Source organism: Larimichthys crocea, chromosome XIII (genome assembly GCF_000972845.2).
Source record: "Larimichthys crocea isolate SSNF chromosome XIII, L_crocea_2.0, whole genome shotgun sequence".
In the NCBI taxonomy this organism is placed as follows: Eukaryota; Metazoa; Chordata; class Actinopteri; family Sciaenidae; genus Larimichthys; species Larimichthys crocea.
Genome location: NC_040023.1, coordinates 2,595,126 through 2,667,214, shown reverse-complemented (window position 1 = coordinate 2,667,214; position 72,089 = coordinate 2,595,126). Strand labels below are relative to the sequence as shown.

The 72,089-nt window shown below is 41.4% G+C and overlaps 1 protein-coding gene and 1 long non-coding RNA gene across 3 annotated transcripts; both read left to right on the top strand.

Annotated features, from left to right (window-relative positions):
• The first annotated feature begins 9,163 nt into the window (after positions 1-9,163).
• LOC113747204 (uncharacterized) lies at positions 9,164-10,733 on the top strand. Its single transcript, XR_003463442.1, has 3 exons — positions 9,164-9,207; positions 9,397-9,472; positions 10,660-10,733. It is a non-coding gene; the product is annotated as an uncharacterized LOC113747204 (long non-coding RNA).
• A 25,503-nt stretch (positions 10,734-36,236) lies between these two features.
• nrsn1l (neurensin 1-like) lies at positions 36,237-71,749 on the top strand. Of its 2 annotated transcripts, XM_027285994.1 has the most exons (6): positions 36,237-37,026; positions 38,288-38,416; positions 38,635-38,729; positions 68,490-68,572; positions 68,925-69,077; positions 70,599-71,749. In XM_027285994.1, the coding sequence occupies exons 4-6, from the start codon at positions 68,513-68,515 to the stop codon at positions 71,001-71,003; spliced, it is 618 nt and encodes a 205-aa protein (XP_027141795.1). In that variant the 5' UTR covers positions 36,237-37,026; positions 38,288-38,416; positions 38,635-38,729; positions 68,490-68,512; the 3' UTR covers positions 71,004-71,749. The 2 variants fall into 2 exon arrangements, with proteins under 2 accessions (XP_027141795.1, XP_027141794.1); XM_027285993.1 differs by lacking the exons at positions 36,237-37,026; positions 38,288-38,416; positions 38,635-38,729 and adding an exon at positions 65,452-65,631.
• Positions 71,750-72,089: the final 340 nt, after the last annotated feature.

The window sequence follows — 72,089 nt, the reverse complement described above, 5'->3', positions numbered from 1 at the left end:
CACAGCTAAACTTATCCAAGCAGTTCTCCTCTCACTATCATTGTTATTAATGTCACCCAGGAATGTTGTGTAGGAGAAACCTGCACTACCTGAACTGAGATTTACCACTTCTTAGTGTGCAAAAGTTTAAGGACTGAGTCAGCAAGGGGAAGACAAATATAAATGATTTTTTTTTCCTAAATGTGTTGTCACACCAGAAAGTGGCAAGACAAAATAAATCTGTGTGTCCTCACAAAATACTTGGTTCTATAGACTAGTCTAGTACTCATAGGGCTGCTGTATTTGGCAAACTAACCAAGCCAGGATATGAAAGCGCTAGTATGTGACCTGAACTTTGGTCAGCAAGCTCATTCGCTCGGTTAATACCAGGATTCACAGCATTCAAGCAAAGAATGTATTTTTTTTACCAGTGACTCCTGTCTTGTGACTGTATGTAACTATATCTTTGTGGTGTAGCAGTTTATACCCTGACAGAGGAGGTCAAATAAAATTAGACGGTGACACACAGCTAATATGCTATAATGGCTTCCTCCATTTTGGATTCTGTGGCTCTCGTTCCCCCAGAGGAGAGCATTGTCAACATGGCTTAAAATTGGTCAATGGTGCAAATTTGTGGGTCAAAGTTCACCACAGTTGAACTCTTGAATTTGCTTTGGCCCGTTACCATGTCCACTAATTGTGGTGATTCCATTAGAAAGCTGGTGTAACCAAGCCTTAAGCCTGCAAGTCAGGCATTATTCTTACATCGCTGCTATCAGCTACTCAGCCAAGAGTTCTCTCTTCAAGGGAAAGAAACTAGAATGGGATAGGGATGGAAAAAAAAGTGAAGTATAAATAAAGACAGAGAGAAAGAGGTGGGAGGGAGGGATGGGAACGGAAAGAAGGATGAGGTAAGCCTTATGGGACAGGCCTGCGCCGACTTGTTAAACCCCTTCAACCTCCTCCACCTCCTCCTCTTCACTTCTTTCCTCCATCACTTCTCTTTCCAGGGAGAGGCGAGGAGAGGAGAGATTAAAAAAGAAGCAGGAACGTGAAGGAGTGACATCAGCGCTGACATCAGGTGGAAGAGAAGGTCAGAGGTTAAACAGATGATAGTTTGTTTTCGCGGAAAAGAACAAGAGTCGATGCCTTTGGGATTTATCGAAGGTAAAGACCTGGGAGACGAGGATGATCTGCTTTGTTTGCTTTGACCCGTGCTCATGGGTCACGTATGGGCTTTGGGAAGGAGAGCTTTGGGCAATCCCTATATCAGGCATAAAAAAAATAACATAATGCAGTTTTTACTGAGATATACAGGTGTATTACACCAGTATTTGTCATGGGAATAGGTTTCACTTTGTTTGTTTATTCATTAATTATCAATATACCTGTGTAATAAAAAAAAAGTGATGCGACTCGCACCACATTGAAGCTATTACTCATGTAAATGTTTGAGTTTTCAGTCAGACTCCCGGAGAGAGTTTGAGTGTGTGAGTTGGCTGTAATTACTGCCGCTGTATAGTGACACTGTATGATAGGATCATACAGTAGAATAAACCTGCTTGCTGTCTGTTGTTAATAAGTGTTAATTAGTGCAAAAATCACGAATGTCATGCAGGGTCTGTATGACGTCGTTATATACAGAGACTTTCTCTCAGCACGCCCACCTCCGATTGACTTCCAGAGTCCCTTCCCAAGGGGTGATGCAATTTTAGATGAACTTTAGCCTTCCTCTGCCCTCCCGTTACCCCCTTTTGCTTGAAGCTGAGCTTATACACCCTCGGGCCAGCTTGTGTCCCATGGCGTGTATGTGTTTTTGGGATGGAGACGGCCCGTCTGTAAACTGTGTCTGACCCCGTGTATCTGGAGGGCCCACGCAAACTCACACACACACACACACACACATATGACACATGGGGTACACACTGCTTACAGCATGATGTGATGTCTCTCAGTAAAAGGCCTCTTTTATTTAGGGGAGGTCATCATCCCATGTGACACTCGCAGAAGGAAATGGTGTGTGAAAAGAAGCGGACGTACAATAGCAGTTCACACCGCATAAGTTTTTGATTCAGCGCACAAGTGGTAATGAATATACTCCACAACACTGCCAAGCTTCGCTGCAAGAAGCATCAATTTTTTTCATTCTGTTTACAAACAAGAAAACTGCGTGATTAAGGTGATTCATGTTGATTTTCTATCTACAACAAGATGAATGATCAAAAACCACAAATGAAAGAATGTATGAATGAGAAACATAAGAGCGCTACAGCGCTTTACTTTTTAATATTTCATGTTTAGAATGAACTGTATTGAGAATAACACACAGTACAGTAGTTTTCTGTTTTCTGACTTGGGCTAATCACTGTGTTTGTTAATAGTCTCCTTAGAGGAAGGCATATTTCCCTCCCAGTCCCTAATGTAATAAAATGCTTTTAGCAACCCCTTCAAATGCATCAGGACTGTGCCTTTCCCTATTTCCTTTGTATCTCATTAATTTCCATATTTAATTAGCTTGCCTCATTAAACGCCATGCGCACAGGAATGTATGCAGGAATAATTGCACGCAATGTTATAGACACAAATTATCCATAATGTTGTTGTGTGAGTTGTGACAGAACATGTAGGCCTTGTTGATTAGTCCACTCTAATAGACATGACTTGATTCATTCAGTGTGTATGTGAGCTTTTGTGTGTGTGTGTGTGTGTGTGTGTGTGTGTGTGTGTGTGTGTGCTATGTACATGGGTGCTCAAGTATGTGTGCGTGCGTATACGTCATGTGCATATGTGTTGTGTATGTGTGTGTGTGTGTCTGTCCATGTATGCCAATCTAGCCGTCAACTCTAAACCATGTTAAAGAGTGAAATTACCCATCAGCTCTAGTAAAAGCATGGCTGACAACCTGTAATCACGGTCAGGAGAGAAAACAAATCATTGTCACACATGGACACACACACACACACACACACAGAGTCATGGTCAGGACAAAGATATTGGGTGACCAGGGACGATAGAAAATATAAAATTTAAATACAAATCTTGTGTGTTTCCTGTCTTTGAGTCTGTTTGCCCGTAGCAAGGATAACACTTTCTACTAAATGAGAAGAATGATTAACTGGGGAGCAACTTTGTCTTCATTGTCTCACTGTTGAATCCTCACCAGTCAGCCGTGCACAGCATTCTGCCATTACTACACCACTTAATGAGGGATTCTTCCAAGAGACACCATGTCCCCTTCAAATATATGTTTACAGCTTTTATATGAGATGTTCGCTATCACACATTTGAAAAGAACTATAGGTGATTTTTAATCATGTACCATGGTGAGACGCGCATGAATAACTCTGACATTTACAATTAGCTGTTGTCAGCAGTCAGAGGCAGTAGTGCAATTTACTAGGTACACATTACTGTCGTAAATGGAAGTGACAACAATTTGATATGTTGTTTGAAAGTGGCGTGATAGCGAATTGTATTTGACCCTGTTTAAGTGGGCTCACTCTTGATAGGCGAACACCCTTTATTCAAAAGAGATAATTGGTTTTGTAAAATGTTGTTCACGCAGGCCCTGAAACGTTTTGGGAGAGAATGCAGCGGGCGTTGATTAACCTTGTCATAGTTCTTGACATCTCACGACCATGCAGCTCTTACATTCGACGCTTGTTCCGGCATTGAATGCCGATCTTTTTTTTTCCACCCTGCGTGCCAAGGATAAGTGTTAAATTAGTGTTTTTCTTTATCATTGTCTTTGCCTTGACAGATGCATTCAGAGTGGAGACACTATTCTTTCAAGCGGAGGTTACAGACTGAGGTTTAGTTTCTGAACCCGAACTTCTGAGGCAGCGATAGTTTATGACTCAGGAGGTCGAGTTAGAAAAGGGGGGAGCAGTTTGAAATGTTAGTGGGGGTCGGCCTTTCTAGTCTCTTTGGTCTCCTTGCTGTGGTTTCTCCACATTTGGATAGCAGACAAGTGTATTGTGCATGGGTCCTCTGTGATGTGGCGGCATGATGATGAGTAAGCACACATATGATGGAGTGGGTATGTGTGTGGTATCCAGAGCTCTGCCTGACACATGGTCATAAGGAAATTGAGAGGCAGGATTCACGAGGGAGTTTGGAATATATATTACGCAGCGTTTTACAGGCCAAACTTTTCCCCCTGTCTAATTAGAGGACAAGCTGTGGGTTCTTTCAGTTACGTAACCTCTAAAGACTTCCTGGTGAAGAAGTGATATGTTCAGCATGACACATCTGGGTAAATTATTCATGGATTTGGTTTCAGTTCAAGGATGCAGAGGAGGATGAAATAATCTGAACTTTTAAAGGTTCTCTTTTCTTTTTATCTGCATTAAATAGGACACACTCTTATGATGTATATCTAGTTGTAGCCTTCTTTCAAACCTACATCACACGTTCTTTATGACTTTGAGCTGTGAGAACCAATGAGTGATGTTCCCGTCTCAGATTGCTGGTTTTAGAATGAAACTCCTGGGATTTAGTATCGCACTTTCAGAAAGTTAGGAGACGTGCAAAACTTTCAATCCCTAGTATGAGTCAGGATGAGTCTTCCCTAATTAGTTAAATGTTTAGTTATCTGTCAAATATATTAAAGCCTTAAGCCTAACTCATGAAAGCACTGATGATATAATGATGATATCATCAGGGTTATTTCGTCATATCTTAGAAAGCTCAGTCTGGGGCCACAGAAAACATTAGTAGTAACAGTGGTACTCTTCAAGCTGAGTAAAACTGACGTTTTACATGTAAAACTGGTGTCACTTTAATAGACTTTCTAATCCCAAAGAGGCCAAACTCCGAAATGTTTTTCTTTTTTGCTATCATGTTAATCATCTCGTGACCCATTAGTTTCAGTTTTACTCTGGCGACTCAACCCCTGCCATACATGTGCATTCTAGTCATTTATTATTCCAAGCACAAATAAAGAACATCATGAGTTAGCAAGGTCTCACTCACTTGAATGCCCTTATACAGGCATATGTTACCTTGTGCTCCTTTAATGAGCGACACCTGGCTCTGCCACCGGTACGCTCAGGGCAATCCAAACATTTCCCGCCCGTTGTTTCCTGTTGGTGGAACGCACTACCAGATCAGGGGCATTTCTCTCCACCTTAAACAACCTCCTGACGACCCAGCTCTTCAGAGAGCACCTCCGTTCTCCTAGCACTACCAACAACTGGACATGCTAAATCTATCTAAAAGTAGCACTTATTGCTGCGCTGACGTGTCCTTGTTGCACTGTACCTTGATTGCTTCCCTTTTTTTGTAAGTCACCTTGGTCAAAAGTGCCTGCTGAACAGTGTTTCGCTCTAAACCACAAATGTCAACCTGCTGGTGGCGCTAGATGGACAGTCAGGGCGTCACCAAAATCTTTGGGATTCATCCTCTGAGCACCACCAAAATTCATCTATCCCATAGTTGTTGAGATTTGGTATTCTAATAATGTTTCAGTGTGCTGTTGTAATCAGTATTTGTTTACCTTCGTCTCAACACTGGGACATTTCACTGACACAACTGGTATTGTAATTTTCTAACTTGGATGTATCGTGCTTTGCCACCATCCCCACCCACCTGGCACACCCAGTAGATGAAAACAAACGCTGAGGGTTAATTGCGCACAGTGTTCGGTCCAGGTCAGATGGTGTGTTTGTTCAGTCAGAGGTTTGGAGAAGCTTTGATTGAGGCAAAGCGTTTGAGTGGGTTCAGGCTGTGTGTCATTGAGGTGGGCCCGTGTTCATCATCATCAACTCATAATGACGCCAGTACCGCCGCTGTTATCGCAACCTCTCTCTGTGGGTGGTTTTCCTCTGTGTGTGTGTGTGTATGTGTGGGATTCAATAGTGCTACTGCCCTTGATCCCTCTCACTCAGCTGTTCCTCTCTCTCTCTCTCTCTTCCTCTGCTTTTTTCCCGTGTCAACGTCTGAAACTCCCACAGAACTCCCAAGCAGCTCCGATTCAGAGGAAGTCCTTCCTGGGATTAACACACACTCACACACAGGCGCAGGCACATGCACAAACTTCCTCGTCAGATTTACCCCCTCTCATTCGTCCTCCCACAGACATCCTGTTTGCCTCCCGCAGCTCCTCTGCTCCTTCAGATGAACATAAGCCAGGGAGGCACGGAGTAAACAGAAGAGCAGTTTCTGAGGAGAAGGCAGCACAGAAGCACTCCTAAAGACAACCGCAGTTCCTGTCAGTCGGATCTCTAGCTCACATTTGTATCTGTCACCTTGTTTTTTTTCTTTCTATATATAGAACTTGTTGATGCTGTGGACCAAATTCAGTGACAATCAGTTTTAACCAGGATCTGGGACCTCGCCAATCATATTACTGCCACGTTTTCGAAGCAGTGCTCCTGGAATGAGAGAAAACCTTGTTGATTTTTTCTGTAATCAGTTTCCATTATCTCTCGCAGCGGCGGTCTGCATCAGCTCTCCACCCTGTCTTCTCATCCGTAGAGCGGTCTATCCAATCCATTTTACCCATCTGCCAATCTCCATCATTTCGATCTTGGTTTGTCCCCTCTTCCCTCACTTCTCTGTCTGCCTTCACTCTACCCGTGGCTAATCCATTACATCTTCTAATGGCTGTTGTTTCGCTCTATAAAGAAAAGTGTGGAGCATATTGGCATTTCTGAAGCCATGTGTGTGTGTGTGTGTGTGTTAGAATACTATCACCTTCTCGTCTTCTCCGTCAAGCCTTATCCTATTCGGTGTATGTTCACAAAGAAATGACAGGCATGAGAAGATTTTTAATGCCACAAGTCAAATGATTTCAGCCAGAAAAAATACTTTCTGATCACTGTGGGTCACTAATTTCTCACTTTGATGTTTTTATCTGAGAAATTGCCAGGTGATTCATCCAGGTTAGTCATAACGTAATATTTTATATATAATAAGACACATTTTTTAGTCTTTTCTCTGGATTTTCTTCACATTTTCTTTGGTGAAATGGATAATATCAAGTAATCTGAAATATCAATACACTCTGCTAGTTGGCAAACCATAGGATTTTCGAGTAATATATAAACGATGCATGACAGCACATGTAGGCTTGTGCCATATTCTGCCTCCGGGTCAGCCAAGCGATTACTATATACTGAGAAAGGTATTCACTTTGAGCTGGGGCAGAAATACGTGTCCTTTTCTTACTTGTTACTAAAAATCACTTTACTGTAATGTACTAAAATGTGTTACAGCCCAAACTGTAGCAAAAAAAGACCTGAGCTTACATATACACCCTTAGGAATAATATGCAAAGAGGTTTATTATAAAACCCTCAGTAGATACACCTCACCAGGATGACCAATGGTTACCTCTTTGCTCAGCCACCAGCTCTGGAACCTGTGAAACATTCAGGGTTTTCTCTCAGTGTCTTGTTTTTGTCATCCTTCGCCCTGCTTTCAATTTGATTCTTCAGGTTAAAGCTCAAGTTTAACTGTCACATATAGGTTATACGATCCTTGTGATCCTTGAGATGCTTCTTGCAACGTCTGATGGATATGTCTTTTAGGCTGGCAAGAGCACCACCTATTGTACATCCAGCCAAATAAACCACTCTTTGCAAGGACTTGAGGTCTTGTTTGGTTCTGTTTCACTACCAGGCAGTGATGGTTTCCATCAGGACGCATGCTTGATGGTGCAGGAGTAGAAATTTGTCAGTCTTTCTCAGGAATTTCCTCAAGTGCTTAAGGTGAAACAGTTTCTGTCTTGCTTTTCTCACCTGAAGCTCATTGATGTTACCTGGGGACGTAGTTCCTGCCCTGCTTCTTCCTGAAGTCCACTATCATCTTCATAGTCTTGCTGATGTTCAGGAGGAGCTTGTCTTGACACCTGTAGGTCAGTTTCTCTACCTCCTTCAGACCTTTTCATTGCTTTCACTGATCAGGCCTACCACAGCTGTGTTGTCAGCAAACTTGACGATAGTGTCAAAAGTATAGTTCAAGCTATACATTGTGTATAGGGAGTACAGCAGGGGGCTTCAAACACAGCCTTGGGGTGCTCCAGTGTTGAGGATGAAGGTGGATGAGGTGTGTCCACATGCAGATTGAGGTGCTTAGGCCCATGTCCTTGAGCTTTGTGACCGATCTGGAATGAACTGTGGTGTTAAATGCTGAACTGTAGTCTGTAAACTCACATAGCTCCCCATCTTCTCCAGGTGAGATAGGGTGGCGTGGAGGATGTGTGCTATGGTGTCTTCTTCTTCATCTTCTTTTGACAGCATTGAGGATGAAGGATGGCCCCCCACAAGGACACATGTGATATAAGTCTTCTTTGTCCTACATGAATCTAAAACACTGGCAATAATATTAACATAGAAAGCTAAGATAGATATTCCTAAATTACATTACCAGAATAGGCAAAGATATGGCTTTCATACTGGCTATCTTACCTTACCACGCATACTGCATGCTGCTACGACACAATCGGAAAAAATAAAAAAAACATCTCTTCATCTAACAGTTATGGTGCCCTTGAAATCGTAAAGGGCCATTCTGAAACAAATTAGCAGTTGTAGTCGCTCCGCTGGAACCCCCACTGTGCCAGTCAGCAGTGCTCCCCTCTGATTTAAGATCATGAGCCTTCAGTGTTCAGCGACATCCACATGACAACTCTCTCCATTCATATGTTTTATGGAATCATCACTGTCGCCACCCAGCAAATGAGCACAGCAATATTTAGGACAAATGCCACTGTCGAATGGCCCCGCGAAACAATGCTTTTGAATATTTCATCACTCTGCAAAGCCTTATTAAAGCCAGGGGGAGGATGACATCCATTTCCTAAAGCTGTGTGGGTGTTGCAATGCTGTACCTTGCAGGGAGGTACCGGGATTAGCAGTCGGCACTGAAGCGCTGCTGTGGCTGATGGGTTGTTTGTGTTGCAGGGTGCAGTTTCCTCAGCGCAGCGAGGTCTGGCTGCCAGAGAGGCTGTGGACCGCGCTGGCTGTGGCCTCTGCTGACTGGCTTTCTACACAGCGTCTGTGGAGGCAGAGATAAGCAGTGACACACACATCGTACACACACACACACACTCTGTTGACATATGACGTCATGGGTGGATTTGGTGTGTCTTTGCAAGTGTGTGATGTTTTTGGTTAATCTATTTTTAAGAGCCAGGGGGCATCTGGGTGAGGTTCCAACAGTATCCTGGGGCCAAAGGTTCAGAGAAAGAGAGAGAGAGAGGCAGCCTGTGTGGATGAAAGCAAAGGTAAGGGGATGAAAGACATGAGGGATGACGGTGAAAATGGTGTGAGCCACGCCGCAGAACGGCCTTAGATGCAGCGCATCGTAGTTGGTTATTTTCCATTTACTCCCATCACATTTTCATAGGCTCCGGTCACAGAAAACATATCACCATATTTATTATTAATCCAAACATCTTCAATCCTCCCACCAGGTCGACTCGCCCTCAAAGCCATGCGACCCTCCCTTGCCTCGCAGGCCGGGCCAGCCTCCCTACGAGGCGGCTCCAGGTAATGACCTGTGAAATGACTGGGCTTTTGTTGGTTGGGAGGCTCACTGGAGGCCCGGGCAGCTTATTTATGGAGCTACTGTGGTCTTTCTCCTGGCCTCGACACCTATAAATACATGGGGAAGGTTAGCCTGCTAAAACAAACAATGATGTGAGCCTGGGACGTCTGAAATAGAATATGCAATTCTGCAGCTCAGCCCTCTATAAAGAGAGCCGGAGTCTATCTTTAGGTGGGAGGGAAGTTAGATTTAGAACTGCGGTGTGAATGCTGGTTCAGATCTAGTGATGACTTCAAGACGTAATAAGACGGTATTAGAGTTTAGACTTTATTGACCTGAACTATACTGGGTATTCGACCTCCTACTCTAAGCGCAAAAGGTTTACAGTGGGTTTTAAGGCAACCACAGTGTTAATTTTCTGTTACAATGACGCAATTCGGTCAGACATCTTTCTTGGAATTTTCTTGAAAATCAATCAGACACAACTGGCAAATGTGCTTCTCATTTGTATGATTTATATTGTGATTTTTTCTTTTCAATTGAAATCCCTACCTACCCTCTATGGCCCAGAACACATCACAGTCAGGTTGTAGTTGGAAGAGACTAGGTGTCAGTGAACTAGGTGTTGGCAGGCAGGTTCCATATGTTAAACCTGGACAGGTTTCAACACATATACAGTACAGCAGCACGTGGACGCAGGCAGTAGGATCTACGGTAGATCTCCATAATGGATATACAAGGGGGCTCTTGTTAGTGTCTGGTTTTAGCTGAGCAGGGCTGAGCACACAGCAGACAGGACTGGAGAGCAGCCCAGTCCTGGAGATGGCAAACGTGGTTAAACTGATAAAACTGTCATTACTGTGTTGGAGGCAGCTGGTGAGGTGCAGGGGTGAGAGAGAAAAGAGTAAGAGGGGAAAAAAAATGAGTGAGAGAGAGTACATCCTGTCAGGGTTGCTGGCTTGAAGACTTTTGCCATGGACCAATATCCTGGGCCGATATTGGCCTGTCAGATATCGACCGATGTTAGAAGTTCCTCTCAGATGTAGCTAGAGGAAGTGTAATGGGCCAAGAAACAAAACAAAAAAAAACCAGACATAAGTCAAACATATTTGGAAGAGAAAATAAAGGGAAATTGTATTAAGCAAACTGTCCTTTTTAATTTGCCCTTACAGCTTTTGCTTTTTTTCAGAATCCTGGTTTAACTTTGACGCACCATATTTCCTGCAGCTGTGCACAGGCAGCTCCTGGACGAGGAGAGTTTGTTATACAGTGAGTAAAACTTTCAGTTTTCCCTCCAATCTCCAATTCCCTCCATCAAAAGTGATAGACGTGTTTCTTCACTGCCAAGCAGTAATTAACGCATATCAGTTAAGACCAGTTAGGTGTCCCATTACTTCTGTATGCACATATAGCATTGAAATGGCTAACATTGTCTTCTTATGAGTTCTCATCTTGTCTCTTTTTATTTTGTATTACTCTGCTTTGACCATCCTATCTTAATTAGCCAGTTTAACAAGTTGTCATACACGTCTCTGTTTTATCTGGAAGTCCATAGATGGAAATTATGAACACACACTTCAAAAGTATGATCAAAGTTGCAATAAACCACAGAAGTGTCACACCATGCCTTGAATAGCGATTATGCTGTTCAGTCAACTACAGGAATGTCATTAGTTTTAATGGAGCATTTTCTTTTCTCATGCTCCGATGCCGTTTCACATTTTTTTTCCACTCTCGACAAGCGATGAAGGAGCCACTGAAAATACTTCACTTTTTGCTATCAGCAGTTTAGGTCCAAAAATATCAGTATCGGCCTTGAAAACCCCGTAAAGGTCAAACCCTAGCAGAGTTAGCTCCTGAAAAATCAAACATGCTGTTCTGCCACGCTGAGAGAGGAAAAGGGGAACAGTGCTAGGAAGGGAGGAGGAGGAGGAGGGTTTGGAAGGTGTTATGTTGCAGCGTAGTGCCAGGGGAGCTGTGAGGCTTGGCAAAGAGGTGTGTGTTCACATCCCCAGTTTCCCTACTGCTGCTGGAGAAAGGGGTGGGAGAGAGTGCGAGGGGAAGGAGGGTGAGATGATTGGAAAGACAGTAGGCGGGGAGGCTACGGAGACATACGCCAGGGACAATTTACCCATCTATCACTCGCAAGCGTTAATCAAAAGCTAAATGTGTGGCTTAGTCGCAGAAAAATCTGCCGCACCTCAGGTTCATCGTGTCATTACGTGTGCGCATCCCTGAAATGACAGCCCCTCCAAACATTTTCATCTCAGGTGTAAATAAATCACACAGATCTGTCCTGTTGGGTTTGTACAATGCAGCTGATCGAATATGGCTGCAGGATAGAAAGTATGTAAGATTTAGTTTATGCTGAAGTTTCAAGCTCACCTTAAACTAAACACAGCCTTATCGATTTTATTGCCTTTTACAGTATTTGACCAATACCACACATCCCTTCCAAACTCTTCCCACGTTAACCGGTCGCTTTGGGACGGCAAGAAACAAGCTGTAAACACAACTCCGACATGTTTGCCTCACATTTCACACTGATGTGGTGAACTTGTTAGCAAATAGTTGCTTATTTACGCATCCAGAAGAAGTAATAGTAGAAGAAAGAAAGAAGATATACTTTATTAATCCCTCAATGGGGAAATTCTTTTTTCACTCTATTTTTTATTTACATGCATTTTAACCCGGACACACACACATGCAGTACAATGGCATAGACATGCAAATGCAAAAGAGAGATGGAGTGATGGGCAGCCAGCCAGACCAGCGCCCAGTGAGCGGGGGGGGGTAGGTGCCTTGCTCAAGGGCACCTCAGCAGTGCTCAGGAGGTGAACTGGCACCTCTCCAGCTACCAGTCCACCTTCCATATTTTTTGGTCTATGTGGGACTTGAACCAGCAACCCTCTGGTTCCTAAGCCAGGTCCCTATGGTCTGAGCTCCTAGTAGTAGGACTACTGAGGAAAATATGTCTTTTTAGCTAAAGAAAATGTTATAAAATATGTCATTGGAGGTTTTGCAGATTTTCAATATGAAATGTTTTCAGACTTGGCACCTATTATGTTGGTAATATAAAAAGCATAATCTGGGCAATACTGTGTTATGTTTACTACTGCAAATGGGTAGAGGCAAGGTGGCGCATACAGCCAAACTCCCAAGCACAATGCAAAACAATATCTATCATAGCTATTAGTTAGCTATGATAGACAAGTTATTAACATCATGTTCAGTTGGGAATTTTTTTTTTTTAAACTTTGATTTTTCTTGTTACCTTTTGAGCTTCAAGGGGTGACAGATTACAGATAAGAGGGGAGAACAGCTGTTCAGGTTTGTGTGGAAGCCTGTTGTTTATCTGAATCAACCATTGCAAAACGTGAAGGATGTGAAGTCTGACAAAGTGTGATACTTCCGGGCTTATGCTGTTGATTTGATGTGTGAAATGGTGTAGAATGTGTCACCTCCAGTGCACCGGCACTGTTTTGAACATTTTTTATTGGTATTGCCAACTAAGACAGGTGCAAGAAAATGTGACAAATACATTGTGTTTTACTTTCCTGCATCATACATGTGAATGTATTAACAGCACACAATAAACTGGGAATGTTTTTTCTAGTGTGCGTGTCATCAAACAAGTAATAATAAAGCACACCAGTGTAGGAGAAACAGAAAAAGTCTGATATTTCAGGGGTGGTGTATAAAGCTTGAAAGGGCCATATTCAAGCTTTATATATTATATTTCAAATGATTTTATGACAAGACGTGTTAAGATGAAAACTTTTTCTTTGTGTATGCATACAAAAGCATGCAGTATGCTGCAAACAAACACACACACATGCTGAAGCAGAAAGTAAAGCCGAACCTAGAGGCTATCATTACTGCAGTGTGAAGTCATTTGAGGTCATTAGGACGTTTTTTTTTTATGAATAAAAACTATTTCAGATGAAGTATTCATGACAAGAGGCTGCGGTCGGACCAGTGATTAGTCCGGGATCATTTTGCTGGAACGTTTAATTAGTCTCCTACATAATGTGTGTCTCTAATACTCTTTTTTAAACACAAAAGAAATAAAAGGCATTGATTGTGAACGATCAATAGAAGTTGCCCCGGGTGTCCTAGTGTTTGAAATTCATGAACATTTGAACATTGTTGCTGCAAAGTGTTGTTCTTCTTGACTGTGCCCCCTGGCCTCCCTGTGTTGTGTGTTGTGGCTGTGTTGGGAGGGTGAGGGGTGAGTTTAGGTGAGGCGAGGCAGGGAAAGCAGGGTGATGACACCAGAGTGAAACTGAAGGTGTCGGTGCAGAGGACTGGCGCTCTGTGGTTTGGGATTGCTGCTGATGTAAAGTGTGATGTGTCTGTCACTTTGACTCACTGTCAACAGTCCTTGCCCCTGTTAGATGCCTCACCTGCTGCTTGGATCTGGCCCGTAGTGTGGTGAGAAGTGGCACAGACAGTTTGGTGTCATGTTGTCCCGAGTTCACATCATTGGCTGCTGGCAACACGGCCACGCCTACTGTGAACATTCATGACCAAAATATTGAGATTACTACGCTGGTTGCCGGTGGGTGTGCATGCACATGTCATTTTTTTCCTCTTGGAGTAACATTACTCTCTGCTGCCCAGCCGCCCTTGTGCACATGAAAGGATGTTGTCCAATTTAAATGCAAATTTCCTCATGGCAGGAGAGTCACTATTTGGGTAACATAGGTTTCACGATGTAGATTAATTTGGTTTAAATTGGTTTGATAATGCATTATTTGATAGAAAAAAATATATATTTTATAGTTTTCATTTGAAAATATATCAGATGATACTGACTGCTATGAGTAAATATCAGGAGGAAATGAAATAATTTGTCCACCAATGAGAATTTCTAATTAAAATTAAACAAATTAACAGAACACGATTTTAAACAATGCGGCTAACGTGATTGTGGAAGTTCAGTCTTAGCCTTGAGAATCATTTCTGTCAGGTACAGGGATAGTTTTGCTTTTTTTTTTTCACCTGTGGTTGCATGAGGTACTTGTGTGTTACCTACAGTAGACGGCCATCAGCGCACTTCAGGTTTGGAGAAGCAGACAGAAGACCCAGCATGGAAGTAGAGCAAAGCACTGCTGTGGACGGGGGCAGCAGAAAAACATGTTTGAGCCACATAATCCGCAAGTATTACGGTTGAGACAGTGTAGTGCCAGGGTAAAGAGATGTCTGATTGCAAGGTAACGCGGTGAAAACATGCTCACTGTAGTGTACTTTCAAACAGATGTTGATGTATTTTTATGTGGCTAAAACAAGTAGTGCAGCAGTGCTTTGCTCTACTTCCTTACCGGGATTTCTTCTGTCTGTTCAAACTTGGAGCGTGCTGACTACTGTAGCTAACACACTGACTATGCATGAGTACCTCATACAACCCCACTTCAAAAAAAAAAAAAAGCAGAGCTATGCCTTTAATCTCAAGGTTCATTTTTCTGGAGCTTTTCCCGGAGGTTTCACACAGTGTTTTTGGAACTTGCTGACTCATCATCTTTGCATGGTCTTGTGATCACACCAGTGGTCGTTCAGTACAAGGGGAAGACCTGAGCAAGTTCAATTGTCTGAAAGGGGCTATAAATCTTGAGTTTAGACTATTTTTTTTACCACAGAATACTGTTTTAACATGTTGAAACGATGCCAGTAATCAAACTGTCCCATAGCCAACTTAACTTATACCCTCCTCTCTCTTCCCTTGTCTGTCCGAAACATGAAAAATGCTAAAAAATAATAATGCTAAAGAAAATACCAATAATTACACAACATTATTTAACGGCAAAACTCAAATTTATATCTTTCTAAAATCATAACAAAACTGTATTAAAGCCAAGCAGCTTATTCACACTGCATGTAGCCTTTAAGAACAAAGGAACTTTTTTAGTCACTGACAGTATAAAGAATGGACCGTGTATCACCCACAGGTTTCTAAAGAACTGTTTTGAAGCTCCTAATCTGTAGCTTTGGCCACTGCCATGTTGGCAGTCCTGCTTTTTCCACTTCTTCCACACTCTTTTGCTACTCTAATGATTGGCAAAGACGTGGATCATTGGCGGACCTGAGGCAGGCTGAATGACATCTGGTTGCTCAAACAAGCCACATATAACGGCACCCACCTGTAAATCAAAGCAACCACGCTTTTAACTTTAAAGCCTGAATATAAAAAAGAAAGTTTGATGTAGTTTGACTTCTCAACAAATCTAAAAAAAAAGCAAGATAAAAAGAGAGAAAGAGATATGAACCGAAAGAACAACGCAGGTTAACTAGAAAAATAACAATTCATTTGCTGTTTTGTTTCAATGCAATTACATGCTGAAGCAGAAATAAATAACCATAAAATGTTCGGCTGCTGATTGTTACTTTTCTTTCTACCTTTGCTTCACTGTGTGAGCAAAATGAATGTTTTAATCTATTAGCACTACCAATCTTTGATCTTAATTTTTTGAAACGCGAGCAATAATAATGTGCAGGGACATTTGCTTCCTAGTTTAGTCTCTCAATTTAGTTCCTGGAACTGTTAGTTCAAAAAGGGACATTGGATTTGATTATCCATGATCATGGACAACTTTCACTGTTTGTTTTTCAGATGCAGATTTAGTCTGCATCTGCTAAAACATAGTTGAAGTAACCATTTTGGGATTAAGGACACCACATTATACTTTCTGAGCTTGGTAACCTTATACAAATGCCACTGCTAAAGTTCAACTGAGCTCTCCTTCCCTTGCTGAATGCATCCTGAGGGCAGTCCCAGGCACGTACACACCTCAGTATTTTAAGGCAACTCAACACCAAAGCACAGCTGATAACCACTCCTTCTTAATTTACAGAAGTAGGCACAACAACCTGTAACTTCAGTACTAGTTTTGGCAGTGACTCCTGTTGGCATAAATGAGTCATTTGTAGCACAGCTTAAAAAAGAAATCACGTTCTCTTCGTGTCTCCTGCCGACAAAAGTTCTGCTTGGTATTCGATGCTGATTTGACTGATTTGGCATACTGGTCTTCTCCTAATGATGATGTTTTACAATTAGCTGTGAAAACTGTTCGAATGTTTTCCCTCGTCTTGGCAACTGTTCTCGTTGGCAAAGTGCACTATGTTTAGAGAGTGAGTGTTCTTGGCCAAATCAACATTTATGATAGACTATCCCAGATGGGATGTTGCAGATGGTCGCATGATCTGGCCTCTATTGGGACAGTTTCAGGCCTACCCAAACAGCGTCCAATAATCATTTGTGAAAAATATGAGACTTTCCATGAAAGCGTGTGTGTGTGTGTTTGTGTGTGTGTGTGTATTTGAACCTTCTCTGCAATCAATAAAGATAATAGAGCTGTGAGTTTTTAAGATAATCAGATGTGTCCTTTCTCTCGTGAGTAAAAATTCAGATTCACACACCCTGTATCACTTCGTCTCTGCAGCATCCTCATGTAACACGCTCATAATTGCACACGTATGCACACACACACACACACAAAAACATGCACAGACAAAATCATTCATATCCGTTCAGACGTTTACTGCAGCTGTTATGTTTGTGGCACAGCCTAACTGCAGCGTTAATCATTTCTGCATGGTGGAGAAATCCGCCCATCCCTCTCACCCATCTCACAATTAATCCACATCCTCCACGCTTGGAAGGGTTAACACCGCGAGACGACAAATTATTCCCAACCGTCCAGGAACCCATGTAAGTGCCTCTCCGGCTACACACAGATTGATCGATTGCTTTGTTTATCAGTCATAAAACTATTAACAATCAATCTTTTAACCCCTCCCTTTTCTTCCATCTCCCTTTTCCAAGAGCAGTTTTTGTATATGGATGATTATACATTCATTAATGCATGGGTAGTTGTGCGTTAGTCAAATGATCCATGCGCAACTGGGATGCAGTGAACACAGATTACTGCGCAGATGCCCATTGAGGAATCTTTTAATTAACAGCATGGTTTACGTCTCAGGAAGGACCCCTTTGTGCACGAGGGGGTGTGTGTGGAAGCTTGGAGTGAAGGATGGAGATGGAGATGGAGATGGAGAGACGGGAGGAGGAGAAGAAGAAGGAGGAGGGTGACCCAATTCTCAAGGGAACTGATTCAACATGACAGCAATAAAAATAAAATGTTGAGACCTTATGCATGAGCTGCAACAGGATCTGTTCAGCAGAACTTTAGCGTGACCCTGCCGGGGTCAGACACCGTGTTTGATTTTTCTTTTTTTTTTTCTTTCTTTCTTTTTCTGTTTTTGGCAGCTTTAGCTCGAAGCCACGACTCTGCGGACTGACTCCAAGTTTCACTCTGTTGCATAACGTGCCACCACAGCGAAGAAGAAAAAACAGTTGTTGTTTTTGTCTGTGTACTTCAGCATCTTTGCATCTTTGAAAGACATGCACTTGGATTGTTTTTTTTTTTGTTTTGTTTTTTGTTTTTTTGTATGTACAGACAGGCCTGTCCATCCTCCTGCTGCCCAAACCTCCAATGGCATTGAATAATACATCCAGACATGCTGTCAGAGATCAGTTGACCCTGAAACTATTGGATTTCACATTAAAAGCCCCAGTGCCTCAGATGAGTACAGAGTTCTGCAGACAGTTTTGCTTATCTATGCTCAGACCTTGCCTGAGGGCGCATGGGTGGTGAGGTAAACGTGGCTTGAGTTATGGTACACATGTCCATCCAATTACTGAACTTGAGTGTTTTGACCGTGCAAATGAAAGATTAGGAGAACTAAAAACACACACAGTCACTCACAAGTGCTCAGGGGAAGTGTTTTGGGGTACTTTTTTTGAAAGATGGAAACAAGGCCAAACAGAAACAACACTATCATGGAGCTGGCAATAGCTCAGGGTTGAAACTTTTGATTGATTTATTTATTTCTTAACAAAGCATCACCTATAGGCGTGTATGCACCAGTGACTAATCACTTACAACAGGTAATTCCTCTTACCCGCTTGGAAGCTCTCATAACCGCGTCCTTATTGGAGACCGTGTTGCTTTGGATAACATCAATTATTGACACTAATGCTCAAGTCTTTGCCTCAGCCAGAGTGTCATGATCACTGGGCGGAGATAGAAATGAAAGATTTATCAGCGTGGTGTTGTACTGATGAAAAGCGTTCTTAAGAAGAGCTCTGTTTAAGAAGAGAGAGAGAGAGAGAGAGACAGAGAGTGTGTACTCCAGTAGGGATTAGATAACATGAGTTCATGAGGTTTACCGTTATGTTTCCTCCCTGAGGCGGATGTGCTAGCATTTGTGTCTGTGGATGACTCGCTCTCTCTCACACACACACACACTCTAACCTCACTTAACCATCTGACCTCCCTCTCTGTCCTGTCAGCTCGGCAGCAAAGACAAACAACATGTAATGTCTCTTGAAATCTCTCTTCTTCTTCTTCTTCTTCTTCTTCTTCTTCTTCTTCTTCTTCTTCTTCTTCTTCTTCTTCTTCTTCTTCTCATCTTTTAACAATGTCAACTTAATTGAATCTAATTTAATTCAATTAATCTGGAATGCTCAGCTCATGCGCTACTGCTGCTGCGGCAGATGACATCCAGCCATTCTGCCGCCGCCGCCGCTGCCGTCGTGGGTTGTTGCTGTTTGTTTCTCCTGCAATTTCCCTGCAATCTTTTTGCACGCTTTGACTCCCTTCACCGCTTTCTTTTTTTTTATTTGTGTCATGTCATCGAAAGAAAGACAAGAGGAAACTGACGGAGATTAAAAAAACATGACGAAGAGGCAAAGGGAGAGCAGAGGAGGCGAGTTCGGAGAGAATCACAGAGTGTGCGATGAAAGCTGGAGATAAAGTACTTCTTAAAGTTCTTGGCGTCAGACGAGCTGGTAATTAAAACTATGGGAGACTTCTCTGAAGGGATATGCGCACAGCTGAATGCAATTCAGAGCGAGGGATCAACAAATGTTATTGGACCATATGGAATATGTACTCGCTTCTGATGCTGATTGATTTTTGTTGCTCTCCTCCTTTATGCATTCTGATTCAATTGCAGCTAATGGATAAAAGCAATTCCTCTGTTTTGACTCTCCCCTTGCCTCTTTGACTAATTTATCACACAAGACCTTGCCTCGCTTTTCAGAGCCTCACAGTTAACTCTGAACCTGTCCCGCTGCCATTTTCTGCCCTGACGTCTGACTTGTGTGAGGCTAAAGTGTGCGCCAATAAGGGAGTGCTGCGGTGAATAGTGGCAGCTAAAGAGGCACGGGGCTTAGCCGATCAGTAAGACACAAACTCCTCACACCAGCGAGATTTCAGCCCCAGCTTAAAGGCTCCAGGGGAATGGATTTGGACTAACATCACATGAAATTGCTTCTTCAAAGTCCCCTTATCTAGGCACAGGGAAAATCTCAAAATGGTTTTGCAAGTGGTTTTACTGCTAAAAAACATGCAATCACGTTTCACACTTTTAAATTACATACTTAGCTATTTTCTTTAGCGGGGCATTGGGTCAAGTGCTTAAAGATTTGTCCCCTTTCAGTCCTTCTCAAAAAGGTGCAATATTCGTGTTATCTTACTTTCACAGCCAGACGACTGCCCATTCTCAAAATGCATATTTCTGGCAGATGAATACTGATGAGCATTACAGACGTACAGTACATGAACACACACGCGCACACACACATATGGTGGTCTAGTCCCTGTGTGATTGAAATTGCGCACACAAAAACAAACTCTGAAAAGGGATGATGGGACTCAGTTCCCCATCTGAGAGACTTAAACTTGACTAATCTGATAAGTACAGAGCTGAAACCAGCACTGTAAGCTGACTGTTGTTTGTTCACCTGAAATATGGGACATCAGCAGTATTTATAGTTAAAGCCATGATTTCTGCATACTTGACAGTCCCATTTCCCAAAGGATGCCCAACATTCTCACATGGAGGAATCGAGTCACACGCACCGTTCAAGTGATGAAGTTCAGAAATGAAGTCATGCATCATTATTGCAGCAACACTCACGAGGGATTTCTTTACTCTGATTACAGGTGTGATGGTGATGTGGCTACGCACGTGGCGCTGGCATCACCACAGCCCCTATAATCAAGGTGGTGATTGGCCTCTTGGGGAAACTCTGACTTTAAATTCCAACACATGTCACCGAGTGAACAGTGAAGAAGAAATGTTTCACTAACTGAGAAGAATATTTGAATCCTCAATCTGATGTTGAGGATCAGATTTAAGCCACTGTATATCTTGTTGTGATTGCAGGACTATTACATAAGGGCGCTCCTGTATAAAATAGGTCATGGGAACATCCAGTGAAGTCCAGCCGTGAGGATTTTCGGCCATCCAGGTCATAGCTGTTTCACAAATTATCAGCTACAGGCAGACATTGCAGGCAGTTTCACAACAATTCACACCTTACAGTATTTCGTGTGGCCACAGTTTCATGACTGCCTTGTGACCTTAATGACTCACATATGACTTCAGCCAAACCCTCATATGATGGGCGTGTGTAACCACCAAAACAGTCTGTAAAGCCTTGTGTTGAAGAGTGTTGACCAATCAACAAAATCAAGGTGTCCAATATTATATAGATTAGCACTAAATCGATGTCCAGTAAAGGTCTTCATGGGTGGAAAACCTACCTGGACCCATTGTGCTTAAAAAAAGCCATTAAGCATTGCACTCCTACAACAATGTCAGATTCTACTACAGTGCAACAGAACCAGACATATCATTTTTTATTCCTTTCCTATATCAAAGTCCCTGATGCCTACATTACCCACAATGACTGGACTGACTGGAGCCAGTAGCCTTGAGCAGAGATGTGGAGTGGGTTACATAGGCCTGGTAAGCTTACTTTTTTTTTTTTTTACAGTTTCAAACTTGTAGTCTTCAGACTGAACCGATGCTGACATCACTTTATCAATTTATCTGACTCCACACAGCATCCCGTGGAGCCACAAAATGCTTTGTACAACTTTTCACACATGCAGTAGCACTCAGACTTGTTGTGTAAAATCAGTCGAGCTCTACTTTAAATTGATTTACAAAAAAACTTATCCAGGAGAGACCCAGGCACAGTCAGACCTGACCCGAAAACAACTCAAGGATAATTAGAGCTGATCCTAAACGCAGCGGGCCTGAACAGACCGTAATAGATATAGAACACCAACACTGGCAGCAGCAGTATGAATTAACAAGCACTTGAGGTCAAGCAGCAGCATAATAGACATAATAATGTCCTAAAAACGTTGTAAAATTATGGACGCTTATAAAAAAAAAAAGTAATTAACATGCTTAAAAGACTAATTTATAAAAATAATTCTATTTTCACCTCTTGTACTGAGAATAAAACTGCAGCCAACTGGGCCTTGATTGAAGGTCATAATATTATGACCAAAAATAGTTTTTCTCCTGCTGTGATTATGACCTGAGCTGATAGTGAGCGCGCTCAGATCCATTAGGCTCCATCAGGCTGATTATGAGTTGGACCTCGTGTTTCCCTCAATAATGAGATGATGCTGTAAAGAATATGATTAGGAGTCTCTACGTGTGGTAAACTAGTAAATATAAAAGTGACATCTGGAAAATGATCAGTATCCCTTGTATCAGTGAGTGCATGATACCGTATACATTCAGGGATTTATAAGCAGTAATCTCTGACGCATCAGACAGTAAAGCTAAAGAATTTGTCCAGACGATGCTTGGTCGTTTCCAAGAACTCATATTGATCCTTGCTTACTGAGCTGATGCCCATGGACCTCTGAGCCAAAAGAGCATCCAGTGGTTGATTTTCACAGAAACTGTGCTGAATAAACAGGTGAGTGGACCTCAGTGCAGGTTAGGGCCTAAACTATAGTGAATCCTAATTAGCAACACTTAATCGAGAGAATTTAAAGCAAATTCTTGCCACTTGTTTGACTTTCAAAGGGTTTTGTTCTTTTCTCTTTTGGTTCAGCCGTGGTGGCTGTTGCTGCTTATTCAAACTGCCCATATCCTAACAAAGCAGCTTCTATGTTTGGTGTTACAAAAGCATTTGAAATACCTAGATTTAGATTAAATCGTTATTGTGAAATAGGAACTGGCGACTGAACATAACAAACTGACACTCATTCATGAAAATGAGATCTGAATATGATATAACTGTTACATTCTTGCAGCATATCTCTGACACAATTTCAGCCTGAGCTTTGGTCTGGCTGCGAAGAGAGCAGAAGTTATTATAGAAAGAAAGAGGTTAATCCATGGAGGATCTGCTTACTGTCACATCATTCACTTAATGTAACAGCAGGACTCTTTCTCTCTCTCTGTCTATGTGTGTGTGTGTGTGTGTCTCTCTCTCACAGTGGTTATATATGTACCACAGATTCAGATAGAACATGACTCATCACTCCTCCGCTGTCCTCGGCTGTTCACCACTTTTGATCCTAAACTGGTAAGCGAAAAATTATTCCTAAAAAATAAAAAAAAGTGCAAAGAAGTGACACTGGAAAGAGCACATTTTTGATGAACACAACGACGCACCCAATCCAGGGTGTAACCCTCCTGTTGGCTTAACGTGTTGAATAACCTGTGTTGCATAACTGAGGTCAGATATAAAAAGAAGAGGCACATCATCACCTAAAACACACACACACACACACACACACACACAGTCATTTCATGCTCTATCTGGGTCACAGAGTACAAGAGAAATAATAACACAGAAGTCATTTCAGATTACATAGCTAAGATCAATAGCCCTCACTGTCTGAGCATGAAAGCTTCATTTTGCCTTGGCCTTCGCATGAAAAGGGCTGATTGTTGCTGGGATTGACTGTTTTATGGCATGATGATGATGATGTGTCCCACACACACAGACCCACACAGGCAGATCCACTACACACACACACCAAAATATACATCACATAGACACGGCGTCATCAAATTGAAACAAGATTGCTAAACAGGATACAGACACACCTCATACAGACAACCACACTGAGGCATGAAAGTACATTAACAATGACACGATACTTTGAAGAGAAAAAGTCCACTGTGTGACCTCTTGAGGGTTTTTTTTTTTATAACACCTCTGTAAAACAAACGGCACAAATTAATTAAAGGGTTGGTTTGACTTTTGAGACTTTTTGCCAAGAGTTAGAGGAGAACATTGCATAAAGGCTGGAAGAACAGTTAGTCTGGTTTTGTCCACAGGTAAAATAGTTTGCTAGCTCTAAACTTAGTGAGCTTTCGAAGTGTTGGCAGGCAGATTTTGTTTCCCTTTGTTTTTAAAGCTCCTAATGGCTCAGCCCCCCAGTATTTAACCGATCTTCTTTATATCCACACCCCCGCCAGAGCACTGAGATCCTCTAGCCAGCTGGTTGCCCCTAAATTAAAACTAAAAACCAAAGGTGACCGAGCCTTTGTGGCAGCAGCCCCTAGGCTCTGGAATAATTTGCCCTGGTACATCCAATCTGCTGGATCATTTGAGGTTTTTAAATCCCTAAAAACACACTTTTTCTCCCTGGCTTTTAACCAAACTTTAGCACCTTAGCATTTGTCTTAACCCGTTGTAATTATGGCACTTTATGTATTATATGTATATTATTTGTATCAACCTGTACAGCACTTTGGTCAACCTCAGTTGTTTTTAAATGTGCTTTATGAATAAAGTTTGAGTTGAGTTGAGAGAAGGATATCTATTGCCCCCTGCTTTTTATTTTTATGCCAATCTAACTGGCTCTAGCTTCATATTTAGCACTTAAGTGAACGATATCCTTCTTCTTCAAGTCCAAGTCCCAGCAAAGTAAAAAATAAAAACAAGTCAAACTATTACTCTAGACCTGTAATAACTTGTTCCTTGGCCATGCAGTCATTGGGGAGCAAGTTTGCAAAGTATTTAGCAAACAGTTGCCTCTTTACACATCTGGCTGGTATTTAGCAACATTATCAATCAGTTAGACTTGTGTCTCTGTTCAGCTTCCACATTCGCTTTTCTTGTAGCTCTGTCTTTGGACTCCACCACCTCCTAAAAAAAAACTCTTAAAGACCCTTTAACTGCTAAATGTGTCATCTGTTTGGGGCTGAGCAGGTAGCTTACAGGGTTTTTTTAAAAAAAGCTTTTTCTCGCAGCTCCCTGAAAAAGGTACTATGAGCGTGGTGCCAGAGAACCGAAACAGTAGAATTGCGTGCCAGAAAACTAAAGCAATGACTTAAAAAATGCTGAAATGCTCTGGAAAGCTGAAAGGATCTGCAGAGCCTAGTGATAATTCTCTCTCTCTCTCTCTGTGGGTTAGGGTTAAAAGGTCACTAAGAGCGGCTACTTTCACATTACATATTTGATCTAGTGTTAATAAAAAAACATCGATTATAGCCCCTTTAAACATTCATTAAATCTAATTATCAGTAAATCGTCTTCACTGATGCACATACAGTAGATTTATGGTGCTACTTTGCACACATGTACAGCAGATAAGGAATATTGGCGAAGATGCAATATTCTATTGATGTAATCTTGCAGCTTTTTCCGTTCGAACAAGCATAAAAAAAACATATTTTCTTCATTTTGTGGATTAATTCCAGCTGTGTGGTTCTATTTTAACCCTGGTTTGTTAATTTGATTGTCTTTTATTAGATATGAACGCATGTCCACAGAAGTGAATTGAGACACTTCGGACTTTAGCCAAGGAACAAGTGATTAGATTTTAGTAGTTTCTATTAGGCAAACTTGATTTTTGTAGTATAACCATCAAACAAACACAGATAGAAACTTGACTCCTTTCCTTGATTTATATTATTAGGACTGCCAAGAACTCAAATTGGCAAAAAAAAAGAGCAATGACATGGTGGATGTTTGTGCTTTATGAATTCCTTCAAGCTCAAAGTATGGACCCTTTTCCCCATATTCAGCTTAGAAAACCGTTGGCAGTCCTCGTACCCCGTGTCTTCACCTCTCATCTAATTCTTCTACGTGCACACACACACACACACACATGCACGCACACAAACATTCCTGCTTTGATACAAATCCCCGTGGTGAGCTTCTATCATCTCCAGCAATAACGAGCTGTCATTGGCCCTCAGTGATGTATCTGTCTGAATGTGTCAGCGAGCAAGCAGCCTGACTGAACGTTGGGCTAAAGCAGTTCTCCACTTCCAAGGCCTGCCAGTCAGCGCTGGGGGCACCTGAGACAGCCCTGTGTTGGTGAGGGATCACTTCTGAAGGCTGACACTGGATCAGAGACGGGGGAGAAAAAAGCCATGTCGACGTTTGACCCCACCCTCATATGCAGTAAGAAAAAAAAAAAAGAAGAAGTTGGGGGAAGACAGAGTAAGGTGATGAGGTACTGACAGCTAAATGCCAAATAGGTTGTCTCAGGAGGATTTGATATCTGACCGGCTCCTATTTTAAAGATAAGAGACAGGCATCTGAGTTATTAAAGTTTTAGTGTACTGTATGTATATAAACATTGCATTAACAGGGTGAAATGAGTTTAAACTAAGTCAGGGGGCACCTTGGATATACAGAATCTGAATGTCACCGTGATACAAGATAAACCTAAATAACCCCCTCGCAGATAACACCCAGATTCAGCCATCACAACACCTACATGTAATATATTCCCTCCACATTGCATGAGATATATTATCTAGCCTTTCTTATTGTGTCGGTGATAAATGCAGCACACATTAGCTCCACCAAATGTGTTTCTCCTATTTCCACAATAAAGGGGGCCTTACTTTCCTCTGACCTTCAGCGGGCTGCAAAGCCAGCACAAAATATGCATTTAGAAGAAGCAGCAGGAGTGGATGTGAGGGTTGCAGGAGATTGCTTTCTTTTGTACGGCGTCATGCAGGAACATGCATCACTGTCCGCCTCCAACAAACAGCCAGTAATATGCAGAAATATTAAGTAGGATCAGCAAATAAATATATGGAGTGGAGCTTGCGCTGTGACAGATGTTGGCTATTTGCATGGAGCTCCTCTGTCATGTCATTAGCCAACTCTCTCAGCCAAGCAGGCAAAATGAATGAACTTGCTTCATGGAACGATCGGATATTCAAGCTCGCGCGTGGAGTTTGAGGTGCTTTGTGCGATCGAGGGAGCTCGTGGCCGAATGGAAGACCTGTAAAGTATCTACAGGCTCTGCGACCAGGTGTTTGTTCATGTGTGAGTGTATCAGAATGAGTGTGTGTATTTTTCATGCTGCTGACCTGGCGGCTATAACTCTTTCTTTGGTATGGGGAGAGAGGCATGGGTCCATTTCAACCTCTGAACCCGCTGTACAGCACCGCGCTTTAACATTTATGTGGTGTGTGTGTGCTACTTCATAACGCACACGTGGGCACACGCAGACACACGCGTATGTGGCACATGGTGTATGGTTTCTGCATTTCTTACTGTTTCTGAGAAGGCAGCAGCATGGTGTATTAAAGATTGATTTAGGCAGTGAAGCGGAGAGTCTGTGTTCACTCAGTTCTCCGTGTTCTCAGGGTCAAGGCTACTGAGTTTCATCCCGTTGAAAACATACACCCTACTGTATGGCTTCAGGGACACTACATCTGACCTCCACCTAGCTGAACATAAATGAGTAAAGAGAAAATACAACACAGAACAATCCCCTTTATTAACCCCCCCAGGAGCATACAGCCTCTTACAATCAGCTCCAGCATTGTTCATGCCGCTCAACGTATCGAGCACGTCGCCGACGCGCCTCGCAGTCTACTCTAATGGCGTGGGTCATCAAGCACTATTCAAGATGGGGGGTGGGAAAAAAAAAGAGAAACAAGTATTGATTTGAAAATGTCTTGTTCTGTTATTTTTAAAAGCTTTCATCTGTGGCTTTTTTTCTTTTTTCTTTGAGGGCCTCGGGACATGGTTGGGAAGTTTATAGAATAGGTCTGTGATCAGTGTTTTCTACCTGTGTGTGTGTGTGTGTGTGTGTGTGCATGCTCATGTATGTATCAAATCTTGTCGGCTGCAGAATACATATGAGGAGGCAGGAGAGTCATATATCTGACAAAGTGCAGCCAATAAAGTATAATTCATGACTGTTACAGTGCCTGTGGATAGTAGTCATTACTCTTGTGTTGGTGTGCGTGTAGTATATCAGGCCTCAAAACAACAGCCCTCATCACTATATTGATTGCCTGACACCTTCTAAAACATGTTTCTTTTTGTTGTTGTTGTTGTTGTTCTTTTTTTTTCTTGAGAGCAACAGAGTGCAAGATAGAGAGAAAAGACTGAAAGAGAGAAAGACAGATGTTGGAGGAGAGGTGGAAAAAGCGACTCTCTGTCTTAATACTGCTGCAGCATGACTGTTGTCTGGGTAGTGTAGGCGTTCTCATGCCACCAGTACAAACTATACTGGTACTTCCACATAAACTCTGTCACAGGCTAATCCAAATCTTCAAGCCAGTTAGTATTGCGTGAGATATACAGTATATGTTGTCCCACCCTTCAGTGTCCTCCATTTAGAAAGTGCCTTTTTTCTTTTTTTTTTGTGCACACAGTACGCAGCATTGTTTTCTAATGGCAAGAATTTCTTGCGCAGGCCACAGTCGCTTCTCTGTAGACGCGCTGCTAATGTGTTGCATGTGAAAGAAACATTTTCATGTGATCATCATCCATCTTTTTCTTTCATGAAGTTGTCCCTTGAGGAAAATCGCGCTGTCTGTGGCGTTTTCTGTCAGCTTTCTTCCTCAGTGTTTGTGTCTGCTTTGGTGTTTCGTCGTCAGTCACAGTTCATGTCAAATCGTAGCACTTGATAGACGTGTATGAGCTGGTGGTGACAAACGCCAGCCTCTTACTATAGTTTATTTGACAAGTATAGCTCCCAAATCAGAACATGTTTTTTCTGCTTTTCTATTTTTGTATTACCATGCAAATAGTATTATTTCCATTTGCCCTAGTGCTGCCTCTGCTCCAATTATGTGTTTTCATAGAGACAATTTGTTCAGAAGAAAGTACTTCTATTGTAACTTTCACAACAAGGTCTGTAACACAACACAGCACACAAACAAATGTTGATGTCAGTGTTTAAAGCACCTCAAACAGAAGTTTACTTGAAATTGGGAATTGGAAGTAGAAATCTTGAATTATGCTTTTCAGAAAAGAAAAACATTTTCTATATTTGGTGTGGATGTGCACAAAGTTTTGGCCAAGAAATAGTCCAGTACATCACCCCGATGAAACAGCAACTTATTTTAGTAAGCTTTAGAGTTAGCGGTGGGATGATTTTGTTACCTTTGGACAGATCCAGGCTAAGTGCCTAAGTTGACTACACAAACAGTCCAACTGTCAAACTAATTCAAGACACATATTTACAGCGGTTATCTTAATACCTGGGTGAGGTTAAAAATAAAGTGTTTCGTCAAACAGACGACACACCTCCAGTCTTTATTTTATTCATAACTGTAACAAACTGTAATGACATTTGCTTTTGTCAATCAAGTTATCAGTGCTGAGCCTGTTAAAGTTCCCTGCCAGTCTTAAATGACTGGAAAGTTAGTAGACATCTCACCCGTATCTATCTCTAAAACTTTTTGCGGGCCCAAATGATCACAAGCCACTAAAAGCAAATTTCATCCACCCAATTAAACAAAAATTTGCCCAGTTGGCCGGAAAACTAATCTAGTAATACTGTCTGTGCGGCTAACTGACCCCTTAAAAAGTACTTAAACTTGATATTGGGCACTTAATATCAGTCACACATTATATTTGGATGTTATGAAATGATGCACGCATAGCTATGGGTGACTATTGTCGTCCATTTAGGTGCCGTGTTTACGCAATTTTACAGCTGCAGTTTTGCTGGTCCATTCTTTTTCTGCTGCAGGCTGTCGTATCAATTTATTTTCAGCGTCAACATATTTGCTGGGTGTCACTTCACGTTCTTCCTCTGATCAACACCGTATTTAGATTTTTTCCTCATTCCGTCTTTCTTCATTTAATCAACCCCCCCATGGACTGTTCATGGACTTGATGGAACCATTTTTATGCGTTGGCTGATATACGGCCACATTAAAGATGGGTGCTTTCCATTTGACGAGCGTGGTTTAATCTAAATCAAGATATGGGTCCCTGGAGGCCAGTGCTGTAATCATGTCAAACTGGCGATACCCCTCACTGTCACTCTCTCTCCATCTCGCTTGATCATCATTTGCATTGCAATTATTGGGCAGATTTAGATGGTATCTGGTTCTTAGGTAATCAGGAGGAGAATGGGATTAGATGTAACGTTATATGGTTATGTTGTTAATCTCAATGAGTTTGCATCACGTAGCTCATCTTGCTCTGGGATATACAGGATGACATCTTGATTTTTGGCTGGTTCAAGGTTAAATTATAGATTTAAAACAAAAGAAAATGAAAGAGAAAGATCTCTGAAGTGAATAAAAATAATAACTGTGACTGGAAGTGTATGTTGGGGTTGTAGAGGTTGCAGTGCAGACAATTACTCACACAATAAATGAGTTTTAATGTGCGAGCATATATACAAGCTTGCATGCAGCGATATTATAAAGTCTCTATATTACTTAATCAAGCAGTCATGTTAATTGTGTAATAGGCTTGTATATTTCCATGCTGTCTCATCTCATTTACATATTTACGCCTGTGTTAATGAGGAGGGCTAGATTAAAGAGGGAGAGGAGGGGTACGTAAGTGGCTCCTCCCTCAATATCGCTGATTTATTTATACTCATTAAGCTGAATTGCACTGATCTACATTCCAATCTGTAATAAGGAAAGGATTGTATTAAATTTCATGGACGTATCACAGCAAACCATACTGTCACGGATGACACGAGTAGCTTTCGTGCATACTTTAAATTAATAGATTATAAAGACAGATGGAATATCCTGTTGAGGTAACGTGTTAATATGGCAAAATGGGAGGATGAATGAATGAATTCTTGAAAATTAGAAGTGGATGGAGTGAAGACTCCTTCAGCGGAACGTCATTGCCGCAGGGCTGCTGTTAGAAACGAGCCTGTTCTCTCCGGGCTGTAGCAACGATGCAGAATAATGAAAATAAGTGTGTCCATTAGACCAGTTAATCTTATTTGGCCTGTAACATTGGTCTATGTTTTCATCCCAGACTAAAGGTCCCTTGTTCTCTGTTCTTTTTTATGCGCACATGTACTGTAGAGGGTCACAAACCACATGCACGCACGCACACACAAAGAAACACATGCACAATCCCAGCCTTCATGCAGACACAGTGATTTAGCAGTCTCACACAGACAGTGGCTTCACTCCTCTGTTCTCTTGCCTCGCCACTTCTCCCTCCTCCTCCTCCTCCTTTTCACAAAACAACACAGGACTCTTCTGAGCACCGAGGAGAAAGAGCAAAATTTACAAGAGGAACACAGGGGATCAGTGGTGCTGTTGTATACTGGCGAACAGCACCCCTTTGACTGGGAACCAGAGGTCAGGGCATGACTCCCAAAGCCTGCTGGGTTCTTTGGTGTCTGTATGTCTGTGTGTGTGTCTGTGCGTAAGTGTTTGTGCATGCATGTGTTTCTGTTCCTTGAATGTGTGTGTTGGCATTTGGATGTGTGTTATCCTTAGGGTGCTAATGTTGCGGGGAAATCACAAACTGTTTTTGTGGCAAACAGGAGTCACATGACTGCACAGCCTGTGTGTAATCTTTTTTTTTTTTTTTACACACTGTAAACTATAGTATTTGGCTTGTGTTGGTGTGTGATGTGCTAGCGTGGCATAGGGATGAACGGTTTGCTTATGTACGTTGAGTGACATTGAGAGATATTCTCACAACACAGTCGCACATCACTCCACACCAATTCATAAGTAGCTTATCGTCTTTAAAACCAGTAAATAGTGGCAACACTCAGAGTTTAATAAGATTAGAGCAGTAATTTTCACCAAAGTGCCCCCTGAAGACAGGGTATTTTTGGTCTTTTTTTTTTTTTTCCTACACAATTATTCTCTCATCAAAGATTGGTTCTATTTTGGAGAACATTTGAAGCCTTGAGTGATAGCATGTGTTATGGTAGCAATAGCCAAGCGAAGACATCTGCATCCAATTCTACACTTCAAATACTGCCTATTCTATGTATACTGACTGCATGCAGATGTAGGAAGTAGGGCAAAAGATAGGTAGGTAGATGTAGGTTCAGCTTGTAGTATAAAACACAGGATGTAATATGTAGAAAGCAGACGCATGAAGAGTAGATATAGGGTGCAAGGTGTGTGTGATGTAGGATGACAGAACCTTTGGATGGGAGTGTATGTAGAGTGGATGATCCTTTACTGGATTTGCGTAGGACACAGGACATAAGGCAGGATGTATGAAGCCGTACATAAGACATATAATTTGATTTGATTTGAGGTCTAAGATCTAAGACACCACAAGTAAATAGGATGTATGTTGCAAGACAAGTTGTATATATTGATAACTAACTTTGTATTCAGAGCATGCAGCAATGTTTTAAAGTGTAGAGACTTGGGATATAGTATGAATGATGGATTCTACAGTAGGCTCTATATTCAACAGTGTCGAAAGCTCTATCTATAATACATGATGTAGGAAGTGTGTTCCAGGAGACAGCATGTGGAAAAGAGAAAGAGTGTAGTATTTAGGATTGTCAGCATTGGCAAGAAGTAAACAGATGTGGGGTGTTTGGACCTGAGCTTGTGTTTCACAGGTCCATGCAAACATGCAAGATAAAAGATGCGGGTTATGCTCTATTATATATTTGGTATATGGTTGATTTGATGTAATATTTTGGATCCACCAAGCACAAAGAAGAACATACAGTGTTCTTGGAACTGAATTGATTAAGATATATGAAATGCAATACACATAAAAGATGTAGGACATAGGGCACATTGTATAAGCTGTATAAAGACCTCACTGAATATATCTGATTTGTAGTGTAGCTTCCAAATAAATTATAGAGTACTGCTACTCAAAGAGTGATCATGATTGACCAGTGCAGGGTTGTTTATTCTACTCAAACACTGTCATTAAAATTGACAATAAAGACTTTTCCTTCAGCAACACAAATGATAATAGAGGTTGACTGTTTCTAAATGCATCAACACAGGGTGCAGAACATCAAAACACCATTTGGAGACGCGGAGATGACATAAAGCATGGAGACATCCTCCATAACGTCTGCGTGGATGAACGGATGGATGCAGAGCAGGAGCTTACAGGGCGTGGAAGTGTGTCATTTCCCGTCTGTATACCAAAAGGTGTAAGTAAGTAATGGGTGCTAGCTGTCTTCTAACATCCCCATCATCACTATAGTCAGTACCTATACGACATACACACCCATACCTGCACATACACACGCAAATGCAACCTGAAAGCACTTTCATGCCACAAAAAAAAAGCAAGTGTTAAAGGCAAGAGCCTGTGGGGTCAGAAGTCATCAGCTGAGGGGCCTGAAATCATGTCAGAATGCACTTATCCTATCCAAACCCTCACATGTGCAACCCGTTTTTTTATTACTCTTAATTCCTTTCAGAAATGGTAGTCAGGAAACTCTTATTGATATATACCTAGTGGCAAGGTGATAGTCCCTGTCCCTTCTTAATTCAGTCCTTCCAGTCATCCAGGCTGGCTGAGTGCTACCAGCGGGGCAGTGATGGATGACGCAAGGCTCATTAGGATAAGACAACAAAATCAATAGACCGAGTGCAGAGGTGTCAGCGCCTCAGACACGCCAGTAAAAAAGCACATTGATAGTGTATTCGCTGGCAGTGAAGTGTATCTGAGTTTTGGTGTTTGCGAGTGTGTACCTGTGCCTTGTGTGTGTGGCTGTGGATGGGGAGCGGTTATGGGGTGAGTGATTGATGCTGATGGATATGGATAATGAATAAACTCAAATATAAGAGCAGTCAATGGGAGGTTTGTGTGTCCATGTTTGAGTATGAGATGAAAGGAAAGAAGGAGGCAGGTTTAGAGCTGCTGCTTGCCACACAAACCATATTCTCCTTTTTTTTTTCCTTTTTTTTTTAAACCATGATATTAAAAAGTTAGTGAACTCATTCTTCCTCTACTGGATAAAGATACGGTGCCATAAACAGCCCATTGTCTTAGATCTGCATCAGCTCTTATCTGTGACAGAAACTGTCTGCTCTCCTGTCTGGGAACTTCCTTTATGCTCCAAGGTATATTACCATACTGTGTGCTGCAAAAAATATCCACCGAAACAATTCATTTAGTTGAGGTTTGACACTACAATCCTCTAAATTCTTATCTTCATGAAAAAAACCCACTGCCTTCTCTTCTCTATATCTTGATTTTAAGCTTCAATTCCTTCACCGTACATGTCCAATCTACCTGATTCTGCTCTGTTTCAGTATAATTAACACACCTTTACAAGCACATGAAGCACATGCAGGGCTTAAAAGATGTCAGTAAGAAAAATTGGAAAAAAGGTACAGCTAAACCTTTGTGGTAGTTACTTTTAAACAAAAAAAAAACATCATTCACATCTAAAGCTAATCACAGAACTTAGGTGTGCATAAAGAGTGGCAGGTACAGCTAAACATATTTATCCTACATGGAGAGTTTGTAATAAGTCCTAATATTTTCTGATGAAGTTTGGCACTAAATAGATCATTCCCAAATGATTACTTCCATTTAATTTCTGGCGTAACCCAGAAGCTCTTTCAGGCAGCACGAAGCGGGTCAGCTCAACATGCAAAAATGTGAAATATAAACAAATTATTGCCGAAAAGACAAACATTTATTTGGGTTTACTTGACAGCGCATCTTTAGGAGGACATTCCTTCACATCAGCTGCTGATAAACTCAACATACTTTGTCTCTAGTTATCTTATAATAAGCACCAAATTATAAAATTCTTTCCTGAAAACTTCCTAGGTAATTACAGGGAAAGAACATACCTCTACCATAACGTTTTACTCATTTTTAAAGTCATTTTTTTTAGACATAAAAGCTGCAACATAAAACATGAGGAACAACAACTTCTCCCCGTGGACATTTTTTGCAGTGGGCTCAAAGTGATAGCGGCTTCTTATCTTCAGGAGGTAGTAATTTATGGTTGCACACGCTGCCACCGAGATGCGTTAATGCTTATCTGTTGTTCTTGCAGTCACAGGCCTGCACACACATGAACTGAACACGCACGCACGCACAGACACACACGCAGCGAGGGAGGTTGTGGGGGTAGATAGTTGTTGACAGTTTGCTGTTTGTGGTCTCACATGTAGCAGATGTCTTCCTGTGTGAGACTCTGCAGTTTGCTGTTGAACCAGAGCCTTAATGATTCCCTGATTGACGAGAAGCGCCACTGCAGCAGACTGTGGACGGTTACTGCTGCACTTCATTCCGAGGGAAATAGTGAGGGTTAATATCAGCCTTTCTCTCTCTTCTACTACCCTGTTCTCATCCAGATTATGGACTTGAATGACTTTCTCAGTATTAATGGAATTTCCGAGTAAAGTTCATTCAATGGATCTGCACTCTACTCCTCTAACAGGCCAGTAATTGAATTGAAATCAAGCCTAATTGGATTGCTGTAGGAATGCCACTGAACAGTGTGTCTTTTCCTAGGAAGGGGGACTCACAGCATAGGACACAGGGTGTGTGTGTGTGTGTGTGTGTGTCTGTGAATGGGACTGGAGATGGAGATGAGGCGACACTCAGCGATGAATTCGATTAGACTAATCATTTTCACTATGAGGACTCCGATTTGGTGCTTCGTTGTGGAGGACGGATCCCAGTGTGCCGGTAACATGCTGACAGTCAGCAGAAGCCAGACCTCGCTCCACCCCGCCGTCACATCACACAAACAAATGAACTGAACATCCTGTACGAGACACAGTTTGTGCAGCAACCGCCTGCATGCAGCACTTTTACACAGTGCACTGTGAAAACACAACCTGCCTCTGATCTGATCTTCTGTACTGTGATTTGCTGAACTGCACTTTAACACTACTGCTGTGCACTCACGCCTCTCTGCTGTACAGTATTCTGCTGCTCTTTACTTCTGTTACACTGTATTTTAAGCCTCCTCATTCTACTTGACCCCTTAGTATTTTACTCTCTACTGTACTCTACTTTAATTCATTCTACTCTCTACTTTATTTATCCCTACCGTACAGTACTTTACTCTACTAGTCTTTACATTACAGTTTTAATTTACTCTACACATACTCTAATCCACAGCACTATACTGTACTCTGTTCTTTACTTTTCTACTCTATATTCTACTATGTTCTACTCTACTGCTCTTTAAGTTACTTTGTTGTACTCTCTCCTCTTTATTTTCCGATTCTGATCCACTATTCACTCCTTGCTTCTTTGCTGCTCTGCTCCTTCTTATACTCTGTTATTCTAGTTTAGTTAGTTAACTCTATTCTAAACTTTACTCTGCTCTACTCATCCCTACTCTACTTTTTCCTACTCGATACTATACTGTGCTAAACTCTATTACGCTCTACTCTACTCTATACTGTACTAAACGACTGCTAAACTATAATTTGCAGTTATGTACTTTATTCTATTTATTTCTACTCTACTCCTCTCTCTACTGTACTCTACCACCCTATACATTAGTCCTCTGTACTCGACCCTTCTACTCCACTCTACCCTTTTCTATTCCTCTGTAATTTACTCTAGTCCTCTGTACCACAGCATGTTAAACTCTATTCTTCTGTACATACCTCCTTTCCATTGTACCTGAGTACAATAGTACTCTACTCTACCCATGTTCCACTGAGTTTAGCTTTAACTTTACTCGACTCCTCTTTATTCCTCCATACTCTGTTTAGTTTCCTCTCCCTGTCCCCTTGTTGTATTTCATTCCTTGGTATATTCCTCTAATAATTTCTGCTCTGCTCCTCTTCACTCTGTATTCTGCTCTCTTCTGTACCACATATACTTAGGGTTAGGGTTAGGGTTAACCCCTCTAACCCATCTAACCTTACCTCTCAATTATACTCCTCTGTACTTAACTTCACTCCTCATTACATTAGAATACTCTAGCCCTCGATACTCAAGTCCTCTTCCATCTACTCCATTACCCCTCTTTACTTCACTGTACCTGTCCCTACTCATTTCTATTTGACTTCTCATTACTCTACTCTACCCCCCTCCACCTCTCTCTACTCTATTCTATTCTGTTTGACTTTAATATCTTCTCATCCACTCCTTCACACAGTCCTCTTGTTTATTCGGCTGTGCTTGTTTTCCTTGTTCAGCTCAGTTTCCTCTAATTTGTGGTCTGGCTTTTGGTTTTGATCACAGCCATAATGAAAGACAAAGGCTTGATGCACTGATACCATCCTAACCAGAGTCGCCTATGATGCCACATTTGTTATGACTGGGACCTTGGGGTGGGGCTCTGATACGCATCCAGGGGAATGTAATTACCCCCAAAATGCATGTTTTTTTTGTCTCTCTTTATCTTGTGTAACAATGATTTCAGTTGAATTGATCTACAAATATTTATCTTGGAATGTATCTCCAGTTTATTCTCATGTTTTTGTTCACTCCTCTTGAAATCCCTTACTCTTGTCTAAAGGAAGGTCAGCTGAAGAACCAAATGCTTCAGAGTCTCTTGCTTGAGGGATCTTCATCAGCGTTGAAGTGTCTGCAACGGTGAGTATCTGAAAATATGAAAATTTCTTGAACATAATTCGCTGGAACTGCTCGTAGACTTTAAATGCAAATCGCACCGTGATGCTGAATTTTTCATCTAAACCCTTCACATTTTCCGCTTCACAACATCAGTTTGTCTGATTAGAAAGTTCAGGTAGGCCTCTAGTCTCATTATTTTGAATGAATACTGTCCAATTTTAATCAGCGTCCAGCCGAGGGAGTTGGGGGCATCCCAAGGGTCTGTATTGTACATGAAGACTTGATTTTGCCCAAGGTTGTTCTCTATCTATGAGTAGCTCCAACTTTTTCCCCCTCACGTCTTTTTTCTCATTAGAACTCGTTTCGGACTTCATTTTTAGCTGTAGGGTCCAACAGGGCTCCAATTAGATGGACGACAGAATTAATGAAGTCTGTCTGTCTCTCTGTCTCTCACTCTCTCTCTCTATCTCCTCCTTCTCTTCCCTTGCTCTATTTATCCCAGTGCTCAGGGGGACACTCGGTCTGGATTCAGTCAGTGTGGCGGCGTTTCTTCTCTTACTAAATTAAATATGTGTAATTGATGGTTTCATAAACAGAGCTAACCTTGCCAGCAGCGATCGTGAGCTGCCGCTGAGGAGGTCTATGTGAATATGTATTGTGTCAGAAAAGAGCCCACGACTATCCACAAGTCCTCCGGTTCTTCCCTCACGGCAAGAGAGAGTTAGACAGAGAGAGAGAGAGAAAAAAAACGAGCGCAAGATGCACGCAGCAAGATATTGACTACAACAGTTTCTCGCCTTCGCAGGCGTAACACATGACATAATGTCTCCTGCAGACAGCCTCAGCTGAAGGCAGACTGCATTGTTCTTTGGTAAACTCTCACTTACAGGATGTTCTCTTTTTCTTTCTCACTCTCTCTGTCTCTCTTTCTCATTGTGCTTTCTTTATCTTGCCTTTTTTTCCCCACTATGAAACCAGAGAGATGAAAGCAATTTGAACTATGCAGACAGAGAGATGAAGGCTGTTCAACATAAATGTCAGGGTACAGTATAAAGAGTGAGCATTTACAGCAGTCTTGTTGGAAAAACAAACAGCACAAACAAGAGGAAATGTGTCACTAAAGCACGAGACACTTTCAGTTTCAGCCATAAACACACTGCCTTCATACAATTTCATGATTTTATTACTGTGTGCTGGTTGGATTCTCCAACATCTGTGCTTTAATGTCCTTATTATACAGCATAAAATCATCACGTTTTCTTTTTTCTTTTTTTTTTTACAGTTTACAGTTTGTGCTGTGGGTCTGACAGTACAGCACATAAACACACCACAACCTCAAAGCTGTCTTGATAGTCTGAATACCAGGAGTTCCCCCCCAGCACACGAAGCCACAGCAGATTTCTGGTTACGGGTATGTTAACTGACGCAAATTGCCAGTAATTGTTTAATAAACTTTACTGTAAACTTAACCTGCATTCATTGATTTTCTATTTTTTTCCACTTGGGGGAATTAAGCAGTAAACGCAGCATTAACCCAATAAAGTCGTTTATAAGAGAGAGTCACGTTCATTTAGAGTTGTGTTTCTGACCACCTGGTGAATGTATGTCCAATGTTTACTGTCATCTTAGCTCTGGTCTCCACTAACCCAGAGGGAAATATCTGGCTCCACTATGTTCACCAGTTTGCTGCTGACTTCATCTGTCTCTTGTTTGGCCTTTGACAGGTAGAGTACAGTGAGTTTTCTTTTTTTGCTGAAAAAAGCTGCCTGCCGCTGCTGGAAACGCTGAAACTGAACTGAATCAGTTGCAAAGAGTGAATAAATATGTGATATTTATTAGAACTGAATCAGTTGCAAAGAGTGAATAAATATGTGATATTTATTATATGTGTATACGTTTTTTTATTTAAAGTATCTTTAGTGTCTTTAGTGGTTGATGTGGTGTTGGTGTAGAGACCAAGGCTTGGGATCACGCTCTTCATCTTTTCCTTCCTGTTCATACCTGAAACTTACAGTTGTATTCAGTTACATTTGGTCAGTCTTAAAGGGGATTTGAAACTCTCCTCTGATGCAACCCAACTGTCTGTTTAAAGCTGGTTTATGTTTCATAAATATCTAATTTACAGCAACTTCAGTACAGATCAGAATCCGACATCTCTTTTATGCCACAACCGTTTTTCTCCAACACAAAGATCTCACCTACAAGGGCAATGAGACGTCACCCTATATGGCCAGAGTATAATGAATGCATAAAAAAGCTTATACACATTTTTTCCTGCAGTCCTACTATCAATAACACAGACATATCCATTAGTGCGAGAGAGGCTAGTCTGGGGCAAACACTCCCTCTAGCATTTAAACAAACCTCCACTGGGACTCATTCTCCCAGACTCCCCTGGGGCGGGGACACACCAGTGCCAGACCATACTGTACTGCTGGGATCTCTCTCCTTCACGCCTGCAGTGCTTATAGCAGCAGAGAGGCCGGGAGACACACAAAGACGGAGTGGAAAAGAGAGGAACAACACACATCAGGGAGCAAGCTTGTTTCCGCCGCCGCCGTTGTATTTGCCTAGAACCGCTCGGTTGGGGTTGGGATATTCAAATTAATGGATGAGAGTGAGGAAAGTGAAAGATGAAAAATGTGCTGGGAGAGGCTCTGACTTTGAGTAATGCTGGTAATTGGAGGGAAACATATAGAAATGCAGTGGGCATGTATTAGCAAATGAATGTGGAAAAAACCCCTTCCTGGTGCATGTCTCATTACTTATTGCATCTTTGTAGTTGGGACAAAGAAAGCTGCAGTGCAAACACAAAATTGTCCCCACAATCCAATGCTTTGGAATTGGGAAAGGAGCCAGCTGCTTATAGCTTACTGCTGTATTGTCAATTTATCAAGTGTGTTAAAGCTGCAGTGCAGCTGATATCTACTGTTAGTGTGTTACGATCTTATAGCCTTGTCTGATTTATCTGCTGTCGGCCTACAGCACTCTCCTGTGTGTTTAGGTGCTAATTAGAGTACAACATACACACCCTCTCTCACTCATTCACACACACACATCCACACACACAGACACCCAGATGTACTCTTATGGAAATACCACAGGCTCACAGGTGATATAGACAGTGTTTTATCACATGAGAAAAGTGGGTGTTGCACCAAAAGAGGGCCTTAAATTACTGGTGACATCTCAAACAAAGCTCACCCACACACACACACACACACACACACACACACACACACACACACACACACATTTTGTAGGGATGTCTATATACTGTACATTCACACACACACACACACTGTGGGACAAATGAAGTGTTCCTGCACTGTCAAAAAACAATCTCGATTCTTCTCTCTTATCATTTTTCTTTCATTTTTTTGGATACTACTCCACCACTGGATCCATTTGTCTTTTCATCCCTCACTTAAACATCCCCCTTTCCTCCTCCCCTCTTTCAACTGACCGCCCTCTCCATATCTCCCCCCTCCTCTTCCTCCCCCACCCTCATGCCCTCCACACACACCAAACCCCCTCTGCTCGCCACAGTTCAGTATGTGCAGTAATCCTGGATGCCTTGGAGGGAGAACTGCACCGAATCACTCCATAAATGTATGAGTGTCCAAAATGAAGAGAAGCTGAGAAATGTGTGGGCAGCGGGCTGGGAAGCATGTCCAAGCTTACTAACAGGATTGGGGGGCATGGCGTGGGTGGGGTGGTGCCGTAAGTGGATGAGTGGGTGGTTGGGGGTGTTGTAGGGAGAAGGGAGATGGACGGAGGGTCGTTTGAAATGTCTATCTTTTGACAGAGGGGAGTCAGACTCAACAGCGAGGATGCTTTTTTTTTTTTGCAATATTTATTTTGAGATCTGGACAAAATATGATCATGATTTTGGCCTTCATCAGTGTATTTTTTCCTTCTTATTTTATTCATCCAGACTCAGTAGCATATTGTCTTTCAGTTGAGTATTTGCGCAGCAGTTGGGGTTAAGTGGCCTCCTCACACTTAAAGACTCTTGGATGTTTGAGCTCCACTGTGCAGAATGATAGATGTGCAGAGTTTGACACTAGAAGGCTGTTTGCACATTCAATCTGCCGAAGGAGGAAAGTTTCTCTCTGTGTTCTCTTTAGATCTGACTTTAAGTCGGCGGAGTTTGTGACATCACAACTCGTCTAGAGCAAATCATACTTACACAAGTGTGACATGGAAACTTGAACCCTCCAGCACACATACACCGAGAAGAGACTTTTTAGTGAAGTACAAGACATCTGGTGTGAAGCAGTTAAACTTTTGAAATGAAAACCTGCTCAGGTGGTAGAGGGTGTGTATGTGGGTGTGTATGTGTGTGTGTATACTGTGTCACTCCTGATGAACAGTTGGCTGTTTTTACATCAGTGTATTCTTAAGAGGATCTTGAAAGGATCACTCTTAGGTTTTTTTTAAATGTCACATGCTCATAGTTTCGGTTAATGTGCTCACCACGTCAGCTGCTGAGATCTGGGAATGTGGCAACAGCCCCAAAAAATAGTTTAATGGAACATAAAACATGAACAGTTAAATTGTCATAAACAAACCTTCCAGTAAGCGAAACAAAAAAAAAAAAAAAAACACTTTCTGTAGTAACACAGATGGTTTTCCTGTGAAGTGAGGGACTGTTAGCAACATATTATGCTTAACCATTGGTTTTAGAGCCAAACAAAGTGATCAAGATAATAATATATATTAACTCTTGTGTTGTTTACAACTTGTCTGATTGTGTGAATCTTTGTTTTACCAATGCAACCCTATCACCAGGACACAATTTAAATAAAACATTGCTTTTCACGATATTTGCACATGGCAACTACTATATGGTAAAGGATTAAAAAAAGATTATGCTTGTGGTAGTTAAAATAATAAATTAAATAGTTAATAATAAAGCAAAAGCTTCAGTTCCAAAGCATCTCTGATCCTTGATCCAGGGCTTGGATGTAACAACCTTCCAGTCTCAACTCTCTCACTTTCTTCATTTACATTACCCCAGTTTTTTTATTCTGTTATATGGGTTCATTTATTCTTATTGAGCTGGATTGAATCAATACATATTAATAATAATAGTGCAAGTGGGAAATCAGAGCAGATGTAGAAATCCATATGTTTAATAAGCTGTTTTTTCCACTGCATGGTACAGCTCAGCTCCTCTCTCAACTCTTTTTTCTTTTTCTCATTGCACACATTGTCTGCATGGGTTCTCTTTGGGTACTACTCAAAGACGTGCAGGTTAATAGGTTAACAGGTGACTCTACATTGCCCATACGTGTGGATGTGAGCGTGTACGGTTGTTTGTCTCTATGTGTGTGTTGTCCCGTGATTAACTGGCGACTTGTCCAAGGTGTACCTCTCATTCAATGTCAACTGGGATTAGCTCTAGTCCCTCTAGTTCCTCACAACCCTGATGCGGATAAGCGGTCACGGAAAAATCAATGAATGCAGTAGGAGACAAACTTTGTTTTCGGAAAAGTTGAATGCAGCGAGACAAAAGGCAAAAGAAAAAAACAGGGGAGTGGACTGAAGTGTTTTCACTCTAATCACAAGAAATCAGATCAGATCCACAACTTTTGACAGTAGAAAACCAAAAAAGAGTGAACTGAGTCGAGCAGTGGAAACACAGCATCAGATTCATGGATCAATAGAATATATAGAGCTTGTGGTTTAGAACTTGTTGAGTTGCACTTTGTGTGCACTTTATGCCAAAATCTTGAACCATAGAGGGTCAAGTTGAGCAAGAAAGAGAGCTTGAGGAGTATTTCATGGAAGGCTTGTGTGCTTATTACTCCCTTGGCATCTTTCTCATCCCTCTTTCTTGTCTTCTGCTTGTCCTCTCTCTCTTGTACCTCAGTCCAGATGGAATGATGCACATTTGTTCACCCTGTCATATCTTTGCCACTCTTCCCTCATCTGTTCTCTCAGTTGTCTGTCCCTTCCTCAGACCCACAACCCTCCCTCCCTCCCCTCCTCCCTCGATGACTTTAAATGACCACAGGGAAAGTTATTTGGAGTTCAGGTAGAGTTCATATGCAGACCTGGTAGCCTATTGACGTGAAACTTTCCCCTAGTTTCTCTTGACATGGGATCAGCCTCAGAGCTCAAAGCCCCCGGAATGGCAATCATAATTCAGTCTCCTGTGCCTTGGACTTTTCGTTTGATCAAATGAGCTGCTGTGTCTACATTTGACCCTGGGCTCACTTGTGTTTAATGGAGTTTTCTTTTGCTTTTTAGCATGGTTGGAGACAATGGGCCCCAGAGCAACATGTAAAAGTCCCTGCAACTTCTACAAACGGTGTGGTGCGTGACAGTTTTGTCTCTTTGTTGTCATTTTGTGTCTCTTTTGGGTCATTTTCGTTTCTTTGTGGTCCTTTTGCGTGTCTTTGTAGCTGTTTTGGATCTCTTTCTAATAGTTTTGCATGTGTTTTGTGTTTGCAACCTTTTTTTTGTCTCTTTGTAGTTTTGTCTTTGTGTCTTTTTAATTGCTTTGTGTCTCTTTCAGCAGCATCTTGCAGGTGAACCAGAGCACTTAGGTCCTGCTGTTGATTGAAAAACTGCAGATTAAGTTTAGTATTTAGCTCCCACTTGAGATGAAGAGAAGCAGTCACATTGATATTTTATAGACAGATATTTGAATAAATACTACAGCAAACTATACCAAATATTAAAGAAAAAATAATTAAATATTGTACTGGGTTTGGTTGGCATGTTCTGAATATTACAAGACACTGATCAGGAGTTAAAGAACACTATCAGGACATCCTCACTTCTATCTGAACTCTGTCACTGACCAACAAGAAATGTTAACAACCACTTCAAACACAGGTTCTGGCCCAGGAACCTCCCTCATCCCTTGGGCTCCTGGGCCAAATCTCAGCAGGCCCCTTTAGTAATTCACCCCTGCTTTCTAGGGAAATAGCATAATCAGGAATACACAGAACAGTTTAATAATGAAACTTTATTAGAGCAATGTGCTGACAATAAGAGATAATATACAGTAAGTATGCATAACATGATCTGTTGCTCAGTAGAACAACCTGACAATGGGATAAGTCATGTGTGTAATTGAAGATCCTACATTTCAGCCTGTTATGAGGGGCTTCAGTGGCTCTACAGTGGCTGCTTGGCAAAGCTCACCCTTGCCTCCTAGTGGTCAGAGAGTTGTTTGCACCTCTTGAATCCAGCCCTACTTGAGGATGAGCATGGCGTGTTTGCATGTGTCAGTGTGGGTGTGTCGCTGCCAAGGACCTGTCCGTCTAGTCCATGTGCGTAGTGTAATCTGCCTGACACACACGAGGCCCCCAGTGACTCTGTTATTAGGGCCCATTACACAGCCCGGGATGAGGCTGAATTTTCATTAGCTTAACTGAATGCGTGCGCATGCGTGTTCGCTTGCATGCATGTGTGTGATGAGTGTGTAATCTATCTGACACCAGCCAGCCAAGAGGGAGAGACACTCGAGGGATGACGGATAATAACTCGACATTCTCAGGACAGAGAGAGCAACTTGGAGTGACTGGATGGCAGCGGTGCTCCATTTATCTTCCAGTTGCTTGTTGATAAATTAGAGCACTGACGGTAAATGTGCGGCTGTCACATCTAAGTGTATCGCTCTGAGGTTTCTGAACTCACCGATGTGATCACAAATGTAAAACTCAAGCTGCAATCTAACTTTATTCGCAGCATTTCTTATTCAAGTCAGGCCTCTAATTCCACAACATTCTCTTCTCTCTCAGCCATATCGTCCTATTCCTATACTCATTTGTTGCCCCTCTATCATATCACAGTGCATTTCCCAACCAATAAACGGAGGCACTCTTCTGTAGAAATGTATTTATCTTTCACATAAACTCCATTCCGGCTCCACTGGTCTCTCTCCAGTAGCTCTCCTTGGCACTTAATTTCTATTAATGGTTCTGCAACTGGCGCTCGAATCCAATCCGCTGCTCGTCAGGGAGAGGAGGGAGCGCACATGAGGAAATATGCATAGGCAATTATCCTCTGTAATGTGCATGGCCCCAACCACTAATGCATCTGTGCTCATTGTATGTTGCAGGAAACATTGTGAATCGGTGGCTGCGTACATGCATAGATTAACTTTGATGCAGAGGCGAACGTGGAGAGTAAAAAGTACGTACATAAGTGTAGTCAGGTCACATTATTGTTACCAGTGTTTTTTGACACATTGGTTTACACACTTGTACAGAAACACACACGCACACACACACACACACACACACACACACACACACCTGGTATCTATCAGTCCAACACAGCAGCAAAGCAGCTCGTGATAATAATCATCATCAGCATTGAGTAGCTTGTAAAGCCTTGTCTTTTTTTTTTCCCCTCCCAGTGATAGCAACAGTGTTTCTCTTGCTGTGCTATTGTTCATGGAGAGTCCTCCAATATCTGCTCAGCTGTCAGCTGGTTATAGATTTAACACAGCTCACTGGGACAGTGACAGGAGGCCAATAACAGGCTCCTGGGCTTGTAAAGCCTCCATCTGCAGAGGAAACACAGAGCAAATAAACCCAGAGGAGCCGACACACACGCACAACCCTATTAGAGCGGCTGTAATGACACTGTGGAGTGTGTTCACGAACACCAAGGTGTGTTAAAGTTTTATAGTGTGAGGTCAGTGATGAGGTGGGCTCAGATATGATGGGATGAGGCCTAATAGGGTGTTTTATAGATGCGGTGTGTGTGTGTGATTGAGGGTCTGTGTGTGATAACTGTCTTTGTGTGTTTGTTTTGTGAGCACATGTGAATAATATTTCTTATAGATGCCTGCCCTGGGTGTGTGTGCGTGTGTGTGTGTATACGCGTATCCTCGGCAATGCGGTAATATTTTGCTGGCATGCTGTCATACTTATCAGCATCAGCGAAATATCAGATCTCTGCGGTTCCCTTAAATGTTAAATGTTATGGATGGGAAACTGAGCCCCTTGCATCACACACTCTTCTTCTGAATAATGCTGAGATACAACACACACACACACACACATGCTCACACATGTAACCACCTCCTGACCCTGCCTGATATGAAGGTTTACCAGCCGTCTCTCTCTGGTGGAACTCATCTACCTTGAAACCTGAATTCCTGCCATGCTTTCCACTTGATCATCTTGTGTCCCTTTTACTAGACATCCACTGAGTCCCGTAAAAAAAAAACCTCCTGAAAACACTGATCTCTTGTTTTTCACTTCAGTGTGCTCACAAGGACAGCGGCCGTGGCCATACAGGCAGCTTTAGCTTCCTCTATGGCAAACACAATAGACTTCTGTCAGACAAACAGAAGAGAGGCAAAAAAAAAAGCTGTGTTGAATGTGACAGTAATCGATGTAGCACACTGGAGGAGAGCGTAAAGATAAGTGTAAAGAAATGTGTGAGCATTATTTCCCAAGGAGGGATGAATAGATTGAAAAAAAGACCTTGTGAAGATTAGTGGAATACAACACGTTAATTATTTTCAACATCTTTGTTGTTGTTTTACTGTATGTGCTGTGCTGTGCACTTGTGTGTGTGTGTGCGGAAGTGTGTGTTAAAAGCAGGCCTAAGGGGAATGAAATTCTAGCCAGTGAGCTCCATCCCAGAGCTAAATTACACAAGCCAGCCATGATTTCATGCTTCAGTACATTACTTCTCCTTTTTCCTCTGCTCTCTGCACCCTCTCCCCTCCTCTCTCTGTCTCATTTACCTCTGCTTTAACCCCGCATGGATCTTATCTGGTTAAAGAGCAAAAAGAGGTGAACCACACAGCCATGCGGCATGAATATTTCATCTCTGTTTGGATTACCATTTTCTCCAAAGAATCATTGTTCAATGTATAATACATGCAGCGTCGCACCTCGGCGCCTAGATCATAACCCCTGCCCTTCTAATCACAAGCGAAGCATGCCCTCACCTAGCCAGCCATGCCAACAGTGTGTGTGTATGTGTGTGTGTGTGTGTGTGTGTGTGTGTGTGCATGTGTGTGTATTTATGTGTGTGTCAATACATCCGTGTGAGTAGAGTTGATTTCTGTGTAGGTGGATGCCTGTGTACAGTAAATGCATCTATGCCAACAGACTTGTATTTTCATACGAGCGTGCACGTTTGTGTGTGTGTGTAGGGAGCTAGGGGTTAGAGCGAGGCTAAGACCGGCTCATCTTTCACACACACACACACACACACACACACACACACACACACACACACACACACACACACACACTCCTTTACCCTCAGGCTGGATTAGATGATGAGGTGGGAGAGTGAGTGAGATTGGAAAGGAAAGAAAAAATGATGTTGGTAGGAGGGAGAAAGAGAGTGAGTAACAGATTAAGAGTGAAATTCAAGTCTTTTTTGGCTGCTGGCGTGGCTCCAGCTTTAAGTTGCAGCTGTAATATTCTTTCAAATGATCTACCTCCTTTTGGATATACTGCGGCACGCGTGTTTGTGTATGATTTTGCCCGGCCCATACCATTTGGCTGTCTGACGGCTGGCTTTTCCCTTCATCTCCTCCCCATCTTTCTATCGCTAAATGAGCACTGAATAGAGGAGCAGGCAGGCTGTATAGATTTGAATGGCTCACTCGGTGGGTGTTTGATGGATAAAATGGGTGCATGAGCTATTCTGACCTAAACCGCCCGTATCTCTTCATAGCCATAGAAATGGGCTCTTTTAAATGTATAGTTTCTCCAAAATTACCATACAAGTAATTCAAAACAGTGAGGCTCAGGCAGGCGGTGAATATATCAAGAGCATTTGACCTGAGTGTTTCTGAGAAATTTCAACGTATTTACCTTTAGCACGTGTGTGTGTGTGCGTGTGTGTGAGTGTGTGTGTGCCCAGAAATGATGTCATCTTACTATCTTGCAGAAGCGTGAAGGCAGATAAAGAAATAGCTCATCAGAGGGGAAATTATTCCCATTTACTCCATATCCACGAATAATCAGAGCTGTCTTGGTGCTAAGGTCACACACCCACCCACGTGCACACACACACACACACACACACTTTGGGTGTGATACAAGTTGTGATCCCATCTCTGGTCCACACGTACTTCCTTCACATTCCTGCCAATTCTGTGGAGATTCAAAGTGATTCACACTTGATTAAACTCGTTAATCGCACATATGGATTAGAATCTAACGTGTTTCGTGTGTTTCTCTGCATCCTGTGACAGAAATAAACCACAGAAACATTGCGCCACATTTCGACTGCAGCAGTCACCTGGTTTTAAAACAAAAAGCAAGTTTTTTTTGCCGTCCTCAATTAGCACAATTTATCCGTTATGTCAAAGCAAAAATAAGTAAAGTGAAATAAAAAAAGCGATTTCAGAACCAAAGCATTTACCTTTTTGCTCAATCAAACTCCAAAAGATGAAAGTTAGTGTCTTACTTTGAGTTAGACTCCCTCTTTGAACAGATTCTTGTTTGTTTGTGATGGCGAAAAAAGCTTGCAGCATTTGTAATCAAACCCCTCGGGACCGCCTGTCTTGGTTTGGCTCTTCAAACTGCAGCGTGCATCTCATTGTGTTTCTTTTTTTTTTTTCTTTGAGCACATCATGAAAAATCTCAGGCTGGGCTTTGAATGCCGTGTTCACTATCCTCTTGGTGTGTGCGGATAAAATGCACTTTTTTGTTTGTTAAACTTGTGACACGCTGAGATGTTGTTGTGCGGTTGGAACTAAGTCATAAAAGACAAGCAATTCACATGGGAAATATCCATTTAAAGCGGTAGAATTGTTGTCCTCTGGTGGCCTCGAATACACCTTCAAGTTTGTTGCAGTCATCTCAAATGTCAGCACAGCAAAATCAATAAAAGAAGAGGGCCATTTATGGAGGAAAATATCCTTTATTTTGATTGTTCACACTGCAGAGAAAAGGGATTATTATTTTTAACCACATCATACAAACTTCATGTTTTGTAGCTCTGGCAGTGGCAGTAAAGGAACCATTAGATTGACAGTGACAGAACGCAGAGGCCAGTACCGCAATCTGCCAACTCTCCGTCTTCTTCATCATCCTCCTCTTCCTGTCAGACCTCAATGTTCCTGTGTTTCCTCTCCAGTTCTGTTTGGACAGGCTTTCGGCTCCAAGTGTCCTTGTTCTCACTCTTTGATTTGTTTTTGGAGTGGAGATCTCTCCACCTCTCCTTCTTATCTTCTGTAGCCATTTTGGGAACTGGACCAGCCAGTCTGGGTGCCACGATAGAGGTAGAGAGAAAAAGATATCAAAACTGCTGGTTGGCGGTTTGAAACCTGGAGGCCGTCCATCACTCGGTTCTGAAGTCCATTCAGCTGATATACCAACAGATGCATCTTTAATTAAAGCTAACGATGGGATCCTTTTTTCTCTTTTAGAAAGGGGATGAGGCCTGACGTCAGTGGAGCTATAAGGATTATTTCAAATCTTTAGATTGTTATGTCTCACATGATTTGAAATCATTTAAATAATTCTCAACTGTGAAGGTATTAGACATTTGGGGAATAACAAGGGAGACAACCAATGACAGTATAAAGAATGGACAGAGAATGGATATGAGTGAATCACCCATAGGTTTCCGAAAATCACTCTCAGTACAGTTGTCATGAATGAGATAATCTGTTATAGAGACCAAAACCATTTTTTGTTCCAGGCTGTTACATGTTTATTACTGCTGTGAAGTTGAGCATTTTAACATGGGGGCTTATGGAGACTGACTCACTTCTGCAGCCTGTCTCAAGCAGTCGCTTGAAGAATTACAGTTTTTAGTACTTCCGCATTGGCTTTACTTCCCAGCCGTGGAGGTTGCCGCTTGGAGACAATCAGCAGAGATGCTACTAAGCAAAATAGTCCAGACATCACTCTCCCCAGTTTTCCATCTCCTCCTGGGGAATCCACAAGGTGTTCCCAGATCAGATAGATAATTCCTCAGTGTGTTCTGCATCTACCTTCAGGTCTCCTGCTACGCCCTTCAAGAATCACCACCTTAACATGGTGGAAGGGTTTGTGTGCCACTGCGTCCCTGGACAATGTGGATCTCAAGACAAACTGGTCCTAAGGGAAGGGTCAGACTAAAAGACTCGATATGAATCTGCCAATAAGGAGCTGCAGCACCTCACCTGGAAAGGGGAAACTGGGGCCTCCCTCCTGGAGCTAGACTTGGGAGGGAAGCTTGTCAGTGGGCATCTGGTGGCCGGGTAATGACCCACAGGACTGAAAGAACTTCCTGGAGCCTCCACCTTATGGAGCCAGATGGCAGCAGAAGGCGTGGACCTTGATGCGCATGCCTTCACTAACCATACAGATATAGGAGTGGTATCCACTCTTATCTAACTCAAGCAAGAAAGCTGAGCAAAATTTAAATCATTCCTGTTTAATCAAGATGGCTCAACATGACAGAGCTGTAACAAAGAACAGAGGGTGAATCACTTCAATACTTTGTATGTGTGAGAAGCCCTCAACTTCACACATTTGAAATATTATAATCTGTCTGTCGGTCTTGTTCATCTTGTTCAAATGAAAGAACACAGCTCTATTTTTAATGGACTTTACTGTAAGCCTGTTCTAACCAAGGTACAGGTATTGGAGGATCTTCACATAACTGAGCCCAGGAATAACTCGACTGCAGTCGGCTATATATATATATCACTTAATATCATTAGACACATGAAAGGATTATCCCTAATTACAATTTTATATACGCACCTTCTTCTGTATTTGACATACTGAACAGCGTGTGCTGCATTACATCCATCATAACATAAGCTTACCTCATAAAGTGATTTACCTCTCTGATAATAGTTGTAATACACGTCTGCATGCAATTACACACACACACACTCACTCACACAAACACACACACACACATACACACTCACAGCTCCCTACACTCAATACTTCACCCTGTCTGCCACGACTTGTGCGGCCTATCAATCAGTGTAAGCTGACAGCTATGGCTAATGCCCCCCTTTTATTTAGCCGTGCTTCATAATTTACCATTAGATTACTGGATTTAGATCATATGCAGCATACGTTGTGCTGTTTGTAGTGCTCTATAATTGTGATGCACACTCTCTGAGCCACAATATACTGTAATTGCATGACATTTTGAGGCATTTACTTACAACACATGCCTTTTACGTTTAGGTATATCTGACATAAACAGTGTCGAGATTACATACTGATCCATGGAAATGTGCTTGATGGAATCTAATTATATAGCTGCTTCTAAAGATTGAATATGAAGCTAAATGTTACCTGAAAACCAAATAATATGTGGATTTAGTCACCTCAATATCAATATGATTTGCCACAAGAACTTTGACAGTCACACTCCATAATTGGCAGGCTAGGGCTTGTTTAGTTATTCAGCGATAATGAGAATAACTCTCTCTCTTTGCCTGTCTCTCGCAAACACTCGCACACAGCCATTTCTTGCAGATGTTCGACAGAAACAATGATTTAAGCTATCAGCTCTACCCGTTGTGCCAACTGGACGCGTGCCCGTCCTTTAGTGTGACTCGAGCAAACATCGTTTGAATCGTCATCGTCTTCCTCAGCAGAATGTCTGACTTGAGGGGGAAAGCACAATGGAAGTTTAAATTCCAGAGCCGTGAACTTTAATCGACCTCTCTGCGGGCTCGGATCTATCATCTTAACTGAGGCGATCCGGAGATGACAGCCCCGCACATCCATCATAAGAACTGCTTAGCCCTGGCACACATAAAACTTGAAACAGCACAGAGACACACTCAATAGAACAGAAAAGTTTAAATTTTTTGGTAAGTGCTCGGCTCCAACTTTTTCCACTCTTACAGGGTATAAATCAAAACCTGTGCGACTTTGCTTTGACTTTCAGTCATACGCACCCAAAACATAAATATGGAAATATGCTGTCCCTTTGTATTGCCCTCTGTTAAACTTCACTTTACATTTTAATACTTCTCTCCATTCTAGCAAGTCTATTTCTTTGTTAAATCCCCTCTGTTCTGGCTGCTGTATCCCTCCATATAGAAAGGTTAAACACACCTAAGCAGAGGCAGTGTGACTGATGCCGGGGCTGTTTCTAAATGTTAATGACACCCTCCGGGCAGAGCGCTGTACGCTGCAGTATCCTACTGTAGAGTTATAGCGTGGCGGTTATGCTATAGTGGCTCCATCTGTGCACGCACACATCAGAATGTGTGTGCTAGCGCAGACACACACACACACACACACAGACACACACACACCAGGGACGGCCCACTGTACAGCTGGCACGCAGCCAGGAGTCCTTCCACTGAGTGGTCAGAGAGAGAAATCAATCAAACATGGCTTGTCAAGCCCCTGAATCCATTATGGCAAGGAAAGTGGTGAGGCTTGAGTAAACAGGGATGACAAGAAGAGACAATTAGCAAGAATTCAGGCTGTTGTTAAAGGCAAGCTTGGGGATTTGGTAGTCCTGCATGGCCTAGTTTGGCCCACCTCGGCTTAGCTCCGTCAACAGGCTCAGCTCGCAGCTTTATTGCTGGTAATTCACTAGCCCTCAGTGTTTTATGCCCTCTCTCTTTACAGCCTAAGCAGGCCAAATCCATTTAAATAAACACCAGTGCTGCAGAATGATGGCTGAGGTGTTTAAAAGCACTGATGCAGGACTAGCACATACACTGCATCACAGCTGGGGCCATTACGGCAATTCTGGCCAATATAGTGGACGTGAATGTAAGTATTAGATCAGACAAAGGAGATCTCACTGAAACTGAGTGCCTCTTTGGATTTATATACCGTACAGCAGTGGTGTGACTGCACCACACCTATTGTACTGTATAGCATGCATCGGTTACACCTGCACACATGGTGTGACGCACCGACCTACGCGCTGAAGCTATTTGCTCAACATGGTTCCCCAACCTGCAAAATTAGTCGCAAGATTTGCTCGAATCAAGAGAGGAGCTGATTTAGAAACGAAGTGCAGAGAGCTCTCTGTGCAAGTAAGTGTGCGGCCATTACTCATATGTAAACTCATTACATTGGTCTAATAGCTCTGTCTCGTGACTCTGCCGGTGCCTGCCTATATGGAAAGAACATTAGTGTGGCCTATGTATGGAACACAGAGTTGGAGTTCATTCATTCTTCTCTATGGTATGGATCAGACAGATAATTAACTGCAGAGACATGAAGTCATTGTTCAGCTAGAGATATGGGCCTGGCCTAATAAGAGCTCACACTGTGGAGTGGCGAGGAGAGAAAGGGACAAAATTACAGAAAAGGGTCTGCTAATGTCTGGTGAATGACCCGTGCTGTCTCTCAGCACAGTGTGTTATATGCTACAGTCTCTATAGTGCAATACTATAATGTGTTTAAGTGACCCCGCCACTCAAAAATGTGTTTGACCGTCCTTGTGCAGAGTTTGACACCAGACGGCTGTTTTCACATCCATCATCTGTGTGAGTTTGCACTCACAAGTAGTTCATTCGGAAGCCAACCATTGCCCTGTATGCAACTTACACATTGGATGTAGAAACCTCCAGTGCAAAGCACAGAGAAAGGACTTTTCACTAACTTAAAGCTGCCGTGTGCAGTTTTATTGGAAGCAAACACAAGTTCTGTTTACATTTCTCACCTGAACACATTCTGTGTATCCTTGTGATCTAACAAACTCCTTGAATGGATTTATTTACTCATAAATTATTTGCAGACACATTTTTTCGACTATTTTCAACGTGTGCATTGTTTAAATTGTTTACGTCCATGTTTTCTAGCCTGCGGTCCTCTTCTTCACTGCCTTTTCAGGTGCGTTGCTAAGCTTCTTCTCATGTTTCCACTACTTACTGGGTGAAATTGTCACACCTGGGAGATGTGTGATTTCGATAAAATAAAACCTTTACAAAATGTTTGGAATGAGAAATATGCACACTTTCATACAAATGATTTTCCAAAGCGCTATCTACTCCTTGTATCTGATTGGAAAAGGAGTAGTTTAATGAGACAGATTCAACTTTTTGGTAGAAAAAACAAATTATACACAAGTTATTATTCAAAGCAGAGTATTTTATGTCTTGAAATTTGTTGTTTTAGTCTGAATTTGGAAAAATGTTACTTTGTGGTATTATTGAACTTTTGTTTCTGTTTTGTCTGCTGCTGTATCAAATATTTGGCGCTCAATATGTCAGAGCTGCAGTCTAATATTATGTCTCAAAACTCATCTGTTGTCTGCGCTCTGGTGAAATCAACACAGTTACTGTTACTGTTCATATATTCAAAAGTGATTGTGATTTTGCTGGACAAAGTGAATTCAAAAGAGAAAAAGCAAAAAAATAAGAAGGATGTATCGATGTTCTTCCTTAAATGGAAATCTAGATTTTTAGAGCTGACGAGTTCCCCTCATAAAGTCAAATTTATATCCCCTGCTCGGGTGCTGTCTGGGGCTAACACACAAAGGCAGCCTGTGCTTGGCATGACCCATAAATCCTAACCATCGAATTTCTGAATGGACCTCTGTACTGGACTCGAGGAGTCCCTGTCTGCGAGACCGTGGAGGGAGAGCCCCAGATTACAGAGCCAATGAGAAAACAACTGTGAGTTTTATCACATCATTCCAAGAACTGCAGGGAGCCCTCACAGCACAAGGCCGTAGACGAGAGGCATCTAACTTAATGTGGTATTTAAGTGTAGTTTCTGTGTGTGTGCATATATATATATAAATATATATATGGCTGTAGAAAAGGTCTCAAAATCCACAGCGATTGCATGTCTCAGAGTGCATGGCTGCCACACTTGAGCTCTCCCTGTGGGATAGCATGCATGTGTGTGGGTCTCAGTGGAATAGCTAATGCATTGTATATATACATGGCTGTCTGTCTATGTGTGTGTGTGTGTGCTAGAATATTTATCAGAGGACAACTACATGAACTAAAAGCATCAAATAAGCAAAGACCTCATACTTTAACACGCATGTGCTCTTCTTACACTGGGTCCCATTGATTTCCATCTTCTGTACGACGCTGGAGGCCAACACACAAGACAGAGACAGGACCAACAGGAAGATTATTCAGAATAACATATAGCTCTCTGTGGGAGTCCCAGGAAAAGTGAGTGACAGCATCAGAGCAAATTGTGATGAAATGGTTGCATCACCCCATCTGATAGCCGTCTCTATACTTGGTATCCTCTCTTCTCACATGTATGATTCATATAGATGCATGGAGAATTTCTTCAAAGCTCTCACATGTTTATTAGTCCATAACATCTGACGCATTCATGTTTACGCTCCCAAGCCACATTTGACATTTTCTGGATATGATGAATCATTAATGATGACCTCAATAGGCTTTCACATCTTTGGCCCACAGATCAATAAAGTGGTTAGGGGAGTAGGTCAGCGGCTCTCCAGAGGTGTTTGTCAGTGTGTGCTGCTTGCATGCGTTTGTGTGTGTGTGTACGTGTGTTTCTGAGTGTGTCTCCAAACAGTCACACCCAGCAAGCGACTGTAAAATGTTGGTGCTAATTGGCGGCCAAGCGCGGCCCTGTCTCCGGCGCGACGCTCCGGGGCTGGCAGAATTGCGGCTGGTTCTCCAAGTTTTTTTTTTTCCAAGCAATCCCTGCCTGCAAGGCTGTGGGAGTTCCATCCATTATTGATCAGATTCAAGGATGAAAGCAGGAACGCTCAGTGGGGACTGAGCATCTTTGGCCCCACACAGAAAAGGAAAAAAAAAAAAAACTTTGTGTGTGAAATCAGACAAGGAAATATCTTTTTTAAAATTCATATCGAGCTCAGCCTGAGAACTACACCGTCTGGAAAATAAATATGCCGGATTTATGTAAAACGAACGCGTCATGGTGTGAATCTTTACTCACCCTTAACGTTTAGAAGCACAATCCTCACTGAGTTTTTTTGTACCCAGATGATGACATTGTGTTATGCTCTGCTTTGCCAGGCTTGGCGGTGGCTCAGCTCAGTGCTGTTCAATGATTCAGCTGTGTAGAATTGACCTCCACCTCACCTTGGCAATACTCCCCAACCAAATGGACGTTTGGCAGCCAGAACACACACTGGATACACAAGCATGTGTGCACGCCAGTGATAACACACACCGACTTTGCAGAAATACACACACACACACAAACACTCTGGGAAAGGTTACAATGCTGCTTGAAACAAAGGGGCAGATGGTTGACAATGATACAGTGCCAGCACTGGCAAGGTGGTTAAAATATGCATTTTCTGTCTGCTGTGTGTGTGTGTGTGTGTGTGTGTGTGTGTGTGTGTGTGTGTGTGTGTGTGTGTGTGTGTGTGTGTGTGTGTCCCTATACATCTCTCTGAGGTAGTTTTTACTGAGGTAATGTATGCCTGATATCATTCTAAACTTTTCCCAGCAGTGTGTTTTTATTATACAGATCTGTGTATTTGTTTTGGCTTGTTAGTGTCTCTCCAGTCCCACAGCAAAGCAAAGTGCTTTGCCAGAATTTGCTGTAATATACATTGAAATTTTACGAGCTATAAACTCAACCAGCACTGGCGCTGAATCATCGTTTAAGGAAGTAAGGGCTAATTTGCAAATATGAAAACGTGAAAAAAAAGAGCTAATAAAAACACTTAAAAGTGAGAAACTCCCTCTATTTTTCTAGAATTGCTTCCCACAGAGATATTAAAGAACAAACATTAAAGTTATAACGCTTACAATTTCAGCCCTGGTTTATTTGATGACACCTGTTGGTTTAATACTACAGGTCCCAGAGTTATTTAAAGCAGAAGAGCATGGTGTGTTAGAGTGCAGACAAACAAACTCACCTTCTTTTAAAGGTTCAGTGTGTAACATTTAAGGGTAATCTATTGACAGAAATGGAATATAATATTCATAACTATGTTTTCATTCATGTATAATCACCTAAAAATAAGAATAATTACGTTTATCTTAGAATGAGCCTTTTTCATAAGTGTCACGACCACTGTAGTTTCTCCTTTCCATGCTTGAAACCAGACAGTGAGATGAGAGGTATTCAGTCGGTTGCAATCTGAAACTTCACCACTAGATGTCGCTAAATTTTACATACTGGACTTTTAATACAGACGTCAATTTGAGATCTACATAAAAGCCTGCAACTCTTAATCAAATAGTCCACTGCTCCTTCTCACTCCAGTCCGATATTGAAATCTGACCCACTGTCTTGTTTTCATGAACTATTTTTGAATAACACCATTGCTAACAAACACACTGCATTTCCTGTGACAGCTTCACAATAAAAGCCAATCCACGTTTTGCCAGTTGAATGTCAAGCAGCAGTAGTAGGAAATGTTGGATTAAAATTTGCAGTAATTTAATAGAGCCAGTGTTAGTGGGGTGAACAGTGATAGATAAAATCACTAGAAATAACAATGGATTACCTCCTGTGTATCCCTACTGCATAGGTAGGCGGTTTGAATGTAATACTGAGAGGTAATAACCAAATGTGAATATATTGAATGGTTATTTCAGAAAAAATGCAGACTATAAATAGTAAAAATTGGGTTTGATTTCATGAAAATCTCGGGTAGGATAAGTTCAAAGGTTTAATTTGCTGTCTGAAGCCCTCTCCAGCTTCCACACCTGACTCCTCTACATGAATGAGACTGTCCACTCCATGTCATTGGCATATTCAATGGCCATCCACTCTAATCCATCCTAGGTCGTTAGCCTTGTCTGCGAAGCTAATCATCACCTCCTCTGGCTCAAGTTAGCCAAAGAGAGAGCATCACCAGAATGAGACAGTTAAATATTCATGTCCCACTGCGGTGTAATATCCTCCTCAATGATGTTTGAACCTTTTGACCTGAGGTAATCAGCAGTAATCACACGGTCACGCAGAACAGTGATAAATTTCATCAGTAGATGGTTGAGTTTGATGAGCTTTTGACACCACCGAGTGCCTTGCATCAGGCAAAAGCTCAAACATCCACACATCCAGAACCCGGCACTCACAGACAGCGTTCCTGATGACAGACAGTTCATTTCTCCCCGAGGCATGTAGGTATGACATCATTCGATTAATAATGGAGCAATTAATTATGACCTATTAGACTGATGAATTAGATTAGATGGAGAAGAGGAACGTAGCCATGTGATAATATTACACTAGGATACATTAATGACTTCTTGGAGATCGAGGTTGGGGGGCTGTAGGATAGAATTTATATGTGCCAGTTTAGAATGGCATACAGTCAGCTATCTAATTATATCAATGATAAATGGTGTTATTGATATGATAATGATTCCCCATCCCAGCAAGGGAATATTCTACAGTTGTAATGTGATTACACTGAAACTCATGGATCTATACTGTGAGACTTTGACATCTCGCAATGTGACAGCAGACACCATTTTAAATGAAAGTTTCATATTGATGACACACTTAGCTTCGTGGAAACCACTGGTGCGTTCAAGGTATCTTTGAAGCAGCTGCATGGGGGGCATAGAGGCATTATATGACTTTAAAATATTTATGTAGTTGTTCCGTCGCACCGGAAAGACAAAGATGCTTCCAGTGACAAACATGACAATTTTACTTTAATCTCTGTTAGCATGACAGGATTAAAAGCAAGTGATGTTTTTCTTCACATTATAGAAATTAGCTTCTTAAAACTTTTGATAAATGATTCCTTTGAAATTATTCAATTAGTTCTGTGTTGTGTTTTTATTCTAATAGATTAAAAATAAACCGAATCATCAATCATCAAGCAAAGCCTAAACACATCCCACAGGCATTGTTTCTTTACATTACCATGTGGAAATCATTGATGTGCTCGAGCTCTAACCGAAGCAGCTGTGTAGAAGGTTTGTAACAGATAAACACGTTGTATGGCTTCAAATATGTATGCTGTTATTCTATTGTGTGAAGACTAAAGAAACAAAGAAGCTCGCATTGATAAACTCAAACAGACACAGAGCCCTGTGCTGCATTCCACTGACATCTAGTGTTAGATTTGGGAACTGAGAAAACACACTGTGTCTGACCCCGTGCAGGTGTGTGTCTGTGTAGCCCCCCCTCCCTTTCAGACACACACACACACACACACACACACATTATCCACTTCCCCATACATCAGTGTAGTCTTATTGATCTGCTCGATATGACCTTGAATGATCAGACAAGTGGAAGCGTCTCGTTGGAATGAAACCCATCCATTCCCTCTGTCTGCTATCTGCCACTGTAATGACTTGAGGGAAGACGGGGAGGAAAAAGGGCCCATTGAGATGGACCCCTGAACCAGTCAGCTCTGCAGCGGCCTTATGTCGTGCCTAGCCTCCCCTCCAGGCACAGTCTGTTCTGGGTAAAGGGAGAGAAGTGGGTCAGTCTGTCTGAGATGCAAGAGATGTGACATGAACTGTGTAATACTGTATATTAAATCAGATAGATAGATAGATAGATAGATAGATAGATAGATAGATAGATCAGATCTCAATCCTAGCAGGATTATGTAAGTGGATTTTCTCTCCAGCCCCACATCTGAATATGGGATGTAGTGTATTAAAATGATAATCAGTAGATGAATGATGAAATGTATCCTCTTGGGGCGAAAGATGAAGAGGAGCCATGCTTCAGGGCCTTATAGGAGACGGTTTTAGTTGGGTGTGTTTCATCCTCTAACATGTAGAATCTAACAGCATATGTAAAACATTTTTCCCTGCAGTTGAAACATGACTAGAACAGTTAATAATGATGATTTTACTCCAGTTTCAAATCACTTTCATGACTACTGGAATCAGTATGTGGAAAAATGTCAGTCTCTATGACGTTTTATTCAAGATGTAAAGATTTGGAGGGTGGCCCTGTTTAAATCAAAGATCACTGATACTCTGTACATCATTAGAAAGTGTAACTACTTTATTTAAGTACAGCTTTGAGGTACTGCACTTGAGCATTTTCATTTTCTGCTACTTTAAACTTTATATACAAGTCTGAATATTACTTCTAGGCTATATATTATACCTTTTCTATTGACTTCTTTAACAAATACCATGGAAAGATCAGAACCAACAATGAATTGATCGACTAACAAGTTTTGTCTGATATCATTCATCTGTGCCACTGAGATGTATCTCTCAATGTTCACTCATTACAGCAATGTCACCTCAAAGCAAGAAGGGTTCTGGTTCAAATCTTGGCTGGGACCTTTCCTCCCACAGTCCAAAGACATGCAGTTAACAGGTTAATTGGTGCCTCTAAATTGGCCGTAGGTGTGAATGTGAGCGTGAATGGTTTGTCTCTATGTGCCCTGTGATCAGCTGGCGACTTGTCCAGGGTTTACCCCGCCTCTCGCCAAAAGTCAGCTGGGATCGGCTCCAGCCCCACTGTGACCCTAATGAGGGTAAGCGGTTAGAGAAAATGGATAGATGGATAGATGTTAATTCATTGCCATGAAGAAAACCACAGTTTATTTTGACTCAGTCCCACATACATCATCCTACTACCACAAATATTCACTAGAGGACAAAATGTCTGTCAATTTGTGGTTTAAAATAGTCCCAAGAAATGTAGTATTGTCTCCAGTAACGTTTGCTGGAGTGTCCAGACGTTAGTCAGTGTATTTTTGACCCATCATTATACACTGTTTGTTTTGGACATTTAATGATATTTGTTGACAATAAAAAAAAAAGAATGGTCACCAGCCTTATCCTTCAAAATGCTGCTTATACAATAATATAACAATTATAATAATACATTATATATAGTAGCTGGGCATTCTGCCTGAATGAAAACTTCACTTTTGGTACTTTAAGAACATTTTGCTGGTAAGATTTTTACTTACAGCAGTGAAAAAAAATCTTAATAGGTATTCCATCACTGACCACAGACAACGAATCAATCAGACCGTGATGAAACATTTTTTGATAGAAGTAACTGTCTGAGTCTTGCAAAAGTATGAACATATTCTGACAGCTTTATCTTTGCTTTACACCTCTTCCACACTTCACACAGTCTGGAAATGAAATTACAGTGAATACTGTACATGCACTACTTACAATATTTAAAAAAATAAAAATAGACTTTTCTCTCTTGACAAGCACAAGTGGAGCAAGCAAGAAGCCCAAAATGAGAAAACATTTAAAAGGGTTTCTGTGAAAAGGTTTTATAGCCCATATTGAACAATAACGAGCAGTATAGTCATGCAGGCGCACATCAACTCACAGACACATGCACACACTCCTCTGCCTCTTCATCATGGGATGTGACACCTGACGGCCCATTAGTTCCCAAAGTGCTATTCTATTCTATGAATTCCTCTCCTTATAGAATATTTAGACTCTGTGTGTTTCCCTCCGCTTGTCAACATGGGATGCATTATTCATGTTAATGTGCCATTATCTGACGCTCTGCGTGATGTAACGCAGCCATTCCCTGGCCCAGCACCCACAAACACATCCAGTGACCTTCTGAACTGTGCACTGCCATCACCCTGCCTGCAGCGCTGCAGCAGCTCCGCTTCATATAATACACAGAGGGAGAAGAAATTTGTGCTTTGCGGTAGCTTTATTGTGCAATTAAAATGTGTGCTCACTAAAAGCATAGCTACGTTGGAGATAACAAAAGATTTTGAGGTTTTAATACAGCTTGCATGCATCCACAACTGTGCGACCTGCTTTTAAGAGAGAGATAAAGAACAGCAGAGTGAATTTACCCAGCACTTAATTATGCAATTAAAAAGGTATGCCTGCATTCGAGATAGACTGATGTATCCCTGACTATATGCTTGAATGTAACAGCGATATGACACAAGGGAGAAAAGAGACAGAATTTTAGTTAACAAGCAATCTGCGCAATTAAAAGATAAGTCAAAGCCTGCGTGTTCGAGATAGAATGAGAGAATGATTTTGAGTTTTAATATGTCTTTTGTGAATCCATGAGGCACGCCTCGGTTTGAGATAGAGAGAAGAAAAGGAAAATAGATAGACTTTTATCAAGCTGTAAAAAGGTACGCTCACAAAACACGAATGTTTGAAATGATGAGAGAGAGAAAGAAACAGAAGGAGTGTAGTAAAAGAATTTGTTGGTCATTTTCTTGCAGAGAAGAAATTGGTATCACTTTAATGTCTATGTGGTAAATGTGTAGCTAAAGCCAGCTTAGTTTAACCCAGCTCAGTTAAACAAACAAGATATATCATGTCAATGAGTGAGTTCTAGAGATGCTCGTAGGTGGATTTTGTTAGGAGCAGGACTCCCAATGTTTTCCTAGAGACAGACAGTATCGAGCTTCTCATGTACATCTCAGCAAGAAGCCATATAAACATATTTGCCAAAGAGGCAAACTGTTCTTTTAACCATTCAAATGTAAATTGTGTTTCAAAATGAGGGTAAAAAAAACACACAAAAAACAAACAAAACAGGAAACTTTTGAAATATCTCATTTAGCACTGCACTGAACTGCCAACATGTCAAAAAAGTGTCGTCCAGGATAAAGGCCAGCACCCTAATCTTGACATGGATTAGACAGGCGGAGAAAATGAGTTTAAACCTAAATATCGTGGCTTTGGAAAATGTTTTATCCATCCTGTTTGACGAGCCAATAAATGAAAGGCTTTTCACAACTAATTAACATGATGGCTTCGATGTTCCACAATATTGACAGTGGCTTTTACAGACTGGTGTGGGTTGATGCACAGGTTATTTTTGAGATACCAGACCAGCACAATGCATAATTTATCACACCAAAGGATAACCCTCCCCAAGCTGGTGAATAAAGGAAGTAATAAAGGCAGCAAGGCATGCAGCTGAAATGACTGATAATGCTTTACAATGGCTTCTAAATAGAGTCTAAAAAAAAAAGTCCTGTTTGCACATCATCTTAAAGGGAAGTGTAATTATTTATCAGCCAATCAACACCTAGCACTCACTTCCTGTGTTTGACCTTGCTGGACTCGTAACCATGGAATTTTTTTTCCTCTTTCTGATAGAGAGCAGCTTGGTCATACAAAGACCTGTGTGTGTGTGTGTGTGTGTGTGTGTGTGTGTGTGTGTGAGAGAGAGAACAACAAACAAGAACAGTTTTCCATGTCTTTCTCTCAACAGGGCACCTCAGAAACAGTCTCATCCTGCTTTTTATGCCTCACCATACTGTGTCCAAATAACAAATATGTAGGGATGATGAACCACTGCTCCCATGCACACACAAAGACACACACACACACACACACACACACACACACACACACACTCATTCTGCCTGGTAGCAAATGTTCTTTTCACACACAGATCGGATAAATATGTGAAAATGACAGTACTTGTTTTCTGTTCATTTGGGATCTGTTATGACAGTCTGCATAAATAATGCATCCTCATGAAACATTGAAATATTTACAGAACACATATTGGCACATACTGTATCTGAATGTGGAGTGTGTGTGGAGGTGTGTGTGTGTGTGTGTGTGTGTGTGTGTGTGTGTGTGTGTGTGTGTGCGTGTGTGTGTGTGCGTGCATGTGTGTTATTCCAGCTACAGACCATGCCTTGAAGAGAGCCTGCCTTTAATGAGAGCTCCTGCTTACAGAGGCAGAAATGCTTCTTTAGTTTGTGTTCCCGCAGGCATTATCAGCCATTGACAGCTGGTGAATGCAGCACTCAATTTAAGTCCTATCCTGTCAGATTGGCATTTGAAAGATAGTTCAGAGACGTTTTACAAAAACTTACCTTACATTACAATATTTATCTCATTGTCAGTGACAAATTCAAAGGACTCAACCATGAAACTGAGGAAATATTGCACAATGATGGAAGGATGTTTTTCTCCCAGGCTGAATTTAGACATTGAGAGATGAATAAAAGAGTTTTCAACTTGATTGATTTGTCTGTGCGAATCTTTTTTATACTTTTTGGGCAAAAATGTACCTTTGAAATATGAAAAAAAAAAAAAACATACTATGGTATTTCTAAGATATTTCTAGAGAATGTTTTTGGTGACTTTATAATAATCCATACTAAGGTTGTGATAGTAAAAAATAAAATCTTAATCTATCTAACAGAAAATAATCAAGGCAAAATTAAAATAGTTAGACAGAGACATTAAAAAAGACTGAGAATAAAATGAGACCCAAAGGTGAACCCTGTGGGACTCCACGTGTCATGTCTGATAATAATCAGTTACATTTTAATAGGCCTGAGCAGATTTAGAAGGATTAAAATGTGATAGCCTCCCCCCAACTGTCACTAAAACACTTTATATAACTTTGATTTTCTTCCCAATTTAATAGCCAAACATTCATTATGTCGACAGTCCAAACAAAATAGACTCTATGACATGTGAGAATTACACCCATATGTGATTTTGGAAATTTTTAAATTATGACATTAATATGCGGATTTAGAGCAACACTGAATAGAAATGGATGTTTTTGTGATTTACCATCCCCAGTTTCAGAGTACCACTGTCTTAAATATGGACAGCTCTACACATGTATTTGTTGATTATGCTACTTATGATAAAAGAAATTTGCGACAGCAACCACTTTGCTAACAGCAAAACATCAAGTGCAACAACACAAGACATAGCAGTCAGCTTACTTACTAGTCCAACAGCAAGAAGCCCAGCTCAGCGTCTGTGTTTCAGCCGACTAAAAGTCAGTCTTTTAGATTTGCTGTTGTTTGGCGGCCTTTTGCTTGTTTCAGTTTCTCATTTTCTCTCTTAGCTTCCTCCATCGGCATCCCCTTCAGTCTTTTTACCTCTGTCAACAAGCATATGGGGTGTAGAGTGGGAATGACAGAGACACCATTAATCTGATTATAAGTCATGAAGAAATTCAAAATTATTTTTAAAATGCCATTTTATGGTAGTTACATATTGTTGCTTTAAAGGGTCACACCAGTGATTTTGTAATGCCACAATGTTGTGAGACACAGAAAAGAGTGAGTAGAAAAAATAAAGGTCACAATCAAAGCAGAAGAGAGCTAAATGTCCTGATTTTTAGTCCCTAATCTGGGTCAAGATGAGGTCATCCAAGGAAAGTTTAAACCTGTAGCCAAACACCAAAAAGCCCTTCATAATAGACAAACTTAGATAGACAGGTACAGGATGTGCCGTGAGGGAGGGATTTCGGCTCTTCCCAGCTGAACAGTGCGAGACCTAGACTACGAGACAGCGATAAATATATAGGCAGGCTTAATCTGGCTTTCATATAATACCATTAAATATTCCTTTAGGCGGGTAGTGAGCGGCTAATGCTTTAATCTCCAGAGGTATATAGAAACATATTTTCTGATTAATACTCTTTTCCTATAGTATTTTAAAGTTTTGCTTGGATCATTATACTGTGTAGTGGGTGAAGATGATGAGTTGAGGAATAAAGTTAACTTTGCTTCACTCTGGACTTTTAAACTTTGGCAGATATCATAATTAAATTTAAATTAGGTTCCATTTGTGGCTCAGAATGAATAGTTACAACTTCTGGTTAATAAAAACTAAAGATAAACTGCATGTTATCTGGCTTCATTCATTAACAGTGTAACAGGATTAACAGACAGATGACATATATTATCTGGAGTTTACACATGTTGCTCTCCATCAGCACGCATGCTCAGTTTAGTCCGTTCAAGCCGAATCGCATCCACAGCAGCAGCGTTGGAGATCAACCGGTCCGACCGCACATGGATGCCCAGTGAGAAGAGCGAGCACTCCGGCCAAGGGGGGTAAGACTGAGTCCTGCGCTGGTTGTAAACTCGGTGTGAGTGAAAAGGGGAGGATGAAAGGGGGGAGAGGTGGTGGTGGAGGAGGAGGAGGGGGATAAAAACGGAGTCGCTGTAGACGAAGTGCGATGGAAAAAAAAAAAAGTGTGAAATGGACAGACTGAGGCTGCACGGCCGCGATGACTCACTGGTGTCTGTTCAGATGACCACCGTGCCTGTTTATTTGTTTGAAATGATGTGACCAAATCCTATCTAAATATCTGCTCTCATCTGTAGACTAAAAAACGAATGTTAAATCAGATATCTAACATTAGCAAAGGGGCAGTAAAGAAACGCTGTTGAATTTTCTTGAGGATCAAATAATAATACAATAATAAAACGCTGAAATATTTGTTTTTGAACGGTTCTCAATCTGTTTTTTACTCGCCCGTGAGTGTACAGGAAAGTTGGGGCAAACTTGCCAGCACCATGGACAGCGCTCTGCTTCAGTACGTTCATGGGGCTGAAATATTCAATGATCAGACCAGACCAAGTTCATGGAAAATCCTTTCTGTTATCTATTTGTCACCAGTCAGTGCTCCATGTAATTATTTTACGAGAATACTTGCAATAAGCAACTTTGATGGGAGATCCTTTACTTCAGTAAACGTACCAATACCACAGTGTAAAACTACTTCAGTACCCGTTTTTAAAAAATCCTGTTTAAGTAAAGGCAGAGCAGAGTATTATCATCAAAATGTAACTTAAAATATCAAAGTCAAATAATTTGTGCATCATTTGTGCATCAGTACATCAGCAGCGTTTGTTGGACTTAAGCAGAGTTAGTTTTAACATGACAAGGAACCACAACTGGACACTTTGTTGTAAGAGGTCACAAGCCAACAAACATTGATCTTCTTTAACAAATTGTTGCATTTTATGAACCGAAAAATCAAAATTTCAGAAGTCTCAAGCAGATAGATCAGTGGATTTCCCTTTGAACTGTAGCAGAGTCACTACAGTTATAAAGTAGAAAGTAGCACACACTAGAAAAAGTACAAGTACCTCAAAATAGTATTTAGTACTTGAGTTAATGTATTTAGTTGTTTTTTTCATCTTTGGATGTGTTTTACAGTGCGGATGTCAAAAGTCAGACAGAAAATTTAACGCCATATAAAAGAAGTTACATCAAATTACTATTATGACCAACTCTAACATGTACATACTTCTAAATCCATCATGATATACTGTGAGTCACTCAGTTGATTCAGTGACAATGTTATTTCAATAACATGATATACTTGTACTCATTACAGTCTGGCCTAACAGCATTTTAATGTTGGAGCGCTGTACTGGGCTGCCCCCTAGGCTTCGTAAAGGAAGTGGTAGAGGGGAGGATGTTAGCAACAGACTGCTCCACTCGCCATGTACTGTAAGAAGGAACGCTACCACAAGTCTTTAATTCAAACAGCCGTCAGACTCTTTAACACCAGCATGACTTTTTACTATTTATTTCTGATTTAGGAGTAATTTCCTATCCATTTTGTGTATACGAGCTGCTGTACCTTATCTCAACGTGGTATATTTTACAAGAAGTATTTCTGTAAGAAGTAACCAGTAACGAAAGCCGTCAAATAGAGTGGATTAAAAGGTACAATATCTTCCTCTGAAATGCAGTGGTATAAAATGGAAATACTCAACTAATGTACTGGAGTCAGTCATCAGTGCTCCACACAGTCATTTAAAAGCACCATTAGAAGGTTCTCCATTGAAATGATGTTTGTTATGGACTTTCCAACTCATTTTCTTGTGAATTAATTATTCTAATTGTGTTGGCATTCAGCGTGAATAAAGGCAGAAAGGTCAGATCTTTTCCTTTATAAGAAAGCCGGACAAAATAAATGGGATGTCAATATTACAAAAAAAACTATTTTGAAGTTGAAGTCTGGCCACATTCAGTTCTTCCCTTTTCAGAAGATAATGTAATACTTTGTGAGTGCTGTTTCTAAAGGTTGTACTCTATAAAGAAAAAGCACAAACGGCAACAGGTAATTTAAGGCTAATTTATGACATTGAAATAAAAAAACTTGGATATTCTGTTTATCTGTTTGTGCTTTTCTTTAGCTTGGTGCCATTAGGAACAAGTTAGTCTGTTGGCATAAGAAGTTTACTTTCTTGCATTTTTGTATTTCATTTATATCCACACAATTCCAGTTACATGGAGACCAAGGCTTGTAAACAAACACACATCACATGGAATCACAAAAATCTAATCTAAGCTGGTAAATTGGACATAGTTTGGTGACAACTCACCTTGTCAGGTTCAACATTTTGGCCTTGGAGCAGGGTAAAAACCTTACATTACCAAAGCAGGATGTTCTCCTCTGCTGATTGCCTATTTGTTTTTCAGGGTTGTGTTACAAATTGTAGTCAGGTTGAGCTCACTGTTTAGCACAGACTGAGATCAGGCATGTGTGGCTGCTAAGAGAAACAGTTTGAAGGCAGAGAATGAAAGAAATCAATCAAACAGTCTCAGGAGAATAACAACAAAGGGACATGTGTGCATATGCGCATGAGGAAGAATAGAGTGTGCACGCACTTGCACATGTGTGACTCATCCGTGGGTGGTAATAGAGCCACCTCAGGGCCACAGCAGCCGTCAATCGTTCACATGCAGCAACAATAACTGGGGCAACCTGACGACACAGGCCAAGATTTATTACCAGTCTCTGAAGGGAGGAAGGCTTTTATTGAGGGAAATCCATATTCAGCAGATAAACAGTGTTTGTATTACAACAGCCTAGCAGCTGACATGTACACATATCAATCTGTGCAGGACTCTGAATATGTATCGCCCACAGTATCTGTAATTTTTACTGTAGGTGTACAAGGCGTGTGCTGTGTGATGGCGCTGTGCTCTGAGGCCTGTGTCTCCGGTTCAGGAGGAGAATCCTCGGGGAGTGAGGTCAGTTACCCTGTGACGATCGAGTATTATTTGATTTTATTCAGATGTACAGAGGACATTTAATCTGATTTGGAAACACCTTGGATTACAGCCCACAAGCGTGATACAAGAGTTCAAGGTACCAATGAAATACTACATTCATTTAGCTATTTTAAGAGCAAGACTTACACTCTAATAAGGGAGCATTTCCCCACATTACCAAGGTTTCATCTAGATCGTAACACACCATCAATTAAATGCAATAATTATTACGACAGCTGGGAATGATATGACATAAAAATCTGTCTAAGTTTCTTCTCTATCATCAGGTAATCACATAATTTGGTCCTTTTTTATGTACACCATCCTTCAGGCTGGTTCTAGCTGTCTTCAGTTTGGGGTTCGTTCCTATCTGCACCACTTCTATGAGGAGTGCTCGTCCTCCATGTGGGAGAGAGACCCGGAGGATCAAGGGTTCGTCCGGAGCCAGAGGTCAACCCTGTGGTGGAACTCAGCTGTGTGGAAGGTATTTAAACCTCTCATATTGCTCACTTTATATTCAATTTAACAACTTTACTTGGGTTCAAAATAGACAAATCCACAAAATGCATATCAGACATTGTAGAAACATTGTCTGTCTGTGTCTCTATACAGTGCTCAGCCATTCTGTTATTTCTTGCATATTCTGTATTTCATTCCTATTGTGATATTTCATATAAATAAATATCAGTCACTGATTAATATAACACATTAGAGATAAAAATCCACCACTGATACCTGTTATGTCCCATGAGAAATCCTACAGGAACACAGGAAGTGATGCATGTTTACAGGTTTGTTTGAAACATAAGGAATATTCTCTGGGGAGACGGGAGGTTAGGTACAGCATAGTGGCTGATGTCCCATAAGTGTAATTCTTCATGCCATTCTGTCTTTCAGTGCAGCCTTTGTTTCTCATTACCCTCACAAGCTTTTAAAACCCAGCATTTTATCATATCGTCCCTGAACTGCTCAGTGAAAGTATGTTGCAGCTGTATTACTGTAAGACCACTGACAGGACAGCGTACGTGTGACGCCACCCACATAGGTTTCCAAAGAGTTATTTTGAAGCTCAAAATCTGTGGTGCTGGCCACCTTCATGTTGGAAGCCCTGCTTCTTCAGCTTCCCAGCTCAGTGAATCTGAGAACGAATGGTGCCTGGGTGCTCAAACAAGCCATCTGAGATTGACTTCTTCTGTAGCCAGCCTCAAGTGGACATTTGAGGAACTGCAGTTTTTGGCACTTTTGCATTGGCGTCACTTCACTTCAGATTAAGAATGCTAAACAAACATCTTATGAATATATAGTGTCTATAGAATATATAGAGTAAATATTTAACTTATAACAAAATAGTACAATCCTTTCTTACATACTCCAAACAAAACTATCCTTTGTTTTATGTACAGTCTCTTGTATTGTAACTATAATGATGTTACTGCTGTTTGACTGACTGACTTGAACTGGATTCATTATTAGTCTCTTCCTTGGGAACTGCATCGATCAATGCAATTGATTAAGTGCTACTTTGAGGCTTACTGTGATTGTAAAAGCCTTTAGTGCACCCACTTTTCAACAATACATGAAGTTTCAGTTGTGGAAAAAGTGAATTTATTATTCTACCTTACTTTTTCCCTTGTTTCCCCCCAAATTAGACATATTCCCCATGTACTGCTGTCCTTGTCTCTGCCAGCTTCCCCTCTACTGCTGCTTCCCCAGTGTAAAAACACTCTGAGATATATTTATGTAACAAAGTGCATATAGTTGTTATTTAAAACTGTTGTCTTTGTATGATGAACTGCAAGCAGTGCTGTAGTGGTATTTGTAAAGGTGAGGGATTGCATGTGAGCCTCCTGCCCATTTGGTAATTTGGAGTTTTTTTCCGCATCACCAACAACATGACCTTTCCTAACAAGAAGTGCAGAACGCTGAGAAAAGATTACCTCCTATAGTAAAAAAGGACTAAGGCTGCACAAATTACCAACTGAGGTTCCTATCTGTCTCCCTCCAGGTGTCCTTGGCCCTGGGTCTGCTGATCCTGACTGCAGGTATTGCCAGCCTGTCAGTCGGTTACTCCACTCCTCATAAAATTGAGTCATTCGGAGAGGGAGACCTGTTTTTTGTGGACGCCCAGGCCGCAAACTTCAACAGGGGGCTGCACCTCAGCACTGCGGCCGGGATCGGCCTCTCTTGTCTTGGCTCAGCTCTGGCGGTGATGGGGGTTGTTGTTTGGCTCCTCCCCAGGGCCAACTTCAAGGAGAGGCTGTTCCACAGACCCGGTGAAGGAGAACGGAGAGGAGAGTCTGGGTCAAAGTGGAGGGTTTCAAGGGATGTGGTCACTAGGCCGCCAGGTATAGAGGAAGAAAAGATACCCGTCACACTGTCAAAAGTGGAAAATGTGCAGCCCACTTCTTAAAAAAGATTCATGCTGAGCTACATGGTGTATAGGCTTTTGTTCTCGTCCTTGGGCCTCATTTAATGGTCTTATTATTGTTTCTAAAGGAAACAAGTGTCATTTTAGTATGCAGATTGTTCAAATGGAGGTTGTTTTGTGACATGGATATACAGTAAAGACATAAAGGTCTGGACACCCGAAAGCTGAAGCTGAAAAGTCCAAAATAGAGAGAATTATCATAGTTTATTAAAGTAACTAACCGTTAGTTAACTGACCGTTAGCAGCTTGTTGGCTTGAAGAGCTTTATTTTCTGTCCTCAATAGCTTTAATTAAGTAAACAGAACAAAAGAGAGAAAACAGAGAGAAGCTTGCCAGCTACAATATCACATCACCAAAAACCCTTCAAGTAGATTCATTTCACATAAACAAGCTTATGATTATGGTGTGACTTCTGCTTAAGACGTACTTCTCAGGATTTAAAAGCACAACTTGAATAATTAATCCAAAATAAAAATGTATAAATGAGGCCTCAAGACTTGTGGCTCTAGTAAGCATATCTTGTACTGCAGGATGAGGTATAGTTGTTGACCATAGACTGTGTTCGTGCAGTGTTGTATTTTAAAAACGTCCACCTCAATGCTCAAAGAAAGCAGAATCCTAATGACTGGAAAATTATACGTTTTATATGTTTTCCCCGCTTGTTTGTGGTATCTGTGCTCAATATTTTTTTAACAGTTATTTTTTCAAATATAAGTGGCACCATTTTTAAGACAAGGTGGTGATATTCTACAGTGATAGTCACGTACATACAGACACGCAGATCACAAAGAATTTAGAAAATGAGCTCACATGCAGAAAAAAAGTTAAAGCAAAAAAAACATGTTCAAAACAGTTCAGTACATTTTCACATATCTCCTCTAATGCCTCAAATAATTCAACACATGTACGGTCACATGCGCTTGCACTCATCCGCTCACCCTCACACCCACACACATGCACAAATTCGTGCTCCATTGACAATATCACCTATTTTCTCCCCACTGTAATCTGGCTCCTTAATTGCCTGCAATCTGTGTCTCCAGGCAACAGTTGGGCTTCAAGTGCTCT

Coding starts and splice junctions, on each gene's coding strand:
- nrsn1l (XM_027285994.1), top strand. CDS start 68,513: ATGGCGCTGTGCTCTGAGGCCTGTGTCTCCGGTTCAGGAGGAGAATCC. Junction 68,573..68,924: donor GAGAATCCTCGGGGAGTGAG/GTCAGTTACCCT, acceptor ACCATCCTTCAG/GCTGGTTCTAGCTGTCTTCA. Junction 69,078..70,598: donor GGAACTCAGCTGTGTGGAAG/GTATTTAAACCT, acceptor GTCTCCCTCCAG/GTGTCCTTGGCCCTGGGTCT.